The sequence below is a fragment of the Miscanthus floridulus genome, chromosome 11 (assembly GCF_019320115.1).
Source record: "Miscanthus floridulus cultivar M001 chromosome 11, ASM1932011v1, whole genome shotgun sequence".
NCBI classification, from domain to species: Eukaryota; Viridiplantae; Streptophyta; class Magnoliopsida; order Poales; family Poaceae; genus Miscanthus; species Miscanthus floridulus.
Window position 1 is genome coordinate 17935854 of NC_089590.1, and position 71402 is coordinate 18007255.

Genomic DNA, 71402 nt, shown 5'->3' on the forward strand with positions numbered 1-71402 from the left:
ATATCCGCTAGTAGTATGGCTTCTGAACCATAGACCAAGAAATATAGAGACACACCGGTGCTGCGACTAGCTTGAGTACGCAGTCCCCAGACTATAGCTGGTAGCTCTTTGAGCTATCTGCCTGGATGCATTTCTTCTTTCTGATATAGCCTCTTTTTGAGGGCATCAAGGATCATGCCGTTCGCCCATTCGACCAGGCCGTTGGCTCTAGGATGGGCAACCGAGACGTATTTGATAGAGATGTGTGGCAGAACTGCCCGAAATAACACGCTTACAGAGGTGCTCATCTTCCACCAGACGCTAAGCACCTCGAAAGCAAGCTACAGCGGGCGGTATCCGTCGGGCACACCCTAAGAGAGAACCCAAAAGATCCATATTTTCCCTAAGGATCAAATAATGAGAACGAGTTACATTACTTGTCCATTTCATACATCAGAGTTTCTTAAAAATTACATTATTCCAGTACCAAATGTCAGAGTGCGGAATGATAAACAGCGGAATTTAAAATAAACATCTAGCGATAAGAATGGGGATTCATCTGAGCCCACCAGAAAAATCCTCCACACAAAGGTACTTCTCATGCATCACCTGCAACAGGGGTAAATAAACCCTGAGTACACAATATACTCACAAGACGTATTCGACTAGTGGGAATAATTTTCTAACTCTAAGAAATACGATAAGCTTTATGGTTGGTTGGTTTTCTTTTAGCAGAAAGCAATATTAATAGTGAGTCCTTATTTATGTTATTATTATCAACCGCATTAAGTTATTATCTATCTAATCTATATAAGCACCTATTCTACTTTCAAGTAAGTGTTGAGCAATCAGTTCCATTTCATCACCTTTTATCTTTTAGTTCTTACTACTGTGCTAGACACGAAACAAGTCATACCGGATCACCCGGCGATTCGCGAATCAACGCCCCTAGCTGGGTACCCCAAAAACACACGCCTTGCTTGCACTCCAGGCACAAGCAGGACTAACCCATCACCCTCCTATCCTGGGTGTCTAGGTCCCCGTCCAAACTTGAACTCCAAGCCCCCACTCTTGACTCCTGAGTCCTAGACATAGTGCGGTGCAAGGACCTCCACCATCCCCACTTCCAATCAATCAGTTCAGAAAGAGCCGGATCCACAACAAGAGAGCAATGAGTCTTTCCTAGGTCCATACCCAAGTATGTGCTCGGGATAATAAATCTATAACTTGCCCACGATGCCTTATGCACTGACCGGTCCTTAATTGACATAAACAGAGAAAAGTGTAACAGAGCTATGCCCTGTTGCCCGCAGGACATAACCCCTTACACCCACCAGTACCCAAACCATATCCCTGCTCGGTCATCATTTTTCCTTTCCATCATTTATCACGAGTGATCATAATTATCACCTATTTGTGAGTAATGATAGGTTACCCATGCTACTGAAATCCTAAGCATAGCAGCTACTCGACCTGCACTAGTAAGACTCATAGGTAGATATATTCATGCATGTAGTTTCCATAAAATACCTATAACATAAATGCACATCATAGATATATATTTAGTGATAATTAAAATAGGGGTTATGCACTAGGGCTTGCCTTGGGCAGGCGACGGGTCAGTGAGGTCAGTACCAAAAGGCTTCGGGGCTCCCTCCTACATGAGGATCTCCTCCTCATACTCCTCAATGACCTCCTCATACTCCTATTCGTCCACCGGCACGAACTCTATCAACTGGTAATCTATATGCATGAAATGGTAATACAACACTTAATATTATGACAACAACAACTCTTAAAATAAGAATACATCTATCAAACAACTAAGTGAGTTCTACCCACTAAAGTGCTAAGCTATCTACTATTACCACTAACAAGTATGAAGCATGGCATAGATTATTATAGCAACTACAGGCATTCTCACTACTAATGCTGATTTACTCCATATACGATAAAACAAGGATAATAGCTACTTTATTTAGCAACCTACTCTAGGGCTACAAAATTTACAGCAAGTACATAATAATCTAGTGAGCCTACTGTAAAATTTTTATAGCTATAGCTAACACCAATTTACCACAAAAATTTCTACAAATATTAAGCTACATAATACTAAGCTATCTAGTTTGAAAGTATGAACCTACCATTGTCATAGCTAACTGTAATCTAACTACACTAATAGGTGGATGGTATTTTTATGAATCTAACAAACATTGTTTCACTATTTTTAGATATCTACATGATTTACTACAATTTATTAAAGTTCAGCTCAAACTAATATTGAATAAACATTCACGAATTTACTTGAAAATGAAAATTGATTACTATCTCGTGGCCCAACTTGAGTGGCTCGGCGCAACGTGCGCGCACGCACGGCGCGGCCCACGTGGGGGCATGGCCCAACCAGATGACAGCCCGTGGCGGGGAGGACCTACGTGCCGGTCAATATGCAAAAGCACCCTCGGACTACTCTGTAATCCTGAGCTAAGCGCACTGTTTCGCTAGTCTACCATCTTACAGCTATGCCCCCAGAACTTCCTACCTTCATGATAGCGACACTCCCTGGGCGCCTGTGCGCACACCGCGCGTGTAGCACTAGCACCAGGCGGCTACACCGGCGAGCACAGCCCCTCCCCGCCCTAACTACGGGATCGATGCTTACCTAGGAGCGAACATGAAGCACCAGGCGAAGGAAGTGTGAGCCAGGACGTAGCAGCGAGGTTGGACCACGGTGGCATTTCGGTGAATGTCAGCAAAGCCGAGGCAAAAGGGGTAGCTAGTGAGCTCAAGTGACTCACCATGGAAGCCCTCGAGGCGGTGGTTCGTTCGGAGATGGCCTGAGCTGAGCTGGCCGTGTGCGCACAGCGGTGCGGCGGCACACGATGATGGCACAACCGTGTCAGGGAAGACTGGGCTATGGTAGCGCTTTGGCCAAGGTGTGCAGGGTGCTTAGCAGGTGGAGATGAGGCTAGCAGCGCAAGGAATTGCCATGAGACGCTTTGGATACGTGGCTTGCCGATGGCGCATGCCCGTTTGGTCTTAAGGACCCGGCAGAGTGGCAACTCCTAATTGGGGCTTGGTAAGGTAAGGTTCGCTGCAAGGTGGGGTCAGTTGGGTAGCTGACTACACAGTGGAGCTGAGGGCGGAGTTAATTACACTGTGGTGCCTCCACCACGATTAAATCGGAGGATCAATCCCAGCGACATGGCGACTAGGGAACAAGGAAGTTAGGCACGGCTTGGCTCGGCGCTGAGCACCGTAGAGGACGGTAGGTTAGGGAAGACAGTGGCATAGCATGGCAGCGGACACAGACGCGATGGCAAAGTTAGGCAGCCATCCCACGCGCATGTAGCCATGGTGGGTAAACAGAAGCAGTACCACGTAACAGCGATGGATGACGCGCAGTGCGACCGGGGTGCCATGTGATGTGACGGCGAGGCAGAGCAGCCAGGTCCACTAGCGTAGTGCGCATGCGTGCATATGTGTGCATGGTGTGCCGGGCAGCAATGACAGCGTGAGCTACAGTGCGGGACCTGGTGGCAAGTTCGGCCGGTGCGTGGGCAGGGTGCGAGCAGGCGTCTAGGACATGGCATGGCAGCAGCGGCGGTACGAGCTACGCGCCAACGCGTGGTGGCAGGTGGCCATGGCTAGCAGTGCAAGGGCCACGCACGCGGGTGTGCTTACACAGCTACGACAGCGAGGACGTGGCTGGCGCAGCAGCACACATTGGGCGTCCAGCAGTGGTGCCAGGCTGAACAGAGGTAGTGCGGTGACCGTGGCCAATGCTGGCTCCGTTCAAAATATGTGACTTGCACGCTTTTTAAAGCTGTTGAAAAATCCTACTCGATGATCCCGTAGCTAAACCGGCTCTTCTATCCTCAAGAGGGTACATAGGGCTATCGAACTAAGCCAAAACATCTAGCCACTTCTTAACCCGACCGTTCTACGAAAATTGTCGAACATGGCTTGTTCGACCCATTTTTGGACTTACGCGAAATGCCTAAACTTTAAACGGTTTCGCGTCGAATTCCATTCCCGAGCCACTCGATACACTAGCTAGCGAACCTCGTCCTCGATCGCACGTATTTTATCATCGCCTACGAAGTCCGTACTATGAACTTTATCAAAGTTTCACATAAGCGTTCGATAGAAGTTTTGTTCGATAAAAATTCACTTAGAACCCTAAACGCTATAAAGCAACTTGAAATGTAGCATTTGTTTCTTGTTTCAGATGAATGTTTTAAGTGTCGTATATTGATTTATACCCTATATTACACACAGGTATGATGCTCATCTGGTGTTTTGGCAAAAACAGTATAATGTAACACCAAGGGTGTTACAAGATGCACTAGTCTTCGTAGAAGTCCCAAAAGTGATGGCCAGTAAATGTAGTTTCGAGGTCAGTGATGATGCTGTTCGAGAGACAGAATCTGTGGATGATATCTTCGAAGAGTTCAACTGCTTTCTTTGCACTAGCCGAGACAAGCGGTTTATACTCGATCCACTTGGAGAACTTGTCGATGGCGACGTATATGTATCGAAAACCACCTAACACTGGCTTGAAATGCCCAATCATATCCAGTCCCTAGCATGCGAAGGCCTAGGAAGCTAGGATGTTCTATAGCTCTTTGTGTTGGCATGTGTATTTGCTTGGTAAAAAATTAGCATCCTTCACAACATTAGACGAGGTCTTCTACATCGGAGATGGCCATGGGCTAGTAAAAACCAGCTCAGAAAGCTTTGTCGACTAGTGTTCTTGAGGCCACGTGGTTGCTCCAGGAACCAGAGTGAATTTCGAGAAGTAGCTTCACTCCGCCTTCTTGGGTGATGCATTTTTGCAGTATTCCTTCCTTGACACTTTTCCTCATCAAGTTGCCATCCACCAGCACATAATGCTTGCTTCGACGGATTAGGCATTCGGTTTTAGTCTTATCGGTGGGTACTTCAGCGCTAGAGAGGTACTTGATGAACTATTTCCTCCAATCGGTGGCCAACGAAGGTACCATAAGTACTAGCTGCTCGGCAAGGGGAACTTCCTAAATTTCCTTATCTTCCTTAATGGATGGCGCCAGAACATCTTGAACGAAGACCCCCGATAGAATCATGGCACGAGAAGAGCCTAGCTTGGATAAGTGATCGGCGAGCTAATTTTGATCACGTACCACGTGGTGGTACTCGATACCATAGAATTTCCCTTCAAGCTTCCTGATTTCTGCGCAATATGCATCCATCTTCTCACTGGAGCAAGACCAGTCTTTATTGAGCTAGTTGATGACCAGCGTGGAGTCCCCATATACCATGATGCATTTAACGCCGAGCTTAACAGCTATATGGATTCCATGGAGACATGCTTCATATTCGGCGGTGTTATTGGAGGGCAAAAAATGTATTCGGAGAACGTATCGAAGCTTATCCTTGGTCGGTGTGATGAACAGAATGCCCGCACCAGCGCCGTTGATGTTGAGAGCGCTATTAAAGTACATCACCTAGTGCTCGGGGCAAGTAGCGACGATAGGCTCTTGAATCTCAGTCCACTCAGCAATGAAATCAGAAAGCGCCTGAGACTTGATGATAGGCCTACTTCTGAATTCAATGGAGTAAGTGCCGAGCTCGATAGCCCACTTGATGATATGGCCATTGGCCTCTTTGTTGCGAAAAATGTCCCCTAGAGGGAACTTGGTGACCACGGTGATCTTGTAATACTTGAAGTAGTGGCGGAGCTTGCGTGACATAATTAGGGCGGCGTACAATAGCTTCTAGACCTAAGGATAACAAGTCTTGGGTTCATTGAGGACCTCGCTGATGAAGTATATCGAATGTTGCACTTTATAGGCGTGCCTAGCCTCCTCGTGTTCGACCACAATGGTCGTGCTGACGACGTGAGAAGTAGCGGTGATGTAGATTAGGAGAGTTTCGTCTGTCCATGGTGCCGTCATGATTACAGGCTTTATTAGGAACAACTTGAGCTACTCAAAAGCAGTGTCTGCCTCCTTCGACCAGGAAAAGTGCTCAGAGGCCTTGAGGAGTTTGAAGAACGGTAGCCCTTTTTTGCCGAGACATGATATGAAGCGGCTTAAAGCAGCCATGCAGCCTGTAAGCTTCTGTATATCCTTGATGCATGTTGGCCATTTCATGTTGGTGATGGCGGAAACCTTATTAGGGTTGGGCTCAATGCCTTGTGCGCTGACAATGTAGCCCAGGAGTATACTGGATGAAACTCCAAAGATGCATTTTGAAGGGTTCAACTTCCATCGGTACCTTTTAAGGTTGGTGAATGTTTCTTTGAGGTTGGCGATAAGATCATCTACGGTTTTGGACTTGACAACCACATCATCGATATAAGCTTTGGCATTGCGGCCGATCTGTTGATCGAGGCACATCTAGATAGCCCTTTGATAAGTCGCCCCGACGTTCTTGAGTCCGAAGGACATGATGGTGTAGCAGTACACATCGAAGGGCGTGATGAACGACGTCTTGATCTAGTCTTCTTCCTTGAGGGAGATCTGGTGATAGCCGAAGTAAAAATCGAGGAAGGAGAGCAGTTCACAGCCGGCGGTGGAGTCTATAACCTCATCTATCCGAGGCAGACCGAAAGGGTCTTTAGAGCAGTGCTTGTTAAGATTAGTATAATCAACATACATTATCTATTCTTTATTTTTTTTGAACGAGAATAGGGTTTGCTAACCACTCAGGATGATACACTTCTTTTATGAATCCGGTAGCTAGGAGCCATTTTATTTCAACCCTAATAGCCTCCTTCTTCTCTGGCACGAATCAGTGGAGTTTCTGCTTGATCATTTTAATGGTCGATGAGACATTCAAGGAGCACTTGATCTTCTCCCACAGTACCCCTGGCATGTCTGTAGGTTTCTAAGCAAACACGTCGGCGTTGGCACATCGAAAGGAGATGAGCGTGCTTTCCTATTTGGGGTCAAGGTGAGCCCCAATCTTCATGGTCTTGGATGGGTCATCGAGGCTAAGGCCAACCTCCTTGGTTTCCTTGGACTTAGTAGAGGCATGAGAAGGCTTCAGCGACAAGATCTCTAGGTCATCGACGGGCACCGTCTTAGCGTCAATGACCACACTAGCCATCTAGATAGAGAGGTCGGTGGCTTCGGCGAGGGTGAGACTCTCTGTCTCATAGGCATAGGTGATGGAGAGGTTGGCCCACAAGGCCAAGACTCCTGCAGGTGAAGGCATCTTCAACACCAAATAAGCATAGTGCGGTATGACCATGAACTTAGCTAGAGCTGGCCGACCAAGTATGACGTGGTAAGCGGTGTTGAAGTCGGCAACGTAGAAGTTGATGTGCTCGACGCGGTCATTGCTTGCCATGCCGAACTGTACTGGTAGGGTGATCTCTCTAAGTGGTTTGGATGCCCTGCCAGGTACCACACACTAGAAAGAAGAGTCTGAGGGTGTGAGATCTATTATCCCAAGGCCCAACTCCTTTAGGGCTCCAGCGAAGAGGAGATTCAGAGCGCTCCCACCATCGACAAGCACTTTTATGAAAAAGCACCTTCTGGATGGTTGCGTCGAGGACGAGGGGGAAACGCCCTGTGTAGGGGATGTCCACCCACTGGTCGGCCCTACTGAAGGTGATGGGGACCTCGGACCATGGGTGATAGCTGGGGTTAGCGGCGACGTCTTTCATGGTGACAGCAAGCACCCGTCGGGTGGCGAGCTTCCATTCTCTTCTGCTCTCGGTGGAGGTGAGGCCCTGAAGATGGTGGCGACCACCTTGTCGTGGTCCTGGAAGGCATTGTTATTGCACCTAGGTGGTCGGCGGCCTCTAGCTCCGTCGTTGGTGTCATCGTCCAGCTTTTTGTCCTAGAGCTCCTTAGCCAAGCCGAGATAGTCCTTTATCTTATGTTTGGTGTTATTATGGAGAGGGCATGAGCCATCGAGGATCTTCTTGTATTACTCATCATAGTTGCGCTTGACACGAGGTTCATTGATGGCGGCGATGATGTGGTCTGGCCGATGGTGATGATTTTGGCCAGACTTGGGTCCTTCTAGCCGATCACGGCCGTTGTCATGATGGTAACTGTGGTCGTCGTAGCGGCAGTCATTATAGCATCAGTCATTAGGGCCATCATCATAGCGGCATGTTGGGCGATGAGTGCCCGCATCCTTGTTGAAGCATACCTCGGCTTCTTCGGCATTGATGTACTAGTTGGCAGTTGTGATCATCTCGCCAATCCCTGTGGGCGGCTTGTGGTTGAACTTAGAGTGAAGCTCACGGTAGTGGAGTCCCCGGATAAAGGTGGTGATGACCTCAGCTTCCATGATGTTGGGAATAGAATTCTTCATCTCAGAAAAGTGTTGGATGTAGCTATGGAGGAGCTCGGATGACTTCTGGTTGATGCGGTTCAGATCATGCTTGGTGCCCGGCCGAGTACACGTAGCCATATAATTATCAGTGAAGACTTTTTTTAGCTCTTCCTAGGATCCGATGGAGTTCAGGGCAAGGCTTGTAAACTAGCTTATGGCGGCTGGCGTGAGCATGATGGGAAGATAGTTCATAATGACACTAGTGTCTCCTCCGGTGGCGCGGGCAGCAGTGCATAAGCCTATAGCCACTATATTGGATTCATCCTTCCTTCGTAGGGCTCAACCCCAGTGATTTTAAAACCTTGGGGCCACTAAAGTGTTTGGAGAGCCCTCATGAATGCTGGGGGCCCTTTAGGGTTGTCAGCACCGTCGTCTACAGCGTTGCCGGTGGCGAGCGGCTCGAGAGCTGAGTCTAGGTTACCATACTATTGCTCGTACTCCTGGCGGCAGCGTACTTCTTCTTCATGGTGACCAAAACGACATTCGTCGATACGTCATCGTGCATCTCAGAGATTGTTGAGGTGCACTCAGACGTCTTGGTTGACCTCTTGGTCGGGTTGGTGGTGATGTTCAATGTGGTTGCCCCTAGCTCCACCCCTAGAGGGGTTGCCTATCATCGTAGTGCTGGTCGGTGAAGCGACTTGGGCGGCGATTGGATCTTATGGCGACTGATCGACGAATAAAGGTTGTGGAGTAAGAAGGTCTCTAATCCTAGCAAATCTCATTGACCTAGCAATGCGCCGCTTTAAGCATTGTGGCGACCTTGGTGACCTCCGGTGTCTGCGGGAGCCGGGCAAGCTCGTTTGCAGCCACGACTAGGTTGGCGCTTGGGGTCTTGTAGACGTTATGGCCATCAACACAGACAAACTCATTGTCGAGGTTGCATTGGAGTGGTCTTCCTTGCGAGTCAAGCTGCTGCTTGGCCCTCGCAAGGACAATCTTGTTTGCTCGGTGCTGTGTGCAGTTGATGTTCTGGTTCTTGCGGGTGGTGCGTTCCTCCTCAGTTTTGCCATTCTGAGGGGGGCTATCGACGCTGATGTTGAAGATTGCGCCACCACGGAACGGAGGGGGAAGAAGTAGTTCGGTGGTCGTTTCGACAACGGTCTCCATAAAGCCCTAGGACTCGGAGTCCGGATTCTCCTCCAGGATGGTCTAGAGGGATGCTCCAGAGCGTCGGCCGATGTGGAGCATGTTGATGGCCGATGGAGGCTGGTCAGCGATCTGGTCGGTGGGAGGATAGACATCGCCAACCTTGTCAATGAACCTACCCCTTAGGGCATCTTAGTAAGCGGCGACAGCATTGGTGAACCCGAAGGGTAGGGCTATAACCCCTGGAGTTTCTTGAGTAGCCTCCGATAGATCTAGATCGGATGGTGGTCGGTGCTAAACTAGAGTGTTCAGAGCCGATTCGGCGATGGAGAGGCAATCAGCGAGCTTCAGACCAACCCGATCGATGGATGCGATCAGATCGTCATTGTTGATCTATCTCCTCTAGTAGCGAAAAAGCTGGTGGTGAGTCGTCGATGAAGACGACCTCAGAGGTGGTTCTAAGATCGGATCTACAATCGTAGGTGCGGGGGTGATCAGCGCAGAATTGATCTGCACCGGCTTGAGGAGCTCTCCAACTACGTCAGCGTTGATGATCCACGAGATGGATCCGACTATGAAGATTTGGCCAGGCTATGGGAGGGACGAAGAGCCTGTGGAAAAAGCCATCGTGTTCGATAAGGAAACAACACGCACACCCCTATCTGGCACGCCAACTGTCGATAGAATATCATCGGCAGCCCTCCGAGGGGTATCCCATGAAGGTAGATTGATCGATAGAGAAGCGTGTGATCAAGAACAAAAAGGCAACAGAAACACATGAGTTAGACAGGTTCAGGCCGTCAGTATGATGTAATACCCTACTCATGTGGTCTATTGGTTTGTATTAGCTATCATATGATATTACATGAGTTTGGAGAGGGTCCCTGCCCGCCTTATATAGTCTGAGGGGCAGAGTTACAAGTCGGTTAGATCTGAGAGATAACCGGAAAGTAATAACAGATTATAGAAATCTTGGGATCATACGTATCCTAACAGATCTCATAGTATCTTTAGGATATCTTCCTAGTATCTTGCGGAAGGCGCCGAGCAGAGTTGTGCCCCGCAAGGCTTCATCATGTGGGCTGGGCCGCCCCTGGGGGCGAAGCCCATATGGTCTGCCGTGGGTATCCAGGGTCATACACCCCATAGTATGGCCACCTGTGCCGCTCAGGCTTGAACACCAAGCTCCAGCTGACGCTGAGGCTATGCATGGCCATGAACTTTGCCTAGGTATTGTCGAGCTGCCAAAAACTCCTGCCTCCATCCACCGCATGGCGCATCTCTGTGCACTAGATCTTAACGATATAGACACCAGCAGCAGCACCAGCGCTCTACCATCCCCTGCTCCCTCATCACTATCGAGGCTCCATAGCATGAGAAGAAAAGGAGATGGCGGCAATGAGGTGATGGAGATTAGAAGCAATTCGAGGAATTTTCTACGGATTTGGTCACCGTGGCTGTGGATTTGCTGATTTGGTCGACATTCCTTGGATTTGCCCTTCAATGCTGCTAATTTGGTTGTCATTGTCGTAGATTCAGTTGTGTCAACCTCACTGCCGCTCGCCATGGATTTGCCCGTTGTCACAACTAATGTCGATGTACTCGTGCCTGTCATAGATCCATTGGTCGTAGTAGCCACCGCCAATGTGCTCTCCACACCGAGGAATCAAGCTTCGAAACTATCGACCGCCGCTAAGGTTGTTGCTGACACGGGTTGCCTCCGATGCAGACGAGATCGGAGTTAGGACGAGCTCAGTAGTTGTCATAATATTTTCTCCAGGCCTCTTCACATGACAATTTTCTTCTGCCGGTTTTAGCCCAATCTGAGGGTAATTTGAGTATGCTCACAATTCATCCGAACAACATTTTCTAAGCTTTGTTTTGATGTAGTTGGATTGGCATCAATATGCATGTGTTAACGTGCATTAGACATTAAAGAAAACTTAAATTAAATTTCACCATAATCCACCACAACACATATGGACTAAGATGAATTGGATAGCACCCAAATACGGCAAGGTCCAAAACTAACCTTCCAAACGGGCCCTTAGGCTAAAAAAAAAAATCCACGCTACCTGCAGTCTGGCCCACGGGTCCTTCTTTCCGGTACGGCCCAGCCGCGGCCCAACCCGTCAAGCAGCGGCAGTTCTAATAACAAAAACTTACAAGCAACAAACACTTCCTCAATCTAAATCTAAAAAAATAAAATAAAAAATAAGAGCAACAAACACTTCTCCGTTCCTTTCTTCCTCCGCACTCCACCTTCGCCGGCGTCGCCATGGACGCCGACCTCGTGCAGCGCTGCCTCGAGGCCGGCGGCCGCGACTTCCTCCTCCACCATACCTCCTCCCCTCCCTCTCCGACCTCCGCCTCCGCCGCTGCATCCTCCTCCATCCTCCAATCGCTCCCCCTCCACGTGGTAAACCCTCTCCCTCTCCCTCTCGTCTCCTCTTCCTCTCATCATCCATTCCTCGATCTAATGTCCTAATCCCTTCCTCTACCTCTTTCCCCAGTCCTTCGACCGCGGGTACTACCTCCTCGTGAAGGCGATCCAGGAGCTGCGTGCGCGCAAGGACGGCCACGTCGTTACCGTTGGCATCGGCGGACCCACCGGCTCCGGCAAGACCAGGTATCGGCGGCGGCGTCATCCGTTCCCCTCGATTAATTGCGCCATTTTTTAGGGACGGTTGGTGATTTGTTGTTGCTAACTTGCTATTTGGTGGCTTTGTGCTGCGCAGCTTGGCTGAGAAGGTGGCGTCGGTGCTAGGGTGCGTCGTGATCGTCTCCATGGAGGACTACCGTACAGCAGCTGGTGGCGACGACGGCAGCAGCGACGTCGACGCCATCGATTTCGACGCACTTGCTAGCAACCTCCAGGTTGGGTCTCGGTCTTGCTCTTCACGACCCGTTGGGATTTGGGTGGGATTGGTTCGATGCTCACGAGCTGATTGCTTTAATGACGGGCCAGGGTCTGTTGAGAAATGGTGGGATTTAATGTTCTTGTCGATTGTAGCATTGGTAGGGCTAATTAATTTTGGGTTGGGGGAGTGGACTTGTTTGCCGAAACAGAAGTGTACAATGTTTTTCTTTTTGCTGTCAATTTCTTCCAGTCCTTTATGAATTTGAATTGAATTGTAAAACCGTGTCCACATAGGGTCACATTTGTTGAATTTGGGGTAAAAGGTTTTGCTATATGACTAGTTGATGATTACTTGGCAATTTAACAGCCTTTTGGACTTTGGTTATGATTCTCTAGTCATTGACTGCGAAGGGAAAAACAAATTGAACCTTTGCTTTTCAACTGTTAGCCAGCTGATAAATTGTGATTACATGCATCTGAAATAGAAGGGTATGTCTTATCCTTGTATTAGATCTTTGCAGTTTCCTTAATAAGGCTGATTACACACAATGGTAATGAGGACATTTAGGCTTGAATATTGTCTTTTCTGAAGCATTTTAGGGTTTCTTATTATTAGGCGTGATGAGAACTGAAATTATCTGATAAGATAAATAAAGTGTTAACAGTGTTATCTTCGCCGGGAACTCGTGCATCATCACCAAATAAATAGTGGTGCCAGTATATGTAAAATCCAGTCCCCTTGGTTCTGATCTAATAGCCTGTGAATTTTAATGCTTCAAATCTCTTAATTAGTATATTGGAACATGGAAATATGTACCTTGTGCAAGATTTGACATCCCCAACCCTACCATGGCTTTGTAATGTTTTGGTTTTTGAAAATGTCGGTAGACTGGCTACCCATGGTTTTGGTATTTTACAGTGATGGTTTGCCACTTGATCTTTAGGGCCCGTTTGGCACAGCTCGAGCTCCAAGATATGGCACCTCCCTGGCGTATCCGTGTTACATAGCCGAGATCTATGCTGCATCTATAGTTTGTAGATTAAATTAAAGTGGTTTAAATATTTTTATTTGATCTAAAACACAAATGAAATGAGTCATGTAAATGCACTTAACATGCCTGCAGCTCTAGATCTAGGATTTTCTAGAGCTACAGGTGACCAGGTCTAGGAAATCAGATTTCCTAGGGCTAGAGCTCTGCCAAACAGGGCCCTATATGCATAGTTGTAGATTTGTCCAAAGTTTGTAAAAGTAACGTTTGCTTTTGTTAGGGGACTTAGCACAATTGATTGGCTCAATATATCAGATGCTAATTGTGCAATTTTAATTGTATGCCATTTGTTTAGTTCAGGTGTTAATTGCACAAATTTTATTGATAACTTTCTGCCTATTTTTTGGTGTTGATTAGTGCCCTTACAGTCATGTCTATCGAGCAGGATCTTGTGAAGGGTAAAGATACAATGGTGCCACTAGTTGATTTTCAAGAGAAGAAACGCACTGGATGGAGACAACTGAGGATTTCTTCATCTGGAGTGGTGCAATATCTCAGCAATACATGCTATACTTCTACAAAATCTTTAACATGTCTTCTGATACAAGTTTTCTAGGTGATTGTCGATGGTGCGTATGCTCTGCATTCAACACTACGATCATTGCTTGATATCCGGGTTGCTGTGGTAAACATGATAATTGCTTACTTTCTATAAGTTACTTTTTTGAGACTTACGTTCTCGCAGAACAATAATATTACCTGTTATGTAACCATACAAGTTGCATATGAGTTTCAGGTTGGTGGTGTTCATTTTAGCCTGCTTTCTAAAGTTCAGCATGATATTGGAGATTCTTGCTCATTGGACTATCTGATCGACAGTATATTTCCATTGTTTAGGAAGCACATTGAGCCAGACCTGCATCATGCACAAGTACTGCCTTTGTCTATGCATAGCTGTTATCTTCTTTAGATTTCTGAGTATCGTTTGGTTCTTTGGTAATGATGTTTCCTAGTTATTTGCTGGTGCAGATTAGGATTGATAACAGCTTTGTCTGCTCATTTCGAGAACCGTACTACAAGCTAAAGTGCAAAAATGAGGTCAGCAAAGGATTACTGTTGATTAATAGTTTAATATAATACTCCCTCCGTCCACAAAAGGATGCAACTATTGGATTTGTGCAAGTCAAACTAGCTTAACTTTGACCAAGTTTATAGTGAATAGTATTAACATTTATGTCTCCAACTAGGTTTACTACGAAAATATATTTCATAATTAATTTAATGGCACTTATTTTAGAAGGGCGGGCCTGGTGCAAGCGGTAGAGTCTTACCGCCTGTGACCGGAAGGTCCAGGGTTCGAGTCGCGGTCTCCTCGCATTGCACAGGCGAGGGTAAGGCTTGCCACTAACACCCTTCCCCAGACCCCGCACAGAGCGGGAGCTCTCTGCACTGGGTACGCCCTTTTTTTTGTACTTATTTTGTATCATAAATGTTAGTATTTCTTTATATAACTTTGGTCAAACTTCAAATCATTTGACTCCTCGAAAAGTGAGAATTGCATCCTTTTGTGGACAGAGGAGAGTACTATTGTTAATATAAATATTCCTGTTTTTTTTTTCATGAAATATTCAATTACTTTGGTTTGATGATTTCTATTAATCTAATGGATTTGACTGGATGAAAGTTTATTTTTCATCTGTGCTGGTATTTTTCTTTTGATGTTGAATAATCATATGGTTCTTCCTTTTGAAATCAATGCTATTGTGTCTGCTTTCTCTCTTGTTAACCCTTGCACCAGTATTCTGATAACACTTCCTGCTATTTGGTTGGTAGTGCTAATATTATGCAACTAGCTTTAGTTAATAGTTAGTGTAGCACAACAAGAGGCAATACGGGGAAATGGGGAGCTGCAACTATGCCAGGTCCTGGCACCAGCCAAGCTTATATAACCAACCTCATCTTCACATGATCACAATAATCAACAAATAGTTAAGAATTTGCTTGCTATCCCAGTTTGTTAAGATTGTTCCAGGTGTTGAGATTTGTATATCCTATTCCTTAGACAGATTGCTGTAAGTAGCTACATGTTGGGGCCTTGCTACGATTTGAGAGGATGCATCAATTGCAATTAAGGAGGAATATCATATGGAGTATGTAATTATACTTTGCCCTGGAACCCTGGTGTACTCATGCCTCAGCATGCTCTGCCACCGGACAGCTCCAGGGTGACAACCTTGTGCCTCCCATTTGTATTTCGTGCTCCGGTCCCATATCAGCCTATGAGAACTGGCCAACCAGAAACCAGGTTGCACTTTGAAGTATCCCATCCCACCTAAGATTCCTTGTATCAGAAGTTCTTAACTTGAAAACCCTTCAGTCATTTCAAGAATGATACCTTACTCTATTGTGGGTACATGAATATGAAATCTATGGCTATTTTGTTCGCCTGGACAGTAGAGTTTTGATTATGTATTGTTTTTCCTGTTTACTCCCTTCGCTAGTTTTGCCTGATCATTTGTGACTTTCATCATAAAATACTGCTGTTTAACTATTCAGTGGAAAACTGACATGATGTATTCTTTATATTTGAAATGTTAATTTGGGAGTGCTGCTTCTGCAGACATGCGTTTAGTATTGTGGTGCTTTGTCTACGCATTATCAAATCGAGCTGTAAATTGCAAATGCTAAATGTGCAAAACGTTGATCTTGGAGAGCACAGTGCTTTCAGAAAATTGTACATGTGGCCAATGAGTACCAGAAATGCGTAGTTATGGACCCCATGTTACATTTAAATATTGGGTTTGAAGTCCTTGACTGAATTAGGGGGTTTTATGCATGCTCATATTTCAACATTATCATAATAGCAGCCTACATTTCATTTTGGACTGTTTTATTTGTTTATTTATCTTCATATTGCAGTATGGACTTATGTGATTTTTGATGTGGTACACAATTTGTAGCTATGGTTAGTTGGTTACTCATTCCATCTTTTTATATTCTTTGGTTTTTCAACTTTTTGTGTTTTATTGTAGTCATCAGACGGCAAGAAGTTGTATTCTTTCGAACAAAATAAAGCAGAAACTGAGAAGTGAGTTCATGTTTCCTCTTCACCCTCTTAATTTATTTGTCCACTCGGCTGGAGTTGTTCAGAGAGTTTAAGGTTGCCAATATCGTGATATAGATTGTAGGAGTGTACATTCCTGCAATTGTACAGTTTGGAGCCTTGGACTTAACCTAGATCGGTCAATGGATATGACCTTAATAGAATCATTAACTATTTGTGCTCAGGATTGCTATCATGTTTAATATCTGCTATTAATAGCTGATGGCTGCCTCCTAGGTTCCTGCCCAGCGTGCAAGAGACTTCTGAGATCTTGTGATCTCTTCCTTCCGCACCCTCTAATTTCCGCTGTCCTCCTTCCATGGCTCATGAGGCGTTATCTTCCACTGCCGCATCTGCTGCCGCTGCGCAGGCTGAGCACGAGCAAGCCGCCACAATCGGGCGTGCGGCTGCCGCCGCCACGGCCAAGGAGAAGGCCAACCTGGAGGAGGTCGCTGCGGTTGCTGCCCGTGCAGCAGCTGCCACCCAGGAGCGCGTCCTTGCCACTCGAAGCAGAGCGTGCCGCGACCGCCTCACCCTCTGTTGCTGATGCCGCTACGCATGCCGCTGGCTGCCGCTGCTTGTGACCGCGTGACCATGGCAAAGGCCACCCTAGAGGTAGCTGCCGCCGCTGCCACGCGTGTGGCCGCAGACGCACATGTAGTCGTCCGCACTGCCCTCTACACCCTTGGAGAGGAATATGCCGCCGCTGCTGTTCCGGAATGTGCAGTTGCCGCGACTCGTGAGCGCGTCGCCCCATCTCGCCTAGATGACACCGGGTGGATTACCAGCGCTGCCAGCATCGACGATGCCCGAGCACCATATCGACGTCGATGAAATTATGTGTCGAACCAGAGTCCAGCAAGGCGATGAATGTGTGGGGGGCTAGCTTGGCGTAGACCTTGATGGTTTGATATCTCAGAGAGCGGGCACCCATGAGCACCATGAGGGAGATGCTGGGTCCCTCGTGGAAGGTGTGAAGTCCCCCTTCGTATTATCTGAGTCCATGACCTCAATGATGAACAACTTTTTGCAATGGTGTCCTGTGATGTACCTGGGATCACAGTAGTAGCACAAGCCATCGGCGCGACGCTGGGAACTGCTCACTGTGGATATTGTTGCGGCTGTTAGAGGTAGGCATAGGTTTGGGGCTAGATATTTTCCATTACTTAGCCCTGCCACAAACCATGGCAGGTTGGGGATACATATAGAGTAGGATACTTGGTCCTTAAGAAAGGATTAAACATATCCCAACTTCTAAAGTTGATGCTATTAGGATAAGAAGATAAGGGTGCTGACACAGCCACCAACTACTCTAGATAAGCACAAGAGTTATAGAGGTCTATCATTCTCCCCCTAAGTCTTGTATGGCGCCTTTTGGGGAATTTGAGCCATCCTAATCCTGGCGTGAAGCTCTTGGAACTTGACCTGCCCAAGGGACTTGGTGAAGAAGTCGGCGAGCTAGTCCTGGGTGTTGATGCAGTCGGCCTTGAAGCTCCCCTCATCCATGCAGCTTTTGATGAAGTGGTACTTGATCCTGATATGCTTGCTTCGCTCATGGAAGACGAGGTTCTTCGCTAAGGCCAAGGCGGACTTGCTGTCCACCCTGAGCTCCACTACTTGTGCGCCTTTGCCAAGGAGATCGCCTAGCAGCCGAGCCAGCCAGAGCCTGAGTCGAAGCGATGTACTTCGCCTTGCAATGCTTGACCGACTGCCAGCTGATCAAACACTTGCTGAGGAAGAACAGTGTCCTGCTGGTGCTCTTGCTTGTGTCGATGTCGCTAGCGAGGTCGCTGTCACTGTACCCCATGAAGTGCTCTGCGCTGGGGCACCTCGGGTAGTGCAAGCCGTAGTCGGAGGTGCCCGCGACGTGGCGGAGGATCCTTTTGATGGCCTGCTGATGCTCCGTCGTCAGTCGCTGCATGAATAGACTGACGTAGCCAACGGCGAACGCTAGGTCCGACCGCGTGTGGACGAGGTAGCGAAGGCTACCCACAATGCATCGGTACTGCGTAGCGTCAACCTCCTTCGCCGTGCTGTAGCGGCTCAGCTTCAACCTCTCCTCCATGGGAGTGTGGGATGGGTTGCAGTCGGTGAGTCCGCCCAACTCGACGATGCGCTTGGCTTAGGCTGTCTAGCGGAGGGAGATGCCGGAGCTGTCCTGGTGGACCTCGATCCCCAGGTAGGAGAGGAGGCCCAAGTCGCTCATCTGAAAGGTGGCCTTCATCTCCTCCACCTCGTCCTCCTTGGTGCCGGCAATCACCAAGTCGTCGATGTAGGCGCCTACCAACAGGGCATTGCCTCCCTTGCCCCGCCGGTAGACAGCCGCATTGCTTGAGGGTGGTGTACAGCTTGGCGTTCCAAGCTCGTGGCGCCTGCCGCAAGCCGTAGAGGGCTTTGCGCAGGCAGAGAACCTTGTTCTCCTTGCCGGGGATGGCGAATCCCGGCGGCTGGTGGACGTAGACCTCCTCCTTCAGGTCACCGTTGAGGAAGGTGGACTTGACGTCCATGTGGTGCACACGCCAGGCCTCTTGGGCCGCCAGCACGAGGAGACGGACGGACTCCATCAGCGCCACGGGTGTGAATGCGTCGTCGAAGTCGACTCCCTCCTGCTGAATGAACCCGCGCGCCACTAGACTCGCCTTGTGCTTGATCACCGCCCTGTCCTCATCCTTCTTGAGCTCGTACATCCACTTAAGAGTGATGGCGCGGTGGCCGGCAGGAAGATCCGCCAGCTCCCATGTCTGGTTCCATTAGGCCGCGTCCATCTCCTGCTGCATCGCGGTGCGCCATGCCGCGTCTCCCTCCGCCTCAGCGAAGGAGCGGGGCTCACCGTCGTCGTGTGCCAGGTGTAGCTTTGCCTCAAAGTCATGCATCGCCACTCCTGGGACGGGCTGATCTCCGAGGATGTTGTCCATGTAGCGAAGAGGCTCGTCGTCGTGGTAGGCGTCGACGCGGTCCTCGTCGTTGGACAATGGAGTGGCGAACTCCACCTTGCGTTGCTCGACGTGGACAGAAGCTGCTAGTGCCGATCCTTAGGAGAGTGGGGCGTGGTCGGTGGTGCAGGTGGTGGAAGACTAGCTGGTGGTCGTTGGTGGTGTAGGTGGTGGACTCACCAGAGCTGATGGCGAGCTGGGTGCTGTGGTAGGCGAGCTCGGTGAAGACGAGCTGCTAGCTCCCCTGCTCCCTCGAAGTGGATGTAGTCGATGACGAAGTCTCTGATGGTCGAAGTCGAGCCGTCGTCCATCGTGCCTTGTCCCAGGTCCAACCTCGCCCTTCGTCGAACACGACGTCACGGGAGATGCAAACGCGCTGTGTTAGCATGGTTGAGGATGCGGGGTGTGCTCTGGTTGTCGAGCTTGCCGACGTGGTTGAGCTCCTTAGCGAACGCCAAGTAGCCGAAGACGCGGAGGTGGCTCACCACCGTCTTGCGCCCATGTCAGGCCTCGTATGGTGTCTTGCCATCGAGGTCCTTGGTGGGCGAGCGGTTGAGCAGGTGAACGGCGGTCATCACCGCCTCACCCCAGTAGATCGCCGGCATCCCTCTCTGCTTGAGGAGGGCGTGGGCGGTGGCCGCCACCGTCTGTTGCTGGGTGTATGGGGGCGGAGAAGTGGTGCTGGATCCCCTCGTCGGCGTAGTACGCCGCGAGCTCAGCCGCGGCGAACTCGCCACCGTTGTCTGTGCACAGTACCCGAAGCTTGCGGCCGCACTCCTCCGCGGCTGCCTTGGTGTCGAGCAGGACCGCCCACATGTAGCGGGACGCGTTGTCGATGAGGAGGAAGAAGGATTGCGGAAGCTCGCCTAGCGGGGGAAGGGGAGCCGCCGCTGTTTGGTGAGGACGCAGGTGTCGTAGAACTGCTCCACGTGGTCGACGTGCGGCATGCCTTGCATCATCTCCTTGTTGCCGAGCTGCTTCAGGGCCGTGAAGTTGAGGTGCCCAAAAGCGCTTGTGCCACCGCCAGGCGTCGTTGTCGCGGTGAGCTGCAAGACGCCACCTGCACGTGAAGGACATAGAAGTGGTTGCTCCCTCTGTTCACCTTGGTGAGAAGGCAAAGGCGGTGACGGCGACCCCAGATGCACAGGACCCCATGCTCGATCTCCACGTGTGAGCCGTTTTCATCTAGCTGTCTCAACCTGATGATGGAATTCCTCAACGTGGGGATGTAGTAGACGATGGTGAGCACCCGGTCCTCGCCGGTCTTGGCTGTGAAGACGATGGAGCCGACATCCTTGATGTCCACGGCGGAGGCGTCCCCGAACTTGACGGAGCCTCGCACGCCGGAGTCCAAGTTGGAGAAGTACTCCCGCTTCCTGATCATGTGGTGGGTGGCACCGGTGTCGAGGTACCGGCCACCGATCATGTCGTTGCTGGTCCCAGTGCCGAGGAAGATATGGGCGCGCGGCTCGTCGAGGTGGAGTAGAGCGGCGGCGGTTGGCGCAGGAGGGGAGTCCACTCAATGCTCCCGTGTATGAGGAACAAAGCCGACTCGTCACCCTCCTGCACTTGCACGACGTGTACCTGACCATCGCGCTTTGCCTTCTGGCAGTCCTTAGCTCAGTGGCTGGTCTTGCCACAGTTCTTGCATGTTTCGTCGTGGGTAGCCTTGCGCTCGCTGTTGGCGCCGTCAGGAGCGCCACCACACGCCTTGTCTTGCTTGCGCGGCCGGCGCTTGCGGTTGCCCGACGAACCCGAAGCCTCCCCTTTTTTCGCTCCCACTAGCGGGCGAGCAACTGCTGCTCGGTGAAGAGAAGCTCGCCACCGATGGTGATCGGTTCTAAGGGAGGTAGCTGCTCGCGGTGGTCGACGGCCTTGAGGTGGCCTGTCACCTCGATCGTCAGCTCGGAGAAGTCCAGCAACGTACTTCTTGGGGACGACGCGGAGGATCCTCTCGACGACTCTCCTCGTCGATGTCGTCGTCGCCGTACCGCGCCAACTGCTGCATCAGGGTGGAGAGACGGAGAGCCGTCGTTGATGTCCTCGCCCAGCTTGAAAGCCAGATTTTCCCACTCCTGACGCAGCTTCTGTAGCGTGGCTCCGCGGGCGTGGTTGAGGCTGATGCGTGCGTCGACGATGGCGTCGCAGGCATCCTTGGCGGTCTCCTTGTTCGCAAGGGTGGGCGCCATCTCCGGCGGAATAGCAGCAAGAAGGGCCTCCAGCACCCGCCGATCCTCGGCGAAGTCGGCGTCGCCGTACCGCACCGCGTCCCACATGTGCCTCGCCGGCATCTTTACCTTCATCACCATAGACCACTCTATGTAGTTGGTCTTGGTGAGCATGTGCCATCTGCCGCCGGCGCTAGAATCCTTGATGATGGTCTGGACGATTGGAGGGGAACCGAGCCGGCCATGGCGACCACGGCGCTGGTCTAGGGAAGGGGAGGCGCGCCGCCTGTCAGGGTTCCGCGCACTAGCGTCCCGTCCGCCCTACTCCCAGTCCTCTAAGTCGCGTCCGTACCGTGCCCGTGCCTCCCGCTCAGCGAAGTCCCGCTTTGCCTCTAGTCGCACCACCCGCTCCCGCTACCGCTGGCCTCTAGCTCGCGCTTGACGCGTGGATCCCGCGCGCCTTGCGCGTTCACATCACATCGGTCCCGCGCGTGTAGCACGTCCGCGTCGCGGTTGCCCGTCTCGCGTCTGCCTAGGCCGTCTGCATCGCGTTGTGGAGCAGCAGCAGCCGCCGCCGCCGCCTGAGCAGCCGCCACGGCCTCGCTGGTCGTCTCAGCGGCCCGCTCGGCGGCTGCGAGCCGCTCCGCCCGAGCAGCCACTGCGGCTCGGTCCACTGCCTCCTACTCACGCCGCTCTGCCTCCTCGATGCGCGCTGCGTGCGTGCCCGCCTCCCTGGCCGCGTGTGCGTCGTCCGCCGCCGGTCTCGTGTGGATGCTTGCTGGCCCCACCTGCTGGAGGTAGTTGACTCGTTGGAGATGGAGTGGGTGCGGTTGGACCAGTGACTCATGGCGACGGGATTCGTTGCTGCCGATGCGTGTGTCGACGATAGCGTCCTAGGCATCCTTGGCGGTCACCTTGTTCGTGAGGGTGGGCGCCATCTTCGGCGCAACAACAACAAGAACGGCCTCCAGCGCCCGCCGATCCTCGGCGAAGTCGGCGTCACCGTACCGCACCGCGTCCCACATGTGTCGCGCCTGCATCTTCACCTTCACCACCATAGACCACTCGTTGTAGTTGGTCTTGGTGAGCATGGGCCATCCGCCGCCGGTGCCAGAATCCTTGACGACGGTCTGGACGATGGTAGGGGAACTGCGTCGGCCATGGCGACCGCGGCGCCTGTCCGGGGAAGGGGAGGTGCACCGCCTGTGAGGGCTCCACGTGCCAGCGTCCCGTTCGCCCTGCTCCCAGTCGTCCAGGTTGCGTCCGTATTGCGCCCGTGCCTCCCACACAACGAAGTCCCGCTTTGCCTCCAGCCGCACCGCCCGCTCCCGCTGCCGCTGGGCCTCCAGCTCGTGCTTGATGCGTGGATCCCGCGCGCCTCACGCGTTTACATCGCGTCCGTCCCGCGCATGTCGCGCGTCCACGTCGCGGTCGCCCTCCTTGCGTTCGCCTAGGCCGCCCGCATCACATCGCAGAGCGGCAGCAGCCGCTGCCACCGCAGCCTCCCTGGCCGTCTCAGCAGCTCGCTCGGCTGCAAACTCAGCGCCCCGAGCCGCTCCGCCCGAGCAGCCACCGCCGCCCGGTCCGCCGCCTCGTGCGGCTGCCTGGCGGTGCCGCTTGCTGGAGGTAGTCGAGGAGTGGGAGCGGTTGGACCAATGACTCATGGCGACGGGATTGGGATGGGGTAAGGTAGAACTCAGATGAACTTAGGCTCTAGATACCATTTGTTAGAGATAGACACAGATTTGGGGCTATATTTTCCATTACTTAGCCTTGCCACAAACCATGGTAGGTTGGGGATACATATAGAGTAGCACATTTGTCCTTAAGAAAGGATTACAACATATTCCAACTACTAATGTAGATGCTATTAGGATAAGATAAGGGTGCTGACATAGCCACCAACTACTCTAGATAAGCACAAGAGTTATAGAGGTCTATCATTCTCCCCTTAAGTCTTGTGTGGTGCCTTCTGGGGAATTTGAGACATCCCAATCCTGGCGCGAAGCTCCTGGAACTTGAACCGCCCAAGGGACTGAGGAAGTCGGCGAGATGGTCCTGGGTGTTGATGTAGTCGGCCTTGATGCTCCCCTCATCCAAGCAGCTTCTGATAAAGTGGTACTTGATCCTGATATGCTTGCTGTGCTCATGGAAGACGTGGTTCTTCGCCAAGGCCAAGGCGGACTTGTTGCCCACCTTGAGCTCCACTGCTTGTGCGTCTCTGCCAAGGAGATCGCCTAGCAGCCGAGGCAGCCACAGAGCCTGAGTCAAAGCGGTAGTGGCAGCGATGTACTCCGCCTCGCAATTGGATAGAGCCACCACCTGCTGCTTGACCGACTGCCAGCTGATCAGACACTTGTTGAGGAAGAACAGCGTCCCGCTGGTGCTCTTGCTTGTGTCGATGTCGTCGGTGAGGTCGCTGTCGCTGTACCCGATGAAGTGCTTCGCGCCGGGGCAAATCGGGTAGTGCATGCCGTAGTCGGAGGTGCCCGCGACATAGCGAAGGATCCTTTTGATGGCCTATTGATGCTCCGTGGTCGGTCGCTAGCGAACGCGAGGTCCGGCCTATTGATGCTCATACGCCGTGGCCAGCATGACGGCGTTGTTGAGGGTCTGCGGTAGACGAAGTGCAACATCGGTCTTGAGAGGATTCTGGAGCCTGGCCAGGAATAGCTGGACCTGATACGACTCCGTGAGTTCCGCGTCGTGGCGCTCCAAGGTCAGGAATCGATCGGAGTAATCGAGCACCGATCCCGTGCAATGGAGCGTGGCAATCTCTTCGGTCATGGGCTGCCCTAAGCGCTGGAGAACAAGTTGTGCAAAGCGGCTCCACGATGGGGCATCTCCGGTGAACTCTAGCCGATAGTACCAGAGTTGGGCTGTGCCAGTCAGGGGCAAGCGACTCATACCACACCTTGCGGTGTTACGGCATGTGTTGACCATGTGTTGACCCTGGAAGAACGTCTTGCAACAGTTGAACCAAGGGAGGATCCTCCTTGCCGTCGGACACCGGGAAATCCAGCTTGGCCCTGGGGTGGAAGCGAATGGTCATCGAGATCATTGTAGTCTTGTGCTGCGCGGCGAACGTAGTGGCCATCGCGTGCATCCTGCTATGGGTCCCAATGGTCGTGGTTGTCCCTAGGCTGTGGGCGTAGTCGCAGGAGGCGGTGGCTAGAGCCCCAAGTCCCGCCTGCTGTCGTCGGACTCTGGCGCCGGGTAGACAGGGAGCTTGCCCTCACAGCGAGGGTGGTCCAGGCAGCTGACTGCAAGATTCAGTGCATGAACTTGCTCGGCGGTCTTGAAGGCAGAGAGGCATGTAGCGTGATGACTTTCTCTGGAGTCCATCGAGTTTCTTGGCGAAGGGGATAAGTGGTTTGAAAGTGGTGAACTAGGTGGTATGGTCAGTGAGCTTGGCCACAATGTCCACGAGAGTTGTGGCCATCTGGTCAGCCGCGACGGTGAGTAAGGTGTTGTCACCCATGGAGATGGAACCAGAGCTATCTGATAGCAGGTTGTCACAAGCAGAGGAAGGAGGATGATTGGTGCTTGGAATATGGCGTACTCCCGCGTCCCAAAATAAATGCAACTCAAGAGTTTGAAATTTGTCTCCAAAAGAATGCTACTGAGACCCGCCTGTCAAAAGATGACACAGCGTCCGGATGCTTCTCGTCCACACAAACCACAACATTGGAAGAAATAGCCGGCAACTGGAATGTACTAGCGGGAATGAGGAAAGGATGGGGCTGATATTTACAGAGGAAGGGGCATTTTTGTAATTTTGCACCTAGCATTGGTTTGTGTGCCCAACCCTAGAATTGCATTTAATCTGGGACAAAGGGAGTAGCTTATAATCAAATGCAGTGACAGGACGCGGCCTTGGACCTCGACGGTGCGGCGGAGCAATGGTGGAACTCAACGTCGCGCTGAGAAGGCAGCGCCAAGAGGAACTAGAGATAGATCAATCTAATGCCTAACTTACTATGCTGGATCAAAGGCTTATATTCTACCCATGTCCAGCCACACAAAGGGCTAACCGAATCTGTTACCCCTAAAAATATGAAAGGTTTTCGTCCAAAGGATTCGTGTGCGCGCCTAAAACTATACGGAATCGTCTTACGCTCCACTCCGCTCCATTGATTCCCCGATATGCAATATGAAACCGAACTGTGCATGCCCACATGCAAACCTGCTACTTGCATGCCCACACGTAACGCATTGGAAGACTTGATAAAGGCCGCCCACCTCTTAGCCACGTTGCGAAAGACCTGAAGATGGACGTTCTTGGGCTCGACATCAGCCGCAAACTCATCGGCAGATGGCGACGAGAAGAAGCGGGCAACACGGAGGCCGGCGTCCAGCCTTTTTTTTTTTCTGGAATACGAAGGAGAGCTGCGTATCATTGCATTAAGATAGGGAAAAAAAGGAAGGCTCAAGATAGCCAATACAAAACTCACAGCACACCTTAGGATTTTTCTGTTACAAGCGCGCTTGTTCATAATAAGAAACGACCAAAACCTCAACTATAGGAGCCTCGCGTGCCTCCGTCGCACTGCCAGCAGCTTCATCACGCCGCCGCTCATCAACATCCAACCTGTTGGCGAGGCCTGACATGCGTAGCATTTGCATGGGCGCTTGAGCAGGAGGAGCGCGCACATGGTGATGCGGCGGTCAGCGTTGGGAGGAGCTCCACGAGAACGTAGACATCGCCCACCTCCATGGCCTTGGCGCGTGAAGCACCGTGGGAGCGCGCTGTGACGTCGAGGATCATGTCTAGCGCGAGGGAGCTCAGCCTCGCTGAAGCATCATCGGACAGGAGCTCGAGGAGGGACTTGAAAGTTCTTGACGTGTACACCAGGCCGTCAAACAGAGACCGTGTCGACCGCGAAACCGAGACCGTCCCGCGCCGTCAAACTGAGATCGTGTCATTCGCGAAACCGAGGCCGCTGTGCCCGTCAAATTATGTTAATTGAACATTAATCATAAAGATGGATCTGACTATAAATGGAATGTTGCAAATATTTCGTTCAAAGTATTGTTTTTTGGAAATACTTGAACACAGTCAAATTTAAATTATCGTGGTACTATTTTCCTCCGGTGCAATGCATGGGCATGATTCTAGTAAATAAAACAAACTAAAAGCAAATCTATCTATCGTATATGATCATCTCTAGGCAGGCAGCTGCGTATCGTCCTTCTTGTTACACTGGCCGTATTGAAGGCCCCACATGACTGTTTTCTAATGTATTCCTGACTCCAAACTAACTAAACATTAATATACAATTTGTTGATACCTCTACTCTTTTAGTTTAATTTTGTTGCACATTGCATGTTTTTTTTCTTTTAAGGAGAAAAAAAATCTCAGACTTATATGGGGTAGCACATGTTCACATTCACAATCAATGCTGTAGATTGTAACTGAAAATGTATGTGCAAAAAATCCATGTTTCAATTTTCATTAAAATAATACGATTTTAAGTCCGGCAGGATCATAATTTTATGATTGATTACAGTCAAATGGTAAAGATACTACCTAGATCAGGATCCTGGTAGCCTTTTTAAAGTTCCCTTGTACCTTCATCAAGGTTTTTAGTTTGTGACAATTGGTTTTTCAATTATTCCAGCTTTATTGAGATGTACCTTAGGCCACCTTTTGCTTCTGAAGAAATGAAGATTGATGATTGGATTAAGGTTAGGCAATGTGGAATAAGATACTACCTATCTCTCGGAGACCAGAGGATTGTTGACAAGTACTTCATAATCCGTCCAAAAGCTGAGTTTGAGGTATACACTGATCTTCAAAGGATCTGTTTTATGTTTCCTTAAGTTGCTGAGTACTGAAAACTTGCATTGGTTTGTCATTCTGGCAAAAGAATAGGTGTGGCTTACTAAGCTGAAACAGCATGTACTGCCAGTGTTTAGAGCACAGTGCAAACTAACAGTGTGCTTCACTCAGGCATGCAATAGATGTTAGGCTATTTTCCTCAAATATGCAGGAGAGCTGTTACATGCACAACAACACATACTCAAAACTATGGTTACATTAGTGCCCTGGAAATAAAATGAATTATCACATCTAGTAGGCATTGAGGAACTTCACAGCAAGCTGTGCTTGCCCTTTGTATACTTGGTGATGCTTTGTGGAAAATGCAACTGTTGCCTTCTTTTCATATCAACCAAAAGCTCCCAGAGTTATTGGAATGAGCACAGGGCTTTGACTTGTAACAGGGGGCGACTGAGGGCCAGAGTCAAGCCCTGACTGCTCTGTGCTTGGTAGAGGAGATTGAGGGAAATAGATTTGAAAGCAATGGTAATACACGAGAGAACAGTAGATTGATTAGGGCCTGTAGAGTACAGGGGCATATACAGGCAAGGATGATCTACGGTTAATGTCAGATATCCTTGCCTATTATGTCTAATGATCAATCTATAGAAAACCATGGCGGGCTCAAGGCCCAGATGCCTACAACCGTGAGCAGCCCGAATCAAGTCGTTGCGGGCCTCTAGGAAGGTGGGGATGGGATGCCTAAACTGAATGTGCATGCCAATAGAGAGGCAAAGTGCTCGTTGAGGCCACAGACGACGTTGAGGATGGCATGCGGTCCTCTGAGATCACCAAGGGTGTCTGCCATGTTCTTGAACTTACAACAGTAGTCGGTGACGGAGAGGTCGCCTTGGACAAAGTTTTGAAAGGCGGTGTCGAGGTAGATGGCGCGCTGTTCGCGATTGGCAAGGAATTGGTGTTCCAGGGCAATGTTTTCAAGTCGTCCAGTCGAACCTAGTCGCCATAGGACCGACTAGGACGATTAATCACGATTAATCGCGATTAATCGGACGACTTGTACAAGTCGGGGACCGATTAGGACGATTAATCACGATTAATCGCGATTAATCGGACGACTTGAAAACATTGTTCCAGGGCAAGCCAGATGGCACGTGCAGTGTGCCCGGACGATCTCCTTGAGGTTGCTTGAGATGTTGCCGTAGAGTCCGTAGAGCCACGACAGGACAACACAGTTCATGCGTGCTCAGTCTAGGAAGGTATGATCGGTAGCATCATCAAGGATGTGGCGCTAGAGGCAGTACTTCCCGAGGATGAGAAGGATCTGACTGCGCCAGTGGGTGTAGTTGTTGGAGTTGATGTCGAGGACAGCGGGGATGAGGCTGCGTATGGTCTGCACGTTGACAGCTTGAGCGTGTGTTAGCATGTTTACTGCTTCCTTTATTACTAGCTGGCTGACGCCTAGGAACCTCCCCTGGCTGTCACCTATTTACTCCCCCTCTTTACTGCTAGAATTTACTTCTCTTTACTGTTAGACGGCTGATGCCTGGGAATCTTCCCTGGCTGTCGCCTGTGTGCTTCCCCCCCCTCTCTCTCATGTTAGTCTAGCTCCAATATAAATCCCTGTAATCTGGTTTACTCAATATGAATGAATACAAGAGCTAGTTCATCCTCTATCAGCGTGCAGGTTGATGAATTCTAAAGCAGTGGAATTTGTAAATCTGAAAGTGGAAATACTACCGGAAGCATTACATATTACTCCCTCCGTTCCAAATTATTATAAGATGTTTTGGTTTTCTAGATACATTGCTTTTACTATGTATCTAGACGTAGTGTATATCTAAGTGCATAGCAAAAGCTATGTATCTTGAAAAGCCAAAATGTCTTATAATTTGGAATGGAGTACATATTATCATAGAAGCTTGTTTGTGCTGCAAACCTGCAAAATATTGGTAGCAAATGATCTTAATTTATTTGAGAACAACACTAAAACTCAAATATTCTTTTGTATCTTCTACATTATTACACTCCTTAAGATTAAATATTTATATTACATTTAAATCTCTCCCAACTAGCAAGTGTTTTTCATAGTTCAATTAGGTGAAGCCCTCCTATAATGAAGAGTTAAATTGTTTCATAGGAGCACTATGTATCACTTAAAAATTGCAGCAACGTGATGAGATGTTCTGAACGTGCTGCATGTTTCTGAATTATTTCAGGTTGGAAGAACAACTCTTGGAGGATTGTTGGCCTTGGGGTACAGTGTTGTTGTTAGCTTTAAGCGTACATGCACATCTGTCAATAGAGATCAATTACTGATAGCGGCAGAGACCATTGACACCCTAAACGAGACCTTTTTGGTATTAAAAGGTCCAAGTAGAAAGGTATACATTCTTCTATGCTGGGTGATGAGTTATGACTCAGTTGTGCTTTTTGGTGCTCTTGATTTTTTCTGGATTCTCAGGAATTTTTAAGAGATCAAACATGATGTCCATTCTTGGGTTTTGCAACATCTAGCATGTCATGGTCATCGTTGAATCTGATTAATGCTAACTTTTATCTTGTGCTAAAATTGTTCTATTTCGTCCTTGAAATTCATAATTCTTGAATTTGGGTAATGTCTGCCTTTTGGCTTAAAATATTTAGGGTGGCTTACAGGTGTTCTTATAACTAGTCAGTATTCCTATAATGCATATTATCACCTTTTCATCTAAAGCATTTGATGACTGAATTTGACAATTGTGTACTTCAACTGTTTGTTATACATGTTTACTTCTAGGAACCTTATGAAATTCGAACTCTTCAGGTTCCTAGAGTTCACAATGTTTAGGCTATAGGATCTTTTATGCTGTGAATTTAATAGAGGTATGAAATTGAAAGATTGTTGCTCTTAATTCCAAGAGAAAGATATATCTATGATTATGAATTCTGAACGATGTCCTGATTTCTTTTTATGTTTGTTGTGAACTTGTGATTGAACCTTGGTTAAAGTTTGATAATTTAACTTACTTACATAATTTAGACTGTTGTAGTTGAGGCTTCAAAGCTTGGTATAATTTGACTGATTTCTTTGTATGTTTGTTGTGAACTTGTTATTGAGCCTTGGTTAAAGTTTGATAATTTAACTGACTTACATAATTTAGATTGTTGCAGCAGAGGCTTCAAAGCTTGGTATAAAGGGACCATGGATCACAAAGTCATACTTAGAAATGATCTTGGAGAGCAAAGGTGTAATATCTTGTATTCCCTTAGTTTGCAACCGGACCTTCTTGCTAATAAGTTCCGCATTGATCTTAGGGGTTCCACGACTTAATACACCACCACCAGTATCAAGCACACTGCTAACTGAAAGTCAAGAAAAGAAAATTGCTGCACCTAAACCTATTCGTGTTTCTGCTGAAAACATTACAAATCTTGATGACTTGATGCAACCATGGACGAGATCTCCGCCCAAAAAGTTGGAACAGGAACATGTTTTGGCAAAATGGCAGTTTATCCCAGGTTGTTAACTTTAACTTGGTATTGGAATTTCGTGAAACTGTTTCCATGGAAAGAAAAGTAGAATAGCTTAGGACCACAGAGTCCAATGTATAGTATGATGATTATGTACTACATGTTTTCAGATTCTTCTTCAAGAAGTAACATCCAGCTAGCTCCTCTGCCAGATTCTTATGACCTGGATAGGGGCCTTCTCCTATCAGTTCAAGCAATTCAGGTAAATGTTGCCATGAGTCCTATGCATTGTTAGCTTGTATACATATTTAATAGATATCTCATTAAACGTGTATCATGTTATCTGTCAGGCATTGTTGGAGAACAAAGGATACCCTGTCATTGTTGGGATTGGTAATGCTTCCACCCTTTCTTTTTCTAACATAGTGGAACATGTTTAGTATTTAGACTGAAGTTGTAGACCAAACATCTACCTTGCAGTACTTGATAGGTAAAAAAGCTATACCTGATTCTTCTGTCTTTGAAACCATTCAGTTGGTCTTAGAAATCCAAATATCCTAGCAATTTCATATTCTCATATTCACTCGGAATGAAGTCCTACTGAGTCTGTCAGTATCCTAATTGAATGGATATGCAGGGACGGTAGCCTCTTTGACTGGAAAACGACGAAAACTCTAGACAGTCATACAGTTATGAGGACAGAAATGTTCTTGTTCTGAGCGTGAGTGGTGCATGCTTGGATAGACTATTAGATGTAGCCAGAACTGCATTTTTATCGCTGTATACTTTTGTGAATTGGGTTGTCCAAGTATTAGTATCATTGCTGGGCTTATTGCTTTTGTGTTCCTGTTGTGATTACGTATCATGCTGTCTTGGTGTCGATTTGAATGTAGATTCGATATATACATTGATTATGATCAGTGATGGTAACTCTTGGGGCATTCCTAGTGTGGTGAAAAAGGACCTTAAGGCTGAGCAGGCACCTTTTAAGGGATACATTATACTCTAGACATCATTCTTAGCCATGAAAATTAAAGACCTCCCTCTAGGCTTGAGACCTGACCACAATTAACAAAATTTGCAACAAATTGCACTGTTTCTTGTTGTCAGACATTGCCCATGGGAGAGAACGAGGATGATGCTTTGTGTTGTTTCCCACCTTGGGAGAGAAGTAGAAAAGAGGGGGTAAAGGATCCAATGGGAAGGCCGCCAGAGTGAAAAGTGGGGGACTAGATGAGGATGTTGCCCCATGGAGTGGAGGGTCATCGATATCTGCCAAGCTGACATGACATTTCACCCCAGCTTTCCTCCTCGCCCAATCCCTCCTTCCCTGTACACCACAGATTGACTCTGGGCGTCCTGGATCTAAACGATGGGTCCTGTGATTAGTGGCACTATGGTGATGATGAAGGAAGGAGGAGAGAGCTGCTTGATGGGGGATGGAGATAATATAGGAAAGCAGGATTGCGTGGAATGAATGGATTGATTAGGATTGTAGAGGAGGGCAGTACATATAGGCAGCCCTTGAGGTAGTTTAGGAAGGCCTACAATCAAGGGATGCCTACAACCAAGGGATGCTGATCCTAATCCTAATCAAGCCTATAATCAAGGCACGGCTGACTCAACCATGCCAGGTACACACGCATACAAGGCACACATATATGTCTAACAGATAAGGGCGGTAACTCGGGGGTTAATCTGGGTGCAAGACAATGCGAAAGATTGTGGGAAATGGATTCGGCGCATAGAATAAGGAGGTTGGGAAAAATGCTATATATACTTTTCATTGATATGGGAATCTCATCTTGAACTTCACCAGGACCTTATACATAACAAAAACTTTATCTCCACTTCTTAAGGCTCATTGTGACCTTATACACTGGCAAAATATTGGGAAATTTCAAATGACACAACAATATCGAGTACATCACTATTGAGGCATGCATGGAGTATTAGTTTTGTGTCTTTTTGGATATTCTGCTATAGTTGCACTCATTCTCTCCTATCTCTCCCTTCCCCTTCCCCTCCCCCTCCCCCTCTCCCTCTCTCCCTCTTTCCCTCTCTCCTCTCCCTTTTGCTCGCTCTTGCTTCACATTTCGTTAGAGGGTTTTGGTTTAAGCGCTTAAGTTAGTACTATTTGACCTCTCACTCTTTGTAGGTGGTCCTAGTGGATCGGGAAAGACAAGTTTAGCTCAGAAGATGGCAAATATAATTGGCTGTGAAGTTGTAAGCTTGGAAAGTTATTACAAGCCTGAACAAGTGAGAGATTATAAGTATGATGATTACAGCTCATTGGATATTGCTTTGCTCACTAAGGTGATGTATCCCCTTTTTTGTTTCCTATGCTAACATACACTTCAAACTCCTCGAAATTTCTGAACATGCAAAGTTAGTCAGAACTGGTGGTAAGGCAGCTATTGAATTTCCTTCTCTTAGTATCAATGCAGCTGGCATACATATGACTCTGATACTATGGTATTTTGAAGGTGTGGCAATTAATTATTCTGAAAGTTAGCAAGCACAGATGCTGATATTAGCATTTTTCCACGTTCAGAATAAATATATAAACTTAAACAATGTAAAGGATGAATCAGCTGATAAAAAAATCAATAGAAATGAGCTGATATCCATTTTACATGCCAGAATCATGGCTGTACATAGCGGTAAGCCGGTAACAAAGATGAAGAGCATATTCTCATAACTGGCTTGCTATGTACTTCAGTTGAAAAGCTGGTGGGATAGCTAACTGGTGAACTTGCAAAACATGCTCAAACTGATCAACATAAGTTGAAATTGTAGTTGACATTTTACTCACAGTATAGAAGGAAGAGAACATCTAACCTCTCTACTTGAGTACTTGACAGCTCTGGACCAACTTCATTCCTTGCTAAAACAGGACAATTTAAAGTGAATCGTGGTGTTACTCCATCCTGTTTTATTGAACCTGATAAACATTAAATGCTGTGGATCCATTATACCATCAAATCCATGAAACCTTCCCTTTTGCTGCTTTTACATGTGCATGAAGAGTACTTCATTCAAAAATCAAAAGGCATCTGCAATATCAATTATTCATCTTGAAGCTCTAAAGTCTAAGCATAGTACCAAGATCTGTGCATTAATATAAATCTAGTAAGGTCCAGTACTCCAGTTTTTGGTTGCTGTGCTATGGAATCTAGTCTGTTACCCCGGGAAAGAAATGAGCGACTTTGAAATGACACCACAATGCCTGAGCTTAAAGGAGTTGGTTCATGGTCTAGTGGTTCTTTAAATATGGATCAACCTCAAAAGGCCTCTATAAAATTGGTCTATGTGCTGATCGGTTTTGCACTTATATTATGATGAAATAGAGTAGATTGGTACAGTTTAAGGTGTTAATTCATGATATGAGCAAGTAGATTGTTTATTCGCTACTGTGTTTAAAATGTGTACATGAATTATTATAACACAGAACATTATGGAAATCAGAAATAGTCATAAAGCGGAAGTTCCTTGCTTCGACTTCGAAAATTTCAGCAGAAAGGGGTTCAAGGAGCTTCAAGTATCCGAGGAAAGTGGAGTGGTAAAGTATATATCCATCCAAGCCTCTCATCGAGTACATTTTACTTTGTTTCAACGGGCTATTTTTTTTATTGTTCTATGCATTTTTTTTTTGAAATTTGTCAACTATTCCTCTGGTGCATTGTAATATTTTCTGAATATGCAATTCCATACCTCCGTTCGAATGGTTGTCAGTTTCATTAAATGGTATGCTTATAGTAGCTAAAGGGCGTACCCAGTGCAGAGAGCTCCCGCTCTGTGCGGGGTCTGGGGAAGGGTGTTAGTGGCAAGCCTTACCCTCGCTTGTGCAATGCGAGGAGACCGCGACTCGAACCTGGGACCTTCCGGTCACAGGCGGTAAGACTCTACCGCTTGCACCAGGCCTGCCCTTCATGATAGATTAATGAAATGTAAAGCTGAGATAATTGAAATATTTGTATTTAAACAAATGGAGACACTGGGTCAAATTAGGTTGAGATTGATAATATTGTTTTCCAAATATTTATACTTCTCTTTAGGTACTTACTCCCTCCGTTTTAAATTATAGTTCACTTTTTTTTTCCTCGAACTACAAAGGAGAGCTGCATGTCATTTCATTATGATAGAAGAAAAAAAAAATAAAACGAGCTGGGTTTAGAAAGAACCAGGACTTGATGTTCCCAACACACACACAAGGCAGACTATGCTTGTGACAAAAAAGAAAACATGACCATCCTACCACATCAGTGGCTAACCCCCCAGCCCCTGGGGTCAGTGACCTAGCTAGAAGGTCACTGAGCTTGGAAGCACCTGCCATGCACCAAAGACTGCACTCACCCCCTATGGTTTGTAAAAGCGCTTGAACGTTTGGAGAAGCTCCTTCAAATACAGAAGAGTTCCAAAGTTTCCAACTTCCCAGGAAACAAGAATGATGATGGAATTGAAGCCCTTCCTCATCTCCTTCGGCACCCTTCTGATAGCCAACCTCCACCACCAGAGAAATTAGATGTCGTTGGCGAAGGTGCAACAGCGACAAAGTTCAAATGTTGAAGAATCAAGGCCCAGACCTGCCATTTGCTTGCTTGGCTGATTTCTTTGTGCTCCATCCTGTGCTTGGTGCTCTGTTCTGCTAGGTCTGCTGTCGGCTCTGTGCCCATGCATTCAATCTTCTGTTGTCCACCAATTTGCTTCATCTTCTGCTGCTAGAGTATGTGGAGGCCTATTTCCTAAATTCCATTGCATCAGTGTCCATCCAAGTCCAATTCTACACATCACAGTTCATCCAAGCCGTGTGTCCACAAATTTATTGTCAGATCAGCATTTTTTTTTCTTTGGTTAGCTGAGTCTGTCCATTTAGCTAATCATCATCATCATTGATGCGACTATGCCCTCTTGGTCTCTTTTGTAGCCCATTTTGCTACGCTTCATGATCAATGACCGTTTATTTTGTCGTCATCACCATTCTATCCTACTGCGTGCCATCTTGCAGCAGTGAGTGATCTCTCTGCTTCCTTTGGCTTGATTTGACACATCTCTATATTATTGTCGAGTTTAAAATCTCCAAAGCAAGGTTCATAGTGATGGGATAAGCCTCTGTGTTGGCTGCTCTTTGTGGGGCTGCAGCATATGGTCCTTGTGGCTGCATGGTGGTCTTGCTGCCCATCAAGGACAACATCCTGGCTGGCTAGGACAACATCTTAGCATCAAGGACATCATCCTTGACTGGTTAGGACAACATCTTAGCATCTAGGACAGCATCTGTTTTTAGGACAGCATGTTAGCATCTAGCATCTTGGCATATGCTTGGCTGGCTAGCAGCCTATAAATATGTATCCCCAACCCCTCAGGTTGGCATGACATTTGTGTGAGAAATAAATCAGAAAATTGCCCCAACTCCTAGTGTCATCCCTTCTCGATGAGAGTAAGAATTCTGCTACTACCAAGAGTAAGAATTCAACGACTAACACATAGTTGAAGAGTGAAGTACTGTTTTGTGAAGACTTGAGGTATTTGCTGAAATACAGGTTGTGAAGGCAGTACCCTCTTGTGGAGATCATTTTTTACATCGACGTTGTTCAAGAGTTGCACGCTTTGACAACATCTTCTACTTTGGATTTTGGATGCTTTTATATTTGAAGTCTAGTGCATAGTGCCAACTCTCCAAATGCAACGACATTGCGTTCACGTTGCATTTGAGAGGGGGTGTTAAGATATAATAGTCAAGGGTATTAGTGTAATCTCATAGTCTTCGGTTTCCCTCTTGTGTCTCTCATGTGCTCTATATATAGTAATCCTTATTGGGCCTCAATATTATCATCCAATTCAGTCTCTCTTTATTCGTAACAAATGGAACCCAGCATAGGGCCTAAACGAAACAGTAGGGGTCTGTTAATGACTATTAAGCGTGCGTAAACGTACGATTAATTACATTTTTTAGAACCATGGATTCTCCATATAGTACATCTATTTAAGCTTGTAGGTTTTAATATATTTTTTGAAATGGCACGCAGCTCTCCTGCGTCCTTCGCGATTTTTTTTTTCAAAAAACACAGTCAAACTTAGAGAAGTTTGACTTAGGACAAAACCAAAGTGAGCTACGATTTGGAACAGAGGGTGTATTACAATCTGCAATGCTTAGATTTCATGGATGAGGAGTGATCCTTTCATGATTTACATTTGGATACCAGGTCATCTTTGAAGGTGTCTATACTTTACATCCTGCTATAAGGAAATTTCTGGATTTGTGGATTGCAGTTGTAAGACCCTTCTCAAATCTTCAACAAATTTCTAGTCTGGTTCCATCATCTTGCTATATCATTGTAAATATTTCTTTTGAGATTAACATATTCCCTGGCACTAGGTTGGTGGAGTTCATTCACACCTTATTGCAAGAATACAGAGAGACAAGAATCGTGCTGGCTTTTCTATTTCCCAGACTGAAATCATGACCACTGTGTTTCCACTGTTTCAGCAATACATTGAACCACATCTTGTCCATGCTCATGTTGGTACAAGAAACATAATTGTTGACCTATTTTTTTTCACCTTACATAACTGTCCAATATTCTGCTGTTATGATGCTTCCAGTAAGTTTGTGTACTTATGCATTCTTATTTCTCCACTTGCTTGGCAGCTTAAGATTCAAAACGATTTTGATCCTGTGCTCTCTCCAGAAAGCTCGCTTTTTGTGTTAAAAAGTAAAAAACAGGTAAATATACAACTTTATATTCCCACATTTCCTATGTTCACCCTCGGCGCTAAGTGATAGTTGGGAGGCAGATCATTGCTTTGTACCAAATAGGTCATTGGTATGCTTAGCTGACTACCCTGGGGGGGGGGGGGGGGGGGGGGGGGATAGTGTCACTAGAGCCTAGATAGTTTGCCTAGGTTAGATAAACCTACTACTGGGGTTTTATATCTGAGCACCTAGGAAGCCATCTAGGGAAACAATGCGCATTCCATGTTTTGTGTGGTGATGAGTTTTTGCTCTATTGTTAGGTGTCATACCAAGACATACTGAAGGTACTAGATGCTAGTAAAGTCTGCAGTTCTGTCCAGAACTTTACTGATGTGTACTTACGGCTTCCTGGCATACCAACAAATGGCCAGCTGACAGAAGGTGAGTGTATCCGGGTCAGAATTTGTGAAGGAAGATTCGCATTGTTGATAAGAGAGGTATGCACACTTAATTGTTTTTTCAATATGTTTCTTTGACATGGGTCTGTAACATGTTGCCCTTTCTCTTCCCTTAAATATTTGCTAGCCTATAAGGGAAGGAAATTTTATTATCCAGCCAAAGGTTGATTTTGATATTAGTGCCAGCACTGTTGCAGGGCTGCTTAAGCTTGGGTAAGTGGTGCATTGTTGACTTTATCCATCTCTTTACATATTACAGGGAAAAAAATACACTGGGCATTCCTTTATCTGAATACTGGCATGCTAGGTGTAAACATCATAATCTTGAGTTGTTGGTTAATGTGTCGCTTGTTGGATTTAATTGCCATTTTGTTAGTATAATATGCTAGTGAGGACTCAGTGATGGGATGTGTAAGAGGAATAGAGTTTGTGGAATAGGATGATTTACATTGAGCCTCTCATGCGGTATATATAGAATTTACATGACTTGGGTGTGAAACAGGTACGTGGGATCTTAATCCCAAATAACTCTATCGTAGCCATGAGGTTTTCTAACACTGGAGAAGAAAACCGACGAGTAGCTCATGCAAGGCGATAGCCCTTTGTGCCAATGTCGATGTAGACGAGCGTGAGCATGAAGTAGCCATGGTAGAAGATACCATGAAGTCATGGTCTACGTAGTTGTGGTTGGGTTGTTGATGCCGACGTAGTGGCACATCATGCCATGGGCGCAAAAGAGGTGCCATGGTGATGACAGAGACACGTCTTGTCATGGAAGAGGGCGATGTCGAGGTCGACGTAATCAGGGCTGTTGATGAATGAAACGGGGTGAGAAAGGGAGGGTCAATTCCGAAGTCGATGTAGTCAAGTCGCTATGGACGAAGTGTGTGCTGGGGTTGCTAGGCCTAGTAACTCATCGAGGGTGAATGCTTCCACTAGTGTTGTCAATACTGGATGTACTAGGTAGTTGTCCCCAACCGTACACAAATGTCCAAGGGACTAGCATAAAAGGCCCCGATGATGTCGTCTCTCCTACTCACCGGCGATCCTTGCCGGGGATAGAGAGGATGACCCAGGAATTTGGTGAACGCACACACGCAACTCAGTGGACACAACACGAACACACTGGAACTTTTGGGGCTGCAACTCATGTATGCTATTGATCAACTTCAATACAGACCACACCATGCACCTCACTACCTCTTAGCGGTTCATGTCATCCCATGAACGAGTTAGTGCTGTGCACGATCACCACTACAAAAACTGAAGCTAAGCTGAGCCACTGCATGAACTATGCATGCATCTGGCTGATACGGAGACACGCTCGTCCATTGAGAAGAGAACAAGCTCACCAAGTCAATTAGCTAAAAATAGAACATCTAAGAATAGGAGCTAAAACTGAGTAAACTGAGACTGGGTTATGCAACAGATGATAGTTGCGTTGTGCAGAACGATAGGGGTAGAATGTGCAGATGCATCCCGTTGTTGTCTGAGTAGCTGAAGTAGCTAGAGAAGAGACGAGGATGGTAGCAACGAGGTGGTGCTGGACGAAAAAGAAGCATTGTGGGAGTGGACGCTCCTGTGCGAAGGCGAGCAATCCTGGTGGACGCTCTTGCTCGAGGGCGAGCAATCCTGACGCAATGTTGGTGGTGGTGCTCGATGTTGGCGATGAAGACCTGATTAGGTTGAGATAGATTGCTTAGCATAATTGTTGATGCACAGGAGATGGCGATCTAGATGCAACGATGAGGGGACAAGTGATGGGACATGGGTCGTGGTGTTGCGTAGCAGTTACGGGAGCTGGGTGGATCATGCACAATCGGCTGCTTGTACAGGCGAGGTGGGACGACGATGGCGCAAGTCGGCAGTAGTGGCAATGACAAACCAACAATAAAGACATGCAGACACGATGACTGAGAAGCGACGTGGGAAGGCATCCCTTTGGCATCGCTTGCCCGTCGTGGAGGTTGAAGTGGTAGAGGCCGGTGTAGTCGATTTTGATTTTGGAGTAGATATGTGCAAGGTCGATGGGCAATCGGTGACTTAACCCTCATCAGTAGTCGGGAAAACAAAAAAAGGATATAAGCTGTTAGAATTAATTACTCCTTTACTGTAATCTCCTAGCTACCCGTGTAATCCCCTAGCTACCTGTGCCGCCTGCCAGGCTGGGCTGGCCCTTTCGGCTGTCTCCAATCTCTATATAAGTGTAAACCCTCTGTAATCTATTGATCAAGGAATACTAAGCCAGTTTGGCCTTCCTCTAATATGGTATCAGACTAATTACGTTCCCCTGTTTTCCGCTCCACCCGCGCCGCGCCTGACTCCTCGCATCGCGCGCGCCTCGGGCTGCGCCCGCGCCCGCCGCGCGAGCCTCCGCACCCGCCGCGCGCCCATGGCCGCCCCTCCTTCCGGCGGCTCGAGCTCGGGCGCATCCGCCGTGGCCACCGCGACGAAGCTCCGCGATGATGCCCTTGCCGCCGCCCAGAAGCTCGAGACCGAGGCTGCTTCTCTGCGCACCACCAACGAGGAGCGCAGCCTGCAAATCCAAGCGGAGGCTGACCTCCTCAAGTCCGCCGCCGCCGCCCAGGAGCGCGTCCGCGCCGCCGCTGCCGCCCTTGACAAGGAGCGCGCGCAGGCGGACACCCTGGAGCAGCATCTTGCTAGACAAGTTTGTACAATTTTTTTTGCCTCTTTTAATAAAATCTCTACAGTGGGGGCCTCCCCTGCTGTATTTAATGCTAAAAAAAAAACTTTGATCTTTTTGGGGGTGTGCGGTGCAGAATCGAGCGACGGCTAGGGTTAGGATTTGAACCTGGACTCGTGATACCATACAAGAGGGATAGAATGGTGGAATAGGATGATTTCCATTGTGCCTCTCGGACGGTATGTATAGAGTTTACATGACTTGGGTGTCAAGTCGGTTCATGGGATCATAATCTCTGTCCTAGTCATAATATACTTTGACATGATGAATGTTTTATGTGACATGATGGCGTTGGAGGAAGAGATTTGGTGGAATTATTGATTGTATTGCCGACCCTTAGGGGCAGATTATAACGAGTACATTGCTTAGGGGGCATGAATTCTCCCTTAGAGATAAGGCAAGCTGAGATTACATTATCCTAATCTACCATATCTGGAGATATCCCATCCTCTCGTAGTCACAACGGGAGCGGCACAGATGGTGAGATTGGAGAAGCTGAAGGTTTGTAAGTCGATGACCTGACACCCACGTATTCATAATGGTCGATGCGTCGCGGGTGTTGTGGCTAGAGAGGAAGTTGATGCGATTGCTTAAGCTATGTGGTAGCCCTTTGTGCCGATGTCGAGGTTGCCGAGCGCGAGGACAAGCAGCCGTGTTCAAGGATGTCGTGCTAGAGATAGCCATGGTCGATGTAGCAATTGAGGTAGCAAATGTTGAGGCAGTCGCACATGAAGTCAGGGGTGTAGAAGAGGCGCTATGGTGATGATAGAGATGCATCATGGTCGCCGATGCACAGGGGACGGTGTTGTAGATGTAGTGGCAAGTGCTGTTGGCTGCCAGAGGGCAGCTTGGCCAACAGGCCACTTGGATTGTATTGAATTGCAAAAATGACTTAGATACAAGAAGATGCTAACCACTGCATATATAAGCAAGTGGTGTACCTACTCCTTAGCATATTCTAACTGCATAAAGCAGATGCTATGATTCCTACTTGGTTGCCAAGGCACCATGATCAACTTGGTTGCTAAGGAACCTGAAAAATTACATGACAGTGAATAGTAAATAGCTATAGTAGGTAATTGGAAAACATCAACACTAGGCTAACTACTGACAATTCTCCCCTTTAGCCTTGTGGTCCTTGGAAGTGATCTGCTTGAGCCTAATTCTTCCCCTCATCTCTTCAAATTTTGATCTTCCAAGAGACTTGGTTAGAATATCAGCTAGCTGATCAGTGGTGGATATGTGATCAGCCCTGATACTTCCATCCTTCAAGCAGTGTCTGATGAAGTGATACTTGATCCTGATGTGCTTACTGCGCTCATGAAAGACTGGATTCTTGGCTAGAGCAAGTGCAGACCTGCTATCAACTTTCAGTTGAACCACTTCCACATTCCTTCCAAGGAGGTCTGCCAGCAGCCTAGATAGCCAAATTGCTTGTTTTGCAGCTGTGGTAGTGGCAATGTACTCAGCTTCACAACTAGATAGAGCCACCACCTTCTGCTTCACTGACTGCCAGCACACAAGATTGCTTCCCAGAAAGAACAAGGTGCCACTAGTGCTCTTGCTAGTGTCAATGTCCCCAGCCAAGTCACTGTCGCAGTACCCAACAAACCTTGCTCTCCCTGGAGCTTTAGTGTAGTGCAGGCCAAGCTCCAGAGTACCAGCCACATATCTCAAGATGCGCTTGATGGCTGCTTGGTGTTCTGCGGTCGGCCTCTCCATGAATCGACTGACAAAGCCTACTGAGAAGGCTAAGTCAGGTCTTGTGTGGACCAAGTAGCGCAAGCTGCCCACCAATCTTCTGTATTGGGTAGGATCAACCTCTGCAGCCGCGCTCTGCCTGCTCAACCTCAGCCGCTCCTCCATTGGTGTATGGGCGGGGTTGCAGGCATCCATACCTCCCATCTCAAGGATCCTCTTGGCATAATGGGTTTGCCTCAGAGTGATCCCAGCTGAATCTTGGTGTACTTCGACCCCCAGGTAGAAGGACAGGAGACCGAGGTCGCTCATGTCGAAAACCTTCTTCATCTGAGCCTTGAAACCTTCTATGGCTTGAGCGCTGGCACCGGTGATGATCAAGTCGTCAACATAGACGCCGATCAGCAGCAGCTCCTCCCCTGTTCCTCGCCTGTACATTGCGGCTTCATGGTCGCTTTGCTGGAAACCCATCTCCTTGAGGGTGGCGTCCAGCTTGGCGTTCCAAGCTCGCGGAGCCTGCCGTAGGCCATACAAAGCCTTGCGCAGACGGTACACCATCTTCTCCTTCCCGGCGACGGTGAAGCCAGGCGGCTGCTTTACGTACACCTCCTCCTTGAGGTCGCCGTTGAGGAAGGCAGATTTGACGTCCATATGGTGGACGCGCCATCCTTCTTGGGCCGCCAGTGCGAGGAGGACTCGGACGGATTCCATGCGCACCACGGGAGCAAACGCGTCGTCGAAGTCGATCCCTTCCTGCTAGACGAAGCCCCGCACCACCAAACGCGCCTTGTACTTGGTCATCACGCCTCGCTCGTCCTTCTTGAGCTTGTAGACCCACTTCAGAGTGATGGGCCGGTGACCGGGAGGAAGCTCCACAAGCTCCCAAGTGCGGTTCTGCTCAACTGCCTTGATCTCCTGCTCCATGGCGGCCTGCCAGGCAGGATCGCCTTCAGCCTCCGCGAAGTTGGCCGGCTCGCCGGCGTGCGTGAGGTGAAGCTCGGCGAAGAGACGTGAAGCCGGCAGCGGTGTGGGTGTGTCCCCGATGATGTTGGGCATGGTACGGTACCGCAGCCGCTCGCCGTCGTAGGAAGCGTCAAAGGCGATCGTCGTCGTCCTCGAGCGGTGACGCGAACTCAACTGGGTCCGCCTGCTCGGTCTCTGCTGCTGGTGAAGCAGAGGAGGCTGGTGAAGCAGAGGAGGCTTGTGGATCGTGCTCCCCTGGAGCTGGTGACGGCGCGCGCGGCGGAGCTCCGTCTGTGTCGATTCCCTAGAACTCGATGTCGAAGTCGCTGGAGGCGGAAGCAGACGTCCCGGCGGCCGAATTGGACCAATCCCAGCCGCGCCCTTCATCAAACACCACGTCGCGGCTCACCTTAATGCGTCCCGTCGCCGGATCGAGGACCCGGTAGGCCTTGGCGCCCTCGGCGTAGCCGATGAAGACCCCAGCCTTGCCGCGGTCGTCGAGCTTGCGCAGCTGCCCGAGCTCCCTTGTGTAGGCGACGCAGCCGAATGTACGCAGGTAGCTCACCGCCGGCGCTCGTCCGTGCCAGGCCTCATAGGGGGTCTTGCCTTGCAAGCTTCTTGTCGGCGCGCGGTTGAGTAGATGCACCGCCGTTATCACCGCCTCCCCCCAGAATTTGGCTGGCATGGACCTCTGCTTCAGGAGAGCGTGCGCGGTTGAAGGGTCGAGATGGCGACTAGAGGGGGGGTGAATAGTCTTTTCTAAAACTTAATCACGTCGGCTAATCGATACAAGTGCGGAATTAAAACTATCGGTCTAGCCAAGACTATACCCCACTATATGTGTTCACTAGCACCTTGCAAAGATAACAATTATGCAACAAAGGTGCCGGACTAGCTAGAGCTCTCCTAAACAATTCTAGGAGCAAGGTTACACAAACCTATGCCACTAGTACTTTAAGCGACAAGGGAGCTCCTACACATGCTAGTAATCAAAAGCACAAAGCTAACTAAGCTCACTAGCAATGCTCAATAATAAGGCAACCAATGCCTAATTAGAGAGCGTAAATACTTAGTTACACAAACTAAGCAATGTGACTAACAAGGTTACTAAAACCAAATTAGCCACGCAAGGGAGCTACTTCTATGCTACATAAGCAAGAAGGTAATTAGCAAGCTGCACAAGCTATCTAATTACAAGAGCAACTACACAAGCTTAATATGTATAAAAGTAATTGCAAGCTTGTGTAATGGGGATGCAAACCAACGGGAAGAACAAGGTTGACACGATGATTTTTCTCCCGAGGTTCACGTGTTTGCCAACACGCTAGTCCCCGTTGTGTCGACCGCTCACTTGGTGGTTCGGCGGCTAATTAGCATCACCCGCTAAGCCCGCACATCGGGCGCCGCAAGAACCTACCCCTTGAGTGAGGGTAGCTCAATGACACGCTTTACTAGAGTTGCTCTTCGCGGCTCCCGCGGGGCGAGCACAATGCCCCTCACAAGCACTTCTCCGGAGCGCCGCACAAGCTTCTTGCGCGCTTCGACGGAGACCACCACCAAGCCGTCTAGGAGGTGGCAACCTCCAAGAGTAACAAGCACCACCGGCTTGCAACTCGATCACCTAGTGCCACTCGATGCAACCTCACGATGCAACCGCACTAGAATCGCTTACTCACACAATCGAATGATCACTATCAAGTATATGTGTGATGGAGGGCTCCCAAGCACTCACAAGCATGGACACTAAGTCCCTTGAGGTGCTCCACACCAGCCATGGCCGAAGGCCACTTCTATTTATAGCCCCAAGGGCTAAACTAGCCGTTACCCCTTCACTGGGCAACGGTCGGGCCGACCGGACGCTCCGGTCGTGTTGACCGGACGCTGGACCTCAGCGTCCGGTCGCTCACAGACGACCACGTGTCCCAGTTCCAACGGTCACTTGACCTGACCGGACGCAGCAGCACTCAACTGACCGGACGCTGGACCCTCAGCGTCCGGTCGTTTCCAGTAAGCTCCCGAGCATGACCGGACGCGTTCGGTCGAACGCGATCGGACGCAGCCAGCGTCCGGTCACTCTCCAGCTACTACGTCACCGTACGTCAGCGTGACCGGACGCAGCCTGCCAGCGTCCGGTGCATTCAGATCCAGCGTCCGGTCAGTTGACCGACGCCAGCATCTTCTCCATTCTCTTCACCCTTGCTCAAGTGTGCTAACCATAAGAATTTGCATCCGGCGCAATAGAAAATAGACATTCCATTTTCCCGACAAACACCATGTGTATGTGTGTTAGCATTTTCACAATCATTTCCCAAAGGATGTTAGCCACTCAACTTGCCACGCCACTCGATCCTAGCGACAATGCAAAGTTAGATCACTCGAGTGGCACTAGATGACCGATATGCAAACAAGTTTGCCCCTCTTGATAGTACGGCCATCTATCCTAAACCCGGTCATAAACTTCTCTACACTCCTATGACCGGTGAAATGAAATGCCCTAGGTTATACCTTTGCCTTGCGCATTCCATTCCATCTCCTTCAATGTCGTTGCAACACATGCACCAACACGATCAATAATGATATGATCCACTTCATATCATCACATGATCATATTGGTTCATCGATCTTGACTCTACTTGCTCTTCACCGTTGCCATCGTCCATCAGCGCCAAGTCTTGCTCAAGCTTCACCGCCACGCGGTCCATCACTCCAAAGCCTTCGACTTGCCCTTCACGCTTGCAACCGGTCCATCAAGCCAAGTCTTGTCTTGATCTTCTCCACCTTGATCACATGACTCAATGTCATGTCTCATGTGCAATAAGCTCCTTCATCATCACATGTGTGAGCTTTGCAACATCTCCAAGCCATTTTCACCTTCATGGCACTATGTTGCTCACACTCATGTACCTGTGGACTAATCACCTGTGTATCTCACATAAACACAATTAGTCCACCTAAGTTGTCACTCAATTACCAAAACCAAACAAGGACCTTTCAGCGGTCGCCACGACCGTCTGATTGCGCCGCTCCACAACACCGTTTTGCTGCGGTGAGTGTGGTGCAGAGTAGTGCCGTTTGACTCCTTCGGCGGTGAAGTACTGCGCCAGCTCGCCAACGGTGAACTCTCCTCCATTGTCGGTCCGCAGCACCTTGAGCTCACGGCCGGTCTCTTTCTCTGCTTCGGCTTTCACCCGATTCACGGCATCCGCAGCAGCATCCTTGGTCGGCAGAAGCACCGCCCACATGAAGTGGGTGGCGTCGTCCACCATCAGCAAGAAGTAGCGGCGCCCTCCTGGCGTCGCCGACGTCACCGGCCCGCACAAGTTGCCGTGGACGAGGTCCAGGGGCGCCTGCGCGCGGTACTACGCCTGCTGCGGAAACGGCTTGCGGCGGAGCTTGGTGGTGACGCAGGTGTCGCAGACTTGCTCCGCATGCTTGATCACCGGCATCCCCCTCACCATCTCCTTCTTGCCGAGCTGGTGCAGCGCCTCGAAGCTGAGATGCCCGTAGCGCTCATGCCACCTCCATGACTCGTCCTCCTTCATGGCGGCAAGACATACCGGCTGCGCGGCCTCCAAGTGCAGGATGTACAGCCGACTGGGCCCGCGATGTACCTTGGTGAGAAGACGACCACGCCGGTCCCAGATGCGGAGCACTCCATGATCAATCTCCACCCTGGAGCCTCCTTCGTCGAGCTGCCCCAAACTCATAATCGAGTTCCGGAGCGCTGGGATGTAGAAGACGCCATGGAGGACGCGTTGCTCTCCGTTCTTGGCCTGGAAGACGATTGAGCCGGTCCCCTTGATTTCCACTCAAGACGAGTCGCCGAAACGCACCGTGCCACGCGCCGTGGTGTCGAGCTCGGCGAAGAGCTCCCGGCGGCCGGTCATGTGATGTGTGGCCCCGCTGTCGAGGTACCATCCGTCGAGCGCCTCCTCGTTGGCGCTGGTGTTTAGGAAGACGCGCGCGTGGCTCGTTGATGTCAAGGGAGGCCGTGGCCTTGGAGCAGACGACTTCGTCCTTCTCGTCGAGCTCGAGGAAGCCGTGGGCGAAAAACAGAGCACCATCATCGTCCTCTGCTTCTGCGACGTGTGTAGCACCGCCACGCCCTCCACCGCGCCGTCCACCTCGATCACCTCCAACGCGGTTGCCTCCTCCGCGTTGGTTGCCACCGCCGCCGCCGCGGTCACCACCACCATGGCGCGGCTGGCGGCAGTCGCGCGCCCAGTGGCCGCGATCGCCACAATTGAGGCAGGTGTTGTCGTCCGCCCCGCGATCGTCGCCACCGCCTCTGTCTCCTCCGCGATTGCCCTTCCCGCGCTGCTTCTTGCCGCCGCGTGGACGACGTCGCGGTTCCTTGCCTGACGCGGAAGCGGCAGCCTCCTCCTCCTTGGCACGCCACTGCTCCCTTGTCAGTAGCAGACCACCGATGGCGGCTGGTTCCGCGGCCAGCGCCTCCATGTCGTCCACCGTCTTCAGACGCCCAGACACCTCCTCGATGGTGAGGTCCTGGAAGTCGAGAAGTGTCTCGATGGCGATCCAGAGTTGGGCGTACTTCGGCGGCACGGCGCGCAGGAGCCTCTCCACCGCGCGTTCTTCATCGATGTCGTTGTCGCCGTGGAGAAGAAGCTGCTGCTTCAGAGCCATTAAGCGAAGGGTGAAGTCCTCGATCTGCTCAACCGGACGGAAGGCGAGCTTCTCCCAGTCGCTGCGGAGTCGCTGGAGCGTGGCGCGGCGCACCCGATCGACGCCGATCCGCGCGGCGGCGATGTTGTCCCAGGCCTCCTTGGCCGATCCCTTCTCGGACAGCGGCATCTGCATCTCCTGCGGCACGGCGGCGATGATCGCTTCCACCGTGCGCCTGTCCTCATGGTATGGCAGATCCTGGTACTCGATCGCATCCCAGAGTTGCCGCGCTTGGAGCTTTAGCTTCATGATCGAGGCCCACTCATGGTAATTTGTCTTGGTGAGCATCGGCCAGATGGAACTTGCGCCAGAATCCTTGTACACGGTCTGGATCACCGGCGAGCGGCCCCTGGCCCGTCCGTGGCGGCGATCCTGATCCCGATCGTGCGACCGCGTCTGCCTACGCTCGCGCTCCGGACTCCTCCGCGAAAACGGGCGGCGATCGCGCGGCGGATCCTCCTCCACCAACTCTCGACGCAGAGCCGCGGCCGTGGCGGTCGCGTTCCGAGCTGCTGCTGCTGCGGCCTCCGCGGCCTGCTGCGCCTGCGCGGCTGCGGCCTCTGCCGCGGCCAGACGCTGCGCCCGCTGCTCGGCGGCGGCGGCGGCTGCTGCTGCTCTCTCTGCGGAGGTGGCCATGCTTTTCCCTATCTCTCAACCGGCTCTAGATACCAATTGTTGGCTGCCAGAGGGCAGCTTGGCCAACAGGCCGCTTGGATTGTATTGAATTGCAAAAATGACTTAGATACAAGAAGATGCTAACCACTGCATATATAAGCAAGTGGTGTACCTACTCCTTAGCATATTCTAACTGCATAAATCAGATGCTATGATTCCTACTTGGTTGCCAAGGCACCATGATCAACTTGGTTGCTAAGGAACCTGAAAAATTACATGACAGTGAATAGTAAATAGCTATAGTAGGTAATTGGAAAACATCAACACTAGGCTAACTACTGACAAGTGCCACATGGACAGAGGCATGTGCGACACATCAGCATCATTATTGCTCGGAGAGGATGCATGTAGTACTCAATGACAAACGTCATGGGAGCCGAGTGGGTCGTGCATAATTGGCTGATTAGACTAAAGTACGCGTGAGAAGTCGGTGGAGTCGTCTCGATCAGTGGGGTTGATGATGCATCGGCGATGAGGACGTGCGGACATGATGATCGAGAAGCAATGTTGGAAAGCGTCCCCTCAGCATCGTGTGCCCTGCCTACCAGTACGAGCTATAAGGGGTAGAGGCCAGTGTAGTCGACGCCAATGTCGGAGTAGATACGTGCCAGGTTGATGTGCGACTCAATCTCGATCAGTGAGCGGGTAAACCAAAAAGGGATACATGCAGCAATAGATCAAAAACTAGTGGTTGTGGGGTGGCCTGGCCGGTGGCGTCCAGCTACGCTTGCAGTGTGGCCCCATGGCGGGCTCCTGGCGCAGGATTAGACGTATCTTGGTGGTGCAGGAGGGAGCGGTGGGCCTTGATGACGCAGGTTGGTGACAAGTTTCCGACATGAGCGGCCCGCCGAAGCCATCCTTTGGTGATGTGTACAGGTCAGGTGGCAGCCTCCTGTCACAAGATCAGATGGATCCTGGTGGTGCAGGAGGGAGTGGCTAGGCGTAGACGACGCTGATTGGTGGCGAGCTCTGGCATGGATAGTGGCTGGGCATCTGGAACAAATCGTCCGCCAGGACGTTCGATGGCAGCAGGGCGGGACGGGTTGATAGCGGTGGAGGATGCCGGAGTGCATGGTTGGGGCGCGATCTGCCCTGGCCGTCACCACAGTGACGTGGGGTTAGTTTGTGGCCAGTCTGGCAGCGAATATCTGGACAGAGAGAGAATCTGATGTTGCGACCCACACTAGAACAATGACAAGGGCGACAAATCAATAGGATGTGCCGCCTAAACAAGGGCGCTGCCCCGGCGGAGGTTGAGCTCAGCGGGGGCACATGGTGTGGAAGTGATATTGTGCCCTAGATCTGAATCTGAACTTGTGTTACCATGTAGGAGGGAGAAAATTGGTGGAATACCATGTTGCTTGTATTACTAAGCCTCTTGGGCATATGATATAGGAATACATTGTTTAGGTCCAAAATACTATAATAATACTATTGCCAAGGGGCTACCTGTTTTGGCCACCACTAGACATCAACTTACCCGAACAAGTGAACAAATTTTATGGGCTTGATTGGTTTGCTTCCAAAATTTGCCATGCCAAAGATTTGGCAAGTCATGATTTTGGCTAGTATTTGGTTGGCTACTAAAACTTGTCAAACTCTCACATTTGGCTTGCCAAATCTATGGTAAATTTTTTGCCCAACTTTTAGCTTGCCAAATCTTTGCCATGGTAAATTTTGGAAATCAACCAAGCAGACCTTATATGCTTCTTGAAATATAAGAGAGAATAGTATAAAGGTTCAATTAATGGTGCAGTGGAACTTATGACCTCTGGGGAACTGTGCTGTACTAGCTGAGCTATGTAACATTATTTAGTAATCTTTCGATTGATATGCTAAAATCTATCCAGATATTTCCTAAACTATATGAGCCTTCTTAAAGTTCTTTTGACGACTATGATATATTAATTTATTTTCATTCCTGTTTTGTAGTTACCAAGCTGTTGCATATATTGAAGCTTCTGCTGTCATTTACCAAGATGGAAAGGTTATTATGTTCCTTAACCACTGTAGCTCTTCTTTTTTATTTGGAGAAAAGACCGCATACTAGCCTACCCTCTAAATGGACAAAGCGTTTTTGTTTTTGTAAAAATCTCTCTACTCCTGTGATATTATGCCATTATTGCTTGCTTGTACAATGATTTGTGATCCTTTGGTGTCATTGTTGAGCTATGTACGATTAAGGATTAAATGACTTAGGAATTGTGAAATTTGCTGGCACATTTTCAGGTTTGCTTGATTATTATGAATGCCTTCGTTAAGAGGAAAGATTTATCAAAGTATTGTTACATATTTATCCTGTAGATTTAGAAATTTGAAGTTCGACAGAATTTCATAATTTTGAAAATGAAAACTACAATCTCATGTCAGTCATAACATTTGGTTGTTAGTAATTTTATTAGTAGTTTTTGGATGGACCTATGATATTTATCTAGCTGTACAGGAAATAAATACTATAGTGATAAAAATGAACTGAATGCATGCATACTGTGGATGAACAATCTTGTAACGGGGCACAATCCTACTGCTCACTCCTATTACTATACCTCTATCGGTATGGCTGAACATATGAATTTAACACATTTGTCTCTCATTTTGTGGTTTAAAACTGCTTCGTTAGTAACTTTACATACCTAAAGCAATGATCATCTTATCTGTTATTTTATATAGCATTATTTTGTAATGTTATGATGGAAGCCGTAGTGTATTTGTTAACTACAAGTATGTTCTGATGCCTTTTGAAATCCATTGAAGATTTTAATAGAAGTTGACCATCTACAAGGAGTGTCGACTCCATATCTTCAAATTAAAGGGACAAATAAAGACATAGTTACCTCTGCTGGTTCTGCACTCAGTTTGGATGGTTCATACACAACAAAGGTTTGGTTAGGATTCCTGAAATCAATCAATGCGAAGCATAGTTATATATATAGCTTATTTCTATTTTCAGTTTCATGGTTCCTTGGTGCTATGCAGAGCTATCTTCAAATTATTTTGGAGAGCTTACCAGCTGATGGTAATGCATCTATTGGTATTCACAATCAACAAGCTGCAAGGCTGCAGGAACTGGTTGAGTTCATCCAGTCACAGGTATGTTGCTGTAGATACGTATGTAAACTATTTGTACACCATACTAGGAAGCTGCCTTGATAAGCTATCGTGAGGGCAGTAACAGTATCAATGCAATGTTTGCAACTGAGAATACTTGTCTGCATTTAGCTACCATATTGTTAACCATTATTGTTTCAATTAACATAGCAGGAAGAACATCATAGAAAAACGTTAATTTGGAGTCATCCAACATTTGGGAATTGGGATTATACAACTACTAGTTTTTACTATGTATCTAGACAACGTATATCTTGGTGCATAGCAAAACTTATGTATCTAGAAAACCCAAAATGACTTATAATTTTGGATGGAGTAATTTGCAAGTTCGATGAGCTAAATATTCTAAGTTGAACGAATCGAGGGAACTCCTATGCAATTTTCTCCAAAATGTTCTTGTAATTTTGTCATATTTGATAAATGTGTCAGGATTGTTAAAGTGCGAGATTACCTAATTTTGGACCTTTTAAATATTCTTACACGGCCTAGATTTTTTTAGTATGCCATTTTCTTTAAATTCATGTAGCATTTGTACTAATTACAGACAAAATTGGTCATAATTTAGTATCCTGTGAATGACTAGTTTGACCGTGACTCAGATATTTGCTGCAAGTTCTTGGAAACTGAAACCATAGTCCCAACTGAGCGGTAGCAGACACCTCAGTTCTATTTCTCCTCTTTAGTGTGTATATATACATGGGTAAACAGGCAGCCTTTTCTGGGTCTCTAAAATGTACAGGGCTATTTAGTACAATAACTGAACGTTAGCAGACAACTCAATTCTATTTCTCATCTTATTGTATGTATACAAGGGTAAGTGGACTGCTTCATCTGGGCCTCTAAAATGTACAAGGCTACTTAGTTCTTCAACAACTGTCTGTCTGCTAAAATTTTATGCTTACTGTTCTTTTCAAGTTATTCTCATATACTGAAATCATTACTAATGCAGGGAGGGAGCTTCAATTCAGATTCATCTTCACCAATGCGAGAAATTTCCTCTACAGATAGTGTTCTTGATGATATGCAGTCCAGGATAAGGAAGCTTGAGAGATGGAATACAATAAACATGGTAATCTTTTAAATTCTAAGTGCTAGTTTTTGTATGTCAAAATTTAGCTGATGTGGATTTGTACATTTGGTACATATTCATGTAACTTTGTTAGTGTAATTCTATATATTATATGTTAAATAAATTTAACATTATGCAAAGTCATTGTTCAACTGTTGACCCACTTAGTTTCATATGCAGGTTCTGTGGACTATATTATTGTCTGCTCTTGTTGGATATTCACTATACCAGAAAAAACGTCACTAGGTGATTAGTTGACCCTCGAGTGAAGAATGACTAATTTTGCTTTGAGCAGTGATCCGAAGGTTTGAAAAAGGACACTAGGTTCGCAATTACTCTCAGGAAGTCGCATATTGGACACTCTTTGTGCAAATGTTCAGTTTTTTTTTCTTCGAAATGCTGTGGTGATGTTTCAGTGCTGATGATACAGATTCTCTGGCAGTTTTACTCATAGGGTACGACTTATACCTCATTCATGGTGTTTGCAGAACTGACTTGCACGTCACTAGCACAAAGTTGTAAGTGCTCGAAAAAAAAGAAAAAGAAAAACAGCATGTAGATACAATATCTAAGACGTGAGAGATGGCCAGTGTTCATGCCGTCCCAAATAACTGTCTTATTTGTCTTATCACTCCATGTCTGTAAGGTAACGGCGGGAAGGTACAAAAATCTCATGCTGAATGTTTTATTCGTGTGCCCAGTGCCCTCTATGGTTTTGGTGCATTGTTTAGGATTTTATGTTTTGCTTGGAATCTGAGATTTTTCTTGGGGCATGGACCTATGCAAGGTTTCTAGATTTTTGTATCATTCGTGTTTTTCTGGACATGGTACAACAGCTATTGAATAGAATCTTGCGAAAACATTGATCGGAAGATGAGGGATGGAAAAAGGTCGTGGATATCCATCAAAACATTTTGTGCCTATAGTTAACTAGCTATTGCCCGTGGGGGGTAACAAAAAAAAAACTATTAATTATTAATTATGATAAGAAATCTATATTAACCCAATTTGTTTGTATAATAATTATGCAGCCTCTCAAAATGCTCCGTTCACGCATATGCATGATTCCTTGTCTCACTCCTCGAACAATATCTTGGGGCAAAATAGACCATAGAAGACATGAGCATAACAAATTCAGAATCTCACAATATATCAGTTGTCCAATGCAATACCATTGCTACAAATTATGAGAATTTGGTGCAATGCTCGCTTGCAAATCTTCACCGACCATGTCAAGTAACTGCAGCAAATGTCATTTTTCTATCAAGCCGAAATGAGTCAAGGAACGGGAGAACCTGGATGCTCTCAGCTCAACCTTCAAGGAACCTTTTCATCGCTTGAGGGCGTACAAGTAGTCGAGTACCATCTGTTCAGCCATACCTTGTTTTATAACACACTGCTTGTTTGGATTTCACCAGAACAATTTTCCATTTTTTCACAAAGCTTGCTTACTTGAGCACCTGGTATCATGATCACCCCCGATCCATCTTCAAACATTTCAGATGGAGCTTGATCAATTAAATGATACCGCTCCTATACATTTAAGAAGGCCAAAGTTTAAACATGGTAATCTGTGAAAGCAAATTCACCAGAAATGAACAATCATGTAGCTTACTGTAGCCATTGGTGTACACACAAAGTGGTAGATTAATGCATAAAATGGAATGCTAGAGAACAGGAACTACTCTACTTGTAGTTCACCATAAATAATTATATATTATAAATGTCAAGGGCAAATAAAGGCAGCAACCAGGGAACCACCAAATGCAATATGGGACCAGTATATCAATCACATTCCCAACAAAAGCATGTACATAGAAGCAGAAAATACTAATGTCGGTGTTTCGGACCAGGGGTCCTCAACCAACAAGTGAATTTGAACTACGTGCCCCTAATCCCGGATGGTGATGCAAAGAGGCACAAGATTTATACTGGTTCGGGCAATCAATGCCCTATGTCCAGTTTGAGAAATCGATCTTGTATTCCTTACACCGAAGTGCTTGTAGTAGGGGGTTACAAGCTAGGGGAGAGAGGGAGCTAATCCCAGGTCTCGGCAAGGTGTCGTGTGGGCTGTCTGAGACGTTGCTCTCAGGCGGCTGGGATGTGTGCGTGTGTGTATGTTACAAGGTGTTCTCCCCCCCTAAGTGGCCCAAGTCCTCTCCTTTTATAGTTGAAGGGAGGACGAGGGCAGTACATGTGTTAACTATGCGGCGTCGTGCAAACAGGGGCGGCATGTCCGAGCCCTATGGCCCGTTCCTATGGCGGCGTGGTTGTCGGAGTGGTCCGTCCTTGGAGCACTGGGGCGCGCGTGCCAGTCCCATCCGATCCTGTGCGTCGTGAGAGCCCTGGGACTGCCTCGGAGTGGGCGCGGCGGTGGACGTGCAAGCCGCTGTGGACGGACTGTGCGCGAGGCCGAGGCTTGGTCGGTGCCGAGGCTGCACCGCAGTGGGGGGTCTCGGCGGGTACAAACCCCGAGATAGTCGAGACCTTGGTGCACAGTGCCGGGCCCCGAGTGGGCGGCTGATCTGGTGCGCCGGCTTGGAGGCAGTGATAACCCGGGCCGAGTTGTCCATGTTGCGTTGTTTTCGAGGCGGGGATCGTGGGGCACAGTGCAGTGTGGGCGCTGATCGTGGGCACAGCATCAGAACACAGTGGCCGGTAATCCCCGCCATGCCCTGTCCCAGCCGGTATGGCGTTGAAGTGACCTTAGGTCCCGTCGGCCATTCTGTGGCGTCGAGCCATCGTCCGGCTGAGATTGCGGGAGTGGTTGAAGTATTAATGAGACATGACGTGCTGTCGGGAAGACCGGCCGAGGCGGGGGCGTCGGACTATGGATAAGCTGGTCTCGCGTGATACGGAGAATGAGGCCTTGCGCGAGACGGAGAGCGGAGCCTCGCGCGAGACGGAGAATGCACCCCCTGCCGAGGCCTTCCATGGAGAGCCTCGCGCGAGGCGGAGATTGTGTTCCCTACCGAGGCCTCCCGTGGAGAGCCTCGCGCGAGGCGGAGATTGCGTCAGGACGCCGAGACCTCCTGCGCAAGGCTCGAGGCGAGGCGGAGGGCTCAGTGGGCCCGGTCATGGCGGGTGTGGGGCCCACGGCTTACCTTCTAGCTTTGGTTTCGATGGGACTTAAGCGACCCCTTTGATGTTCGTTCGGGGTACCCCATTCTAAGGTATCCAACAGTAGCCCCCGAGCCTCTGGGGGAGTGCGTGCACTCTCCCTGAGGGTTTGCTGAGGCTTGGTTCATACCTGCTCCCGTAGGAATTGGGTATTGCTTCTCGAGGTTCCAGTGGGTGCGCGTGAGCGCACCCGCCGGGTGTAGCCCCCGAGGCCCTGGGGGAGTGGAGTTACTCCTCCAGGGGCTTCTCTTTTTTTATTATTATTATTTTATTTATTTTTTTTGCGTTCGAGCGAATAGTTCCCATCGCATTTGCCGAGCCCCTAAGCGCAAGTTCGGGTTGCGGGGGTCTCGGCGAGGCTGCAGGAAAAGGCCCTCTAGCCTCCGCACGGAGTGAGAGGTCCGTCGGGGCCCCCCTAACTTTGGGTACGACCCTCATGCTTTCTTTTTGCTCAGAAGGAGGGGGTGGAATGTGCCTCGCTACCCTCGATGGGCCCGAGCGGTGGCACTTCCGGTGAGCTGTTAACTGGTGAGTCTGACTGGAGGCCCGTACCCCGTTCGCTAGGGGATGGCTAGTGGTCCAGAGACGCACTCCAAGAGTACTAGAGGGTTTCTCTAGTGGGTGCCGAGGCCATTCGCTGGGCCTCGGTGGCTCGGTGCCTCCCTACGGTGGGATCCCATTCGGAGACTTCCCTACTGGTCTCGGACACGACTTAGGACGCCCCGAGCGACTATTCGTTTGGGCCTCGGCCATTCATAGGCTCGCCCCGAAGTCATCCCTGACTCTGTTGCCCTGGGGCGGCTGTCGAAACCTCTTGGAGGCCTAGCCTTTGAACCCCTAGACCGTAACGGGCTCGGTGCCCTTTATCGTGTTTAGTAATGAAAACCACTAGCGTGGGCTTGGACCGTTTGTCTTGTTCTTGGGTGCAAGAGGAGCCCTCGAGCCTCCACCTGGAGCAAGAGGGCGGTCGGGAGTCCCCTAACTTTTTCATTCGACCCTCACTTATCCTTTTTGTTTGGACGGAGGGTTTGTTTGCCGAGCCCATTCTGGTCTCGGCAAGGTTGCAGGAAGAGCTTCTAGCCTCTGTGTGGAGCGAGAGGGCTGTCGGGAGTTCCCCTAGCTTTTTATACGCCCCTCGCGCATGAGGGTTTGTTTGCCGAGGCCTCTTTTGGGCGTGAGCCCGGGTTGTGGGGTCTCGACGCATTTTGCAGGAAGAGCCCCCTAGCCTCAGCACAGGGTGAGAGGGCCATCAGGAGCTCCCCTGTCTTTTTGTACGACCCTCATGCTTCCTTTTCGCTTGGAAGGAGGGTTTGTTTTGCCAAGCCCCTTTTGAGTGTGAGCTGGGGTCGCTGGGTCTCGGCAAGGTTGCAGGAAGAGCCCCTTAGCCTCTACATAGAGCGAGAAGGCCGTCGGGGGTTCCCCTGACTTTTTGTGTGACCCTCACGCTTCCTTTTCGCTCGGAAGGAGGGGTGGAATGTGCCTCGCTACCCTCGATGGGCCCAAGCGGTGGCACTTCCGTTGAGCTGTTAACGGGTGAGTCCGAGTGGAGGCCCATATCCTGTTTGCTAGGGGACAGCTAGCGGTCTAGAGACACACTCCAAGAGTACCAGAGGATGTCTCTAGTGGGTGCCGAGGCCATTCGCTAGGCCTCGGTGGCTCGGTGCCTCCCTACGGTGGGATCCCATTCGGAGACTTTCTTGCCGGTCTCGGACACGACTTTGGGCGTCCCAAGCGTTTCGCTTGCTTGGGCCTCGGCCCCGTATAGGCTCGCCCGTGGTTGTCCCTGACTCTGTTATCCTAGGGCGGCTATCGAAACCCTTTGGGGCCCAGCCTTCGAACCCCTGGATCATAATAGGCTCAGAGCCTGGTTCCTTCATACGAAAGGAATAGGCCGCGGGGAATATCTTCCCTATTGGTTTGGCAACGGGTGGCGCGCCTTTTGAGGCAGTTTCATGGGGAGATGAAACAACGACTGCTGCCATAGCGGCCGAGCATGACGTGGTGGATGGGACGTAACTGTCCTCACATTTAATGCGAGGGACATGGGCACGTGGGCCAGCGAAATCGGCTCGTGGTTAACTGCGCCGGATCGGGGGGGAAACCTCCCCGATTTCGTCGCCCGTTCATTCTGCCTCCTCCCTGCATAAATACCCGACGAGTCTCGCCCCTTCTCGTCTTACCTTACCTGCATTAGCGCCTCCTCCGTCGAGCCGTCGCTAGAGCAGCGGGTGCCGGGAAGAAGAGGAGAGAAGAGCGAGCCTAGGGAGAAAGCGAGAGCGTGGGAGAGAGAGAGAGAAAAAACTCACCGCTGCACCCGATTCCTCCATCGCCCCCATGGCTGGCGACATCGTCGTTGTCGAGGTGGACCCCTGGGACCCATCGGACATCACTAAGGAGATGCTTCAATCGCTTGTCGACGGTGGACTCCTTCGCCTGGTGATAGACCCCACCAGGCCAGAGTGGATTGCTCCGTATGGCGAGCCCGAGCCGAGGCCTCACAACGGCTACGTTGTGAGCTTCATCTCCTTTCACGAGCGTGGCCTTGGCGTCCCGGCGGACCGGTTCATGCGGGCGCTCCCGCACTACTACGGCATGGAGCTCCACAACTTCAATCCCAACTCCATCGCTCAGGCGGCTATCTTTGTTGCCGTCTACGAGGGGTATTTGGGGATTGCTCCCCATTGGGAGTTGTGGCTCCACCTATTCTAGGCGGGGCATACTACCAAGCCGACGGGCACGTCGGGTAAGAGGAAGGAGACGAGGGCCGGCGGCTGCACTCTCCAAGTGCGTCAGGACCGCCTGCACCTCTATATCCTGGCCCAACTTGCGTCCTCCAATCGCTGGTGGTACACAAGTTGGTTCTACCTCCGCAATGATGATAGAGGACTTCCCCCCTACACTGGACGAATTGTGGAGAGTTGCCCAGAGAGATGGAAGTACGGCGTCCCAAAGGATGACCAGCCCAAGCTGCAGCCGCTTCTGGAGGGGCTGGCGAGGCTGCGGGGCCACGGTCTCACCATGGCTGTGGTCGTGGCCACCTTCCACCACTGGAGGGTGCTGTCGCTGATGGCTCGGCGGCGGTGGCTGTTTGAGATGAAGCCGGGTGAGCCTATTGAGGGCACCCGGATGTCCTCCTCTGCCCTTTCCGACGAGGAAATTCTTTGTTGGGTGGGGGAGACGGTAGAGGTGAAGCTGAGGGGTGGCAATTTGACCCCTATTGCGATGCGACCATCGTGGGGGTTCCTCTCGCTGGTAAGTCATGTGCCGCTGTAGCCTCCGAGCCTCCTCAATCTCCCCTTACCCCTTGTTTCCTTATGCGCGTCTGTCGTTCCTGTAGGGTATGAGGGACGTGCGCTCTTCTCCGCCACCTGTCCCCGAGGACGCGAGGCGGCGGGCGATCAACCATGCGCATGCCGATGCGTAGAAAAAGTAGAAAGACACCAAGGTGGCGAAGCGCACGAAGCAAATCCTCGTGCGTAAGGAGCTGGATAAGCGCCGCCGCCAACAACGGAAGGATGGTCTCCCGTTGGAGGAATCCCCATCGATGTCGCTATCGACGGAGGCCTCGGACGGGGATGACGGGGGCGAGATGGGGCAAGGTCCCCTGGACCACCTTCCTGACGTAGTGGAGGTGGCGCCCGGGGTGTCAGCAAGCAGCTCGGCACTCCCGGGAGGAGGAGGAGAAATGGACCCAGGGCCAGCGATTGCCCGCTCCGGGGCCGAGGCCGACACGCTCGAGGCGCGGGCGTTGGGCAAACACGCCGTCAGCCCGGTGGGCTCGGTGGCCATGGTGGAGCGAGTGGTGGTGGAGACGACGCCACCACCCCCGTAGAGGACCGAAGGGGCGCCGGGGTCCATTGAGGACCGACCGGCGCCGATGGATATGGAGGCGATGCCTCTACCGCCACCTCCACCGTTGCGGACGAGGTTTGCCGTGGCGAAGCGGTTGCCGCCCTGTTCAAGGTAAGTGTATTTTTGGCAGGGTCATAGTGCGTTCCATTCGCCTTTTTGGTCTCGCACTGACCCTGTAGGTTATTTTTCCTTAGTCGGAAGCGGCCTGCAGACGAGCTCCCCTTGGCGCCCCTTAAGGCGCTTAAGGAGAGCCTTGGCTCCTCCGCCCACTGGGTGGCGGAGGCACAAGCCACTATCCAACATGGCACGGCGTCGGCGAGGGTCGACCCGAAGGAGCCGGCCGCCCAAGGAGGGGCTGCCGAGGCGACCCTTACACAGATGAGGGAGGGAGCACTTCTGCTCGGCGAGGGCAAGGCTCACGAGTTGGATGGGGCCGGCGCGCCCTTGGTTGCCGAGGCCCCTAGGGTCTCCAAGGCTGAGGCGATGGAGGACAGGGCGCCCAAGACCGCCGAGACCGTAGTGGCCGCAGTTGGTGTTTCTGCATCCTCTGAGGCCATGATGGCGGAGGCTAGAGCCCCTGAGGGCACCGATGCTGCCGTAATGGCAGCGAGGCCATCTGCCTAGGAGGCAGAGATGAAGGCAGGGGAGGCCTCAGAGGTGCCCTTGGTTCAGGGGTCGCCGTTGTTGCGAGAGAGCGCCCGGGAGGCGGAGGTCTATCCGATCTCCTCCGACGATACTTCCCGGGCGCGGGAGGTGGTCGACGCTGAGGATACCGGTGTCGTGGAACAGCTGGCACCGGTCTTGGACGAGGGAAACTCGGCCCTCGTGCGGTTGCGGCTCGAGCCTCGTGGGTGGGATCACCCACGGGTACTATGGCAGAGCCAGGATGACCCTAAGGGGGAGCCTCTGTTCGCCCTTAAGGACGTAGCCGAGGGCGGGCGCTGGGGCACCTTCGAGCAATACCGCTAGCTGGCCGAGCGGTTGCTATGGATGGCCCTGTCCATGGTGGCCGACGAACTACCCGGAGTCACCCAGGTTCGTGTTTTCCTTTCTCGCGCGACGTTGCCATTTTCTGTTTTTGTTGCAATCAATGACCCTCGTTCTGCTTCCCTAGGAGCTCGAGACCCGGTCGCTTGGGAAGTCGGTCTTTCTCCGGCAGGAGAGGGGTGTCTGGGACCAGCTTCAGCGGCAGAAGGGCCTTCTTGCCGGCGCCAATGAGCTCCTATCGGTGTGGAGCACGGAGGTAGAGGACCTCCGCCTTCGTTGTACTGACACGAAGGTCGAGGCGGCCACGGCCCAGATGCAGCTCGCCCCTCTAGCAGCGCGAGTGAAGGAGTTGGAGGAGGAGCTCACCCGTGCGGTCAGAGATTGGGATGCCTTCAGGGGCTGAGCCGTTGAAGCTACGGCCTCGGCTGCGGATCTCGCGGGGCAGCTAGGGGCGGAACAGAGGGCGCACCAGCTGACGAAAGGTGCCTTGGATGAGGCCCTTGCTGCAGCTGAGGCCTCGCGGACCGAGGCTGTGGTTTGGAGGGGGACGGTCGAGGGTGAGTTTTAGTCCCCTCATTTTGTTTTCTTTTTCTTATGTTCACTCCCTAACTCCCTTGCGTGACACAGAGCTGGGGAGTGAAGCTTCCAGGGCGGCCGAGGCTTCTCAGGTCGAGGCCCGTCGCTTGAAGGAGGAGGCTGAGGCTTCTAGGGCCAAGGCCCTGTGCTGGAAGGAGAAAACCGAGGCCTGTCAGGTCAAGACCTGACGCTGGGAGCAGAAGGCCAAGGGTGTGTTCCATGGGTTTCCACCCCTAACTCCCTTGTTTTCTCTCTCACTCGACCTCATTCCATTTTCCATGGTGCAGAGTCAGAGGCGGAGGTTACTCGGGCCGTCAAGGCTTCCAGCGCGGTGCAGACGGTGCTCGAGACTGAGATCAGGGAGCACGAGGCGCTGAGGCCCTAGAGGTTGAAGGGGTTTAGTCAAGTAGCTCCCTGGGGAGCCGTTTGATCGCACTAAGCAACCAGATGTGCAAGCGACTCCGAGGAGCGCTGCACACGGGTGTCAAGCGCGCGCTGGCCGTCATCTCTTCTCACTACGTCGACGTCGACCTCTCGGCCATCAGCAATGGGTATGTCCTACCTGATGATGACGAGGAGGCTGACGCGGCGGTCACGAAGCTGATGGAGGCGGCGGAAGGCCCTGGCATGGCGCTGGCGACGCTCTTTGAAGAGGAAGTGGTTCCTCCCCTACCACCCGCCGGTGTTGAAGGCCCTGAGCCTTGATCTAGGCCCTAGGGGCTTATGTAAAAATAGAGTAGGAGTTATTTTTGTATCATAACGTTTGTGGCCGTCGGGGCCTCTATTTATGAAGTATTTGTGTTTCTTAGTTGTTTTTCTTATGTTTCCGAGCCTCTGCCCTTTGTTGCTTTTGATCAGATTTCGTTTGCAAAGCACCCCTTTGGGGCCTAAGCTGTCCCTTGGGCGAGAGGTAGTGAGGGAGTGCCGTAGCTCGGAGGCATAGGCTGTCTCGCGGCTCTAGCGGCCTCTTGCCTAGGAAACAGACCTTGGTCCGAGGAGTTTTTACAACTGATTTGTTAGAGCCTGCTAGAGTCTTGGCGTAGGAATTTTTGCGAAAAACAACTAAAGAATGGTGCATGGGACCTGGGGAGGAGTCCCCCCTCTAGCCCCCGAGGGAGGCTTGGTCCTGCCGAGGCAGAGCCGAGTCTCCCTTGCTGTGTTACTAAATCGCCGAGACCTACGATGGGCTCGGGGGGTTACTCGAAAAATTAGACCAACTAAAGAACACTTTTTAATTGTATTTCGAGAAACGACATATACAATGCTTGGAAATTTAGGGATAAATAGCTGTTCTATGTTCCAAGCGTTGGTGAAGACTTCGCCCTTCTCATTGGCCAGCTTGTAGGTCCCGGGCTTCAGTACTTGGGCGATGATGTACGGTCCTTCCCATGGTGGGGTCAGCTTGTGGCGGCCCTTGTTGCTCTGTGCTAGCCTCAACACTAGGTCGCCTACCTTCAAGTCTCGGCCTCGGACGCGTCGGGCCTAATAGCGCCGTAGGCTCTGCTAGTATTTGGCCAAGTGTAGTAGCGCGACGTCTTGGGCTTCCTCTAGTTGATCGAGGGCGTCCTCTCGGGTGGTGCGGTTACTTTGTTCGTTATAGGCTTGTAGCCTCGGGGAACCATATTCCAAATCGGTGGGGAGGAAGGCCTCGGCCCCATAGACCCAGAAGAAAGGCGTGAACCCCGTGGCTCAGCTTGGAGTGTTCCTCAGGCTCCAGATGACCGATGGGAGTTCGGCGAGCCATTTCTTGCCAAACTTTTTCAACCGGTTGTGAATCCTTGGCTTGAGGCCTTGTAGGATCATGCCGTTGGCACGCTCTACTTGGCCGTTGGTCCTTGGGTGTCCTACGGCCGACCAGGCCACACGGATGTGGTGGTCGTCGCAAAACATCAGGAACTTTTTGCCGGTGAACTGCGTCCCATTGTCGGTGATGATGGTGTTGGGGACCCCAAACCTATGGATAATGTCAGTGAAGAACAGCACCGCCTGCTCGAATTTGATTCGATTGATTGGACGAGCCTCGATCCATTTAGAAAACTTGTCAATTGATACCAGAAGATGGGTGTAGCCCCCGGGGGCCTTTTGCAGAGGCATGACCATGTTGAGCCCCCACACGGCGAGCGGCCATGTGATGGGGATGGTTTGCAGGGCCAGGGCCAGGAGATGTGTCTATCGAGCATAGTACTGGCATCCTTCGCAGGAGCGTACTAGCTTGGTAGCATCGGCAACCACCGTCGGCCAGTAGAACCCTTGGCGGAAAGCATTCCCTACGAGTGTCCGAGGCACCACATGGTGCCCACAGGCGCTTGCGTGCAAGTCCCAAAGCAGGGCTTGGCCCGCCTCGACAGTGATACATCGTTGGAGGACACCTGAGGGACTTCGCCTGTACAATTTGTCATTGTAGAGGGCGTAGGTCTTGGCTCGGAGCGCAAGCCGTCGCACTTTGGTTCTATCGCCAGGAAGCTCCCCCCGATCAAGCCAATCGAGGAACGGGACTCGCCAATCCGCGTCCTGGTCAGTCTGCGGAGGCTTGGTGTTGACTTCCATGACCTCGGGCTCGGTCGAGGGGGTCTCGACAGTAGACGGGACGTCGAGCTTTGCCATGGGTTCCACATGTGGGCCCTCCTCTATTGTCAAGGCGTAGCCAATGGAAGGTTTGTGGAGGTCTCTGACGAAGACGTTTGGGGGGACCGGGGCCTGTGCCGAGGCCAGCTTTGCTAGCTCATCGGCGGCCTCGTTGTACTTCCGTGCGACGTGATTTAGTTCGAGACCGTCAAACTTGCCTTCTAGGCTTCGTACCAACTTGCAGTAAGCCTCCATTTTGGGGTCAAGGCAATTTGACTCCTTCATCACTTGATCTATGACGAGCCGCGAGTCGCCTCAGACATCGAGGCACCATGCCCCAAGTTCGATGGCGACTTGTAAGCCATTGATGAGGGCCTCATACTCTGCCATGTTGTTGGAGGTGGCGAAGTGGAGCCGCACCATGTAGCGCATGTGTACTCCGAGGGGCAAGATGAACAGCAGACCTGCGCCTGCCCTAGTTTTCATCAGGGATCCATCGAAGTACAGGGTCTAGCACTCCGTCTGAGTTTGAGCCGGTGGCAGTTGGGTGTCTGTCCACTCGGCCATGAAATCAGCCAAGACCTAAGACTTGATTGCTTTCCGAGGCGCAAAAGTCAAGGTTTCCCCCATAAGCTCGACGACCCACTTGGCTATCCTGCCCGAGGCCTCCCGGTTATGAACTATCTCCCCTAGGGGAAAAGATGATACCACAGTGACTAGGTGAGACTCGAAGTAGTGACGCAGTTTGCGCCAGGCTAGGACCACGGCGTAGACCAGCTTCTGGATGTGGGGGTAGTGTGCTTTGGTCTCGGAGAGCACCTCGTTGATGAAATAAATAGGTCATTGGGTGGGCAGAGTATGTCCCTCTTCCTGCCTCTCTACTACTACGGCAGCGCTGACCACTTGGGTCGTTGTGGCGATGTAGAGTAAAAGGGCCTCGTCCTTGGCCGGGGGTACTAGGACGGGAGGATTTGTGAGCAGCCTCTTGAGTCTGTTGAGGGCTTCTTCGGCCTCGGGGGTCTAGGAAAAACTCTCGGATTTTCTCAAGAGTCGGTATAGAGGCAAACCTTTTTCGCCGAGGCGCGAGATGAAGCGGCTCAGGGCCGCAAGGCATCCCATGACCCTCTGTACTCCCTTGAGGTCTCCGATTGGTCCCATGCTGGTTATGGCTGAGACTTTCTCTAGGTTGGCTTCAATGCCACGTTTCGAGACTATGAATCCCAAGAGCATGCCTCAGGGGACCTCGAACACACACTTCTCGGGATTGAGCTTGATGTCCTTCTCTCTAAGGCATTTGAAGGTTATCCTCAAGTCATCGACGAGGTCCTTGGCCTTTCTGGTCTTGACCATGATGTCGTCTACATAGGCCTCGACGGTCCGCCCAATGTTGTCACCAAAGACCTAGGTCATGCACCACTGGTACGTGGCACCTGCGTTTCTAAGGCCGAAAGGCATAGTCATGTAGCAGTACATGCCGAATGGTGTGATGAAGGAAGTCGCAAGCTGGTCTGACTCTTTCATCTTGATCTGATGGTAACCAGAATACGCATCAAGGAAAGACAAGGTCTCGCACCCTACCGTGGAATCAATGATTTGATCGATTCGGGGTAATGGAAAGGGGACTTTTGGACAGGCTTTGTTCAAACCAGTGTAGTCCACACACATCCTCCATTTCCCATTTTTCTTCTTGACCAACATGGGGTTAGCCAACCACTCTGGGTGGGACACTTCTTTGATGAATCCGGCCACCAAGAGTTTCTGTATCTCCTCACCGATGGCCCTACGCTTTTCCTCATCGAAGCGGCGCAGGCGTTGCCTCGCCAGTCTAGATCCAGCCCGGATGTCCAGGGTGTGCTTGGTGACCTCCCTCGGTATGCCCGGCATGTCCGAGGGACTCCATGTGAATATGTCAGCATTCGCATGGAGAAAGTCGACGAGCACGGCTTCCTATTTGATGTCGAGGGTGGCGCTGATCCTCAGCGCCCGTTCGTCGAGGCAGGCGGGGTCGACCTGGACGAGTTTGATGGTTTTCGCGGGCTCGAACACCCCCGCGCGACGCTTGGAGTCAGGCGCCTCGCCACTGAGTTGGTCGAGGTGGGCGATGAGGGTCTCGGCCTCCGCCAGAGCCTCGGTGTACTTGATGCACTCAACGTCGCAGTCGTATGCATGTTCGTACGCGGACTCAATCGTGATAATACCGCTGGGGCCTGGCATCTTGAGCTTGAGGTAAGTATAGTTGGGGACTACCATGAACTTGGTGTAGCATGGCCGCCCTAGGATGGCGTGGTAGGCTCCCCCAAACCCGACTACCTCGAAGGTAAGAACTTCCTTGCGGTAGTTGGAGGGGGTGCCAAAGCAGACGGGAAGGTCGATGCGTCCAATGGGTCACGTGTGCTTCCCTAGCACGATGCCGTGGAAGGGGGTAGCATCGCCTTGGAGCCTCGACCGGTCGATCTCCAAGAGCTCCAGGGTATTGAAGTAGAGGATGTTGAGGCCGCTGCCTCCGTCCATCAATACCTTGGAGAGTCAGGTGTTGCCGATGATCGGGTCGACAACCAGTGGGTACTGCCCGGGATTCAAAACGTGGTTCGGGTGGTCATCTTGATCGAAGGTGATCGCCTCTCGAGACCAGTCGAGGTACTGGGGGGTGCCACCTTGATCGAGAAGATCTCTCAGTGTTCCCTCTTGCACTGCCGTGCCGTAAGGCACACCGAGGGCCCACCAAAGATCATGAAGGCGTTGCGTACCTCGGGAAACCCATTGTCCTTGTCTTCGTCCTGGTCACCGGCGCCCTTCTGCTTGGCGTCGTCGTCGGGGAGCCCGAGCTTGGCGTAGTAACATCGTAGCATGGAGCAATCCTCGAGGGCGTGCTTGACCGGGCCTTGGTGGTAAGGGCAGGGTTTCTTGAGCATGTCGTCGAAAGGCCTAGGGCCTCTGGGGCCTCGAGGATTCTTGCATTCTACGGCCCGACTAGATCAGCCTCTAGGACCTCCTGCTTTCCTAGGCGCCACTTTTTCTTTCTCTTGGGGAGGTGGGAGGCCAAGGCCTCAGGGGCCTCGTCCCTCCGCTTTCCCTTGGTGTCGCTGTCGGGGAAGATGGCTCCGACAGCCTCTTCACCCGAGGCGAAGTTGGTGGCGATGTCGAGGAGCACAGCAGCAGTGCGCGGCACGTTCCGACCTAACTCCCGAACCAGGTCTCGGCAGGTGGTGTCAGAGAGGAAAGCCTAGACGATCTCTGAGTCGCCGACGCTGGGCAACTTGGTGCACTGCTTGAAGAAGCACCGGATGAAGTCTTGGAGACACTCGTCCGGCTTCTGGCGACAGCTTTTAAGGTCCTAGGAATTCCCAGGGCGCACGTATGTGCCTTGGAAGTTCCCGACGAAGATCCTAACCAAGTCGCGCCAGTCGTGGATTTGTGAGGGAGGAAGGTGCTCGAGCCAGGCTCACGCTGAGTCTGACAAGAGCAAGGGGAGGTTGCGGATGATGAGCAGGTCATCATCCGCGCCACCTAGCTAGCAGGCCAGGCAGTAATCAGCAAGCCAGAGTTCAGGGTTGGTCTCGCCGCTATATTTTGTGAGATTGGCTGGTTGCCGAAATCAGGCCAGGAAAAGGGTAGCATGGATGGCCCTGCTAAAGACCCGAGGGCCTGGCGGTTCAGGAGAAGGACTGCGGTCCTCCTCGCTGTCATAGCGACCACCTCGGTGTGGGTGGTAGCTCCGAGCGAGCCCCTCGTTGTCGTGGCATCGTCGCCTGCTGACCACCTCATGGTCTCCCTACACCTCGCGTCGATTGCCGAGGCGGTCCAGAAGCACGGGGACCCTATGGGCTATTGGCGCTCGAGCGGGCTCAGGACGAGCCGAGGCCTCCCTATCATACTGAGGCGGTGCTGCGGGCAGGTTCGAGACGCCCCCGTGCCGTCGGGAGGCAGAACTCTCGGCCTGTTGAACCGCGGCGGTCTCTAGGAGATCCCGGAGCTTGCCGTGGACCCACCGCCCCTCCGTGGTAGAAGGCTCGGGCATTGCGCGGACCAGCATTGCCACAGCCGCGACGTTCTAGCTAGCGTGATTGAAGACTGGGGGTTGCTCACTCCCTTCGTCGTCATGGATGCGGTGGTGCACATCGTGGGCCCTCCATCGGGCTCCCCCGCCTTCGCCATGACCTCGCTGCTCCTGTTCGAGAGTGTCTCAAAGCTACTGCAGAAGGAGTTGGTCTTGTTCAACCTTGGCCTGGAGCTCATGGAGTTGTTGCAGGTCTGGGCGTTGAGGTTGCACAAGGGTGGGGGTCTCATTTCGTGCGGCCGATAGGACAATGCGTGGAGGTGTGGCAGCGCCTGTACCTAGGCGAAGCGGGGAACGACTACCTGCCCCCTCATCCTCCTCGCCCACTCTTGGCATCCTGAGCCCGACGTGAAAACACTCGCGAGTGGGGTCGTAGGTGCCTTCGTCGTCGGAGTCGGAGTAGCCTAAGCAGTAGTCGCTCGCGGCCAAGAACTGGCACATAGCCCCAGGGTCGTGGAGTTCGGAGAAATCCACTCTGGGCCATGCCTCGTCCTCCTCCGAGGAGTCGGCATGGGTGCTTAGGTCAAGAATGAAGCGCTGGTGGTGTTCTGAGGGATTCTCGTGAGCGGCAGTGTAAGCATAGGCGTAGGAGGTAGCGGCATTTCTCAACCTAAAGGGGTATGGGGATGGTGCCGTCGTCAGACCCTGCTCCGCCGGGATCGGCTCCTCAGGGAGCGGTGGAGCGGGGCTTGATGACGGGGCATCACCATGTGCCACCGGCAATTTTCCTTTGTCCAAGCTCAGGCTAGACAGGTCCCTAGCCAGGGACCCTGTGCCAACAGCTGATCATAGGATATCGGCGGGGGGCGGCATGCCGCCCCGGATTCGCGTAGCGTTGGGGTGGTCTTGCTCGCGTCGTGCCTGGTGAGCGTGGCGGGAGCGGCCGCCCGGGCGCCGACTGCGCCTAGGCTGCCGCTACACGACTTCATCATCGGTTGGTGGGGCTCGAGGAGTGAGGAGTACCATGTCATACTCATGCCCTAGGGACATGAACTCTAGGCTCCCAAACCAAACCACCATGCCGAGACGCAATGGTCGTACGGGGTCTGCCATCTGGGACTTGCTGGGATGACGAAACTGACACGCAGAGGCCCCTACCTGGCGCGCCAACTGTCGGTGTTTCGGACCGGGGGGGTCCTCAACCAACCAGTGAATTTGAACTGCGTGCCCCTAATCCCAGATGGTGATGCAAAGAGGCATAAGATTTATACTGGTTTGGGAAATCGATGCCCTACGTCCAGTTTGAGAGATCAATCTTGTATTCCTTGCACCGAAGTGCTTGTAGTATGGGGTTACAAGCTAGGGGAGAGAGGGAGCTAATCCCAAGTCTCGACAAGGTGTCGTGTGGGCCGTCTGAGACGTTGCTCTCAGGCGGCTGGGATGTGTGCGTGTGTGTGTGTATGTTACAAGGTGTTCTTCCCCCCCTAAGTGGCCCAAGTCCTCTCCTTTTATAGTTGAAGGGAGGACGAGGGCAGTACATGTGTTAACTATGCGGCATCGTGCAAACAGGGGCGGCATGTTTGAGCCCTGTGGCCTGTTCCTATGGCGGCATGGTCGTCGGAGTGGTCCGTCCTTGGAGCACTGGGGCGGCGTGCCAGTCCCATCTGATCCTGTGCGTCGTGAGAGCCCTGGGACTGCCTAGGAGTGGGCGCGGTGGTGGACGTGCAAGCCGCTGTGGACGGACTGTGCGCGAGGCCGAGGCTTGGTCGGTGCCGAGGCTGCACCGCAGTGGGGGTTCTCGGCGGGTACAAACCCCGAGATAGTCGAGACCTTGGTGCACAGTGCCGGGGCCCCGAGTGGGCGGCTGATCTGGTGCGCCGGCTTGGAGGCGGTGATAACCCGGGCCAAGTTGTCCATGTCGCGTTGTTTTCGAGGCGGGGATCGCGGGGCACAGTGCAGTGTGGGCGCTGATCGTGGGCACAGCGTCAGAACACAGTGGCCGGTAATCCCCGCCGTGCCCTGTCCCAGCCGGTATGGCGTTGAAGCGACCTCAGGTCCCGTCGGCCATTCTGTGGCGTCGAGCCATCGTTCGGCTGAGATTGCGGGAGTGGTTGAAGTATTAATGAGACATGACGTGCTGTCGGGAAGACCGGCCGAGGCGGGGGCGTCGGACTATGGATAAGCTGGTCTCACGCGATACGGAGAATGAGGCCTCGCGCGAGACGGAGAGCGGAGCCTCGCGCGAGACGGAGAATGCACCCCCTGCCGAGGCCTTCCGTGGAGAGCCTCGCGCGAGGCGGAGATTGTGTTCCCTGCCGAGGCCTCCCGTGGAGAGCCTCGCGCAAGACGGAGATTGCGTCAGGACGCCGAAACCTCCTGCGCGAGGCTCGAGGCGAGGCGGAGGGCTCGGTGGGCCCGGTCGTGGCGGGTGAGGGGCCCATGGCTTACCTTCTAGCTTTGTTTTCGATGGGACTTAAGCGACTCTTTTGATGTTCGTTCGGGGTACCCCGTTCTAAGGTACCCGACAACTGACTACCACATGTATCAACAGTATTTTACTTAACCGTATATCAACCTCAAAATATTTTTTAGAACAGTAGTCTCAGACCAATTCAAAGGAATATTTTTAGGAGCGAACTACTGCATAAATAGAAAACAATTGCTTGAACGATTGATTCACTATTGCATGAAATGACAATGTCACAATTAAAGCCTCTCTAAGCTGCTGCCATGAACGAATTGCACTGAAGCAAAAATACTGTGAACTCTATGAAAAACAATGGCTATAGCTGCCACTAAATTACTCTGCTCCTATCAACACACTGCACGCAAACTGCTACAACCAATACGACTTAGGCAAGTGAAATTAACTGAAGAAATAAACAAAAATTCTATGCAACCTAAAGGTGAACAAAACTCGTAAACATATAGTTTATTGTTGCTACTGCAAATGACAAGATGAACCAAAGCTAACTGCTTGCGGTTGCTACTGCTACCGAACAGAGCGGGAACAAGCTGAGCTGCTCACTTGCTTACACTGAACTGCTAATATTCATGAATTTGTACTGATGCACAAAACATAAACCACAAATGAAAATTTTCATGCATATTCCTGCTGGCCAACAAAAACTCTGAAAAATTGGGTACACGTTGGCTAGTGAAGGCTGACTTTAGACAAGCCTAAATGAACTTGATAGCCATTAAGCTAATTATTAAAACATGTGAATGTTTTGTGTTCATCACGCCGCCTATCTTAATCATAGTTTTGTTCTTGTTGTTGCTTCCTCGTTTACTTTGATGATGGGTTTTTGTCGCCAAATTTTATACTTAGGCATGAGGGAAAGGACGTTAGTGGCATCTTGAGCTTTTGTGGTGCCTGGGGTGTTACATCGCAATTCGTGGCAATCATTTGAATTTTGTTTTGGAAAATTAGATGGCATACAACCTCGATGATCACCAGTTTAACATGCATCTTCATATATATTCCTCTATTTTCCATATAGTTCTGGTCATTTTCGTATATCACATGGAAAGCGTAATAGGGATTGTGGAATACGTGGTGT

General features: G+C 50.5%; 1 protein-coding gene across 2 annotated transcripts; it reads left to right on the forward strand.

Moving 5' to 3' along the window:
* Positions 1–11605: 11605 nt before the first annotated feature.
* LOC136494600 (uncharacterized) lies at positions 11606–53614 on the forward strand. Of its 2 annotated transcripts, XM_066490758.1 has the most exons (26): positions 11606–11821; positions 11916–12031; positions 12141–12279; positions 13697–13795; positions 13868–13936; positions 14048–14182; positions 14281–14349; positions 16284–16339; positions 27077–27236; positions 29454–29618; positions 30378–30462; positions 30532–30735; positions 30858–30949; positions 31038–31080; positions 32846–33003; positions 34139–34249; positions 36894–36962; positions 37067–37210; positions 37340–37414; positions 37705–37881; positions 37970–38055; positions 50498–50552; positions 51320–51445; positions 51542–51655; positions 52623–52742; positions 52923–53614. In XM_066490758.1, exons 1-26 carry the CDS (start codon positions 11681–11683, stop codon positions 52986–52988), a joined length of 2874 nt encoding a protein of 957 aa, XP_066346855.1. In that variant the 5' UTR covers positions 11606–11680; the 3' UTR covers positions 52989–53614. The 2 variants fall into 2 exon arrangements, with proteins under 2 accessions (XP_066346855.1, XP_066346857.1); XM_066490760.1 differs by lacking the exons at positions 11606–11821; positions 11916–12031 and having other exon boundaries at positions 12143–12279; positions 13680–13795.
* Positions 53615–71402: the final 17788 nt, after the last annotated feature.

Excerpts from the sequence above, each read along its gene's own strand:
- LOC136494600 (XM_066490758.1), top strand. The coding sequence starts at position 11,681 with ATGGACGCCGACCTCGTGCAGCGCTGCCTCGAGGCCGGCGGCCGCGAC. Across the intron at positions 36,963-37,066 it reads TGGATTTGTGGATTGCAGTT|GTTGGTGGAGTTCATTCACA; the intron begins GTAAGACCCTTC and ends CCCTGGCACTAG. Across the intron at positions 51,656-52,622 it reads TTGAGTTCATCCAGTCACAG|GGAGGGAGCTTCAATTCAGA; the intron begins GTATGTTGCTGT and ends TTACTAATGCAG.